The 72089-nt window shown below is 42.3% G+C and overlaps 2 protein-coding genes across 2 annotated transcripts in view; both read right to left on the reverse strand.

The window, feature by feature from the left end:
• Positions 1–698: 698 nt before the first annotated feature.
• On the reverse strand, positions 699–53465 carry VAT1L (vesicle amine transport 1 like). The gene is made up of 9 exons (XM_041426336.1): positions 53146–53465; positions 46988–47117; positions 43071–43286; positions 32692–32834; positions 30474–30577; positions 29595–29650; positions 27691–27885; positions 2631–2714; positions 699–1085 (listed from the first exon to the last, which is right to left on the reverse strand). The coding sequence occupies exons 1-9, from the start codon at positions 53373–53375 to the stop codon at positions 987–989; spliced, it is 1257 nt and encodes a 418-aa protein (XP_041282270.1). The 5' UTR covers positions 53376–53465; the 3' UTR covers positions 699–986.
• Positions 53466–69223: 15758 nt separating this feature from the next.
• LOC121347744 (hydrocephalus-inducing protein homolog) overlaps positions 69224–72089 on the reverse strand; it is a 57262-nt gene continuing 54396 nt past the window's right edge. Inside the window, exons 52-56 of the mRNA XM_041426618.1 lie at positions 71848–72008; positions 71273–71370; positions 70567–70730; positions 70193–70464; positions 69224–69416 (exon numbers count right to left, since the gene is read on the reverse strand). Of these exons, the coding sequence (XP_041282552.1) occupies positions 69224–69416; positions 70193–70464; positions 70567–70730; positions 71273–71370; positions 71848–72008 (888 nt within the window). The remainder of the gene's footprint in view (positions 69417–70192; positions 70465–70566; positions 70731–71272; positions 71371–71847; positions 72009–72089) is intronic.

Genomic DNA, 72089 nt, shown 5'->3' on the forward strand with positions numbered 1-72089 from the left:
CCTGTAAATAATTATAAATGTAACTGTACATAAGGAGCAGATCTTTTGATAGAACAATTCACCTAGATAGAAGTTGTCCCTGTACACCTAGATAGAAGCTGTCCCTGTATGATTTGTGGTGGGACTAAGGCCTAAACCTCATTTTTTACAGGGTTAACTTCTGCAGGAGTTCAGCTCCAGCCTGACAGCTGACCACACATTAGCGATTTCAGAGCAACAAACTCCATCACCAAATTTCTTTCCACATCCTGATAAGTGATCCTTACCAATGCAATTTAAAAATGAAATTTAAAATTGGTTTGGATTTGACATATGAGTCAGTATGTCCTTACCAGAAGATGTTGATCAAAGCATCTCAATTAATGATTTCTTGCACAATTTCAGATTCCATGATTCTGGATGAGGTACTTTTGAAAATGAAGATAGGATTGCTTGTGAAATGATGAAGTATGACTGAAGAAAATAAAAAGTAATCTTTGTGCAACTTTTATTTGTGGTTCATTAAAGGAAAACTATTTTAACACTGAAAATCCAGAAACAGAAAATTATCCCTCCAGTTACTAGAATCTTTCAGACAGCAAGTAGGGATTTTTTTTTTTTTTTTTTTTTTTTTTTTTTTACTGTTTCCAACGTACAAAAAAAGCCTATACCTCCCAAATAACTTTATGCAAGATGTTGGAATTTGCATGAGAAAGATGCCCATCTAAAATTACACAGTAAGTTAATAAGGCTTTCAAACAAGAACAGAAAAATCCATGGGACTCCTACAGGGAAACTGGAATTACACAGAAATGTGGTAATACTGCACTGGATGAGAATGGCACTTGAGTTCAAAACAACAATGATCAACAGCTCATAGCTCAGCTGACTGCAAACAAATACAACACACACTGTACTACAGCATTTGTTCACTGATGCACAGAAGAGATTTCCCAGCCTTGTTCCCTTCTCCTTCCCGGCTCCTGCTGCCTCCCGCGCTCTGGCTGCTACTGGATGAAGGGCATGCGCTCCTTGTTCTCGTTGTCCCCTTCGTGGTCCTCCTCCTCCTCCCCAGCCTCGCTCGTCTCCGTGCTGTCATTGGCCATCTGCACCAGGAAAGATCAAGGACATCACAGCACCTTCCTCACCCTTTGCTTGCTCCTCGTTTCAGTTTGATTCACTGGGTAAAGCGACTTTGGAAACTCAAGAGGACAGGGCTGCCACAGGAAAAGGAACGTTCTGTCTGTGCCCCAATGAAACCTTACAGATATAGATGCTGGCAGGATACACCCACGACAGAGTGCAGATCCCAGATCATACAGGAGTGGGAAGAAACTGCATTTTCATATTTTACTGAAGATGCCTGCACAGGTAGTAGGCAATTGCAGGAATCTGTAGTTCAGCATTTGAGGAGTACACTGTGGTTTTTTTGTGGAAATATTTATTACAAGCTTTGCAAAGGTGCAGAACCCTCCAACACTGTCAGTGTGACAGGTCTGTGGAGGCACAAGAGTCTGGTTCACTGGATGGGGGTAGTGTTTAACAGCACACATTGGTGTGACTGGATTCTCTTATACACCCACGTTACCTCTCTTAGGACACAAGAAGATTCTTGTATTAGCTCGCAACTACTTCAAAACCAAACAAGCAAGGGACCCATTTACTTTTTAAAGATAAATGTAATGATGTTCCTTCCCTGATTGATTATTAGCCTCTGGTGGAAATAAAAATCTCAAACACAACCTGATTTTAATGCAGAAAAAATATAGCTCTGAAGTTACCCATACTTTTGAGTTAACACCCTTTGATGAAAGTGTATTGTTCCACATGAGAGGTCCTCAAAGCCTTCCTTTTCCTTGCAGAGAGTTTGTATGAGATTGAGGGGCAGTTTTAGAGTGAGTAAGAGCTTAACTCTAGGTCCAAGTTCTTTTCGTTTCTTTTGAAACAGGAGGTTTCTCAGGTCTGAAAGCAAACTTCACACATCAGTATTGATTTAAAGTCAGGTTTGCATTACCTGCTTTACTGCTCTTTCCTACACCATCAGTGAATGCTCAGGAGTGAGCCTGGCTTTCATTTACCACTGCTCTCTGAAAGGTTTCTTTCTGGATCATCCTAAGTGCTCCAAATCTAGGGGACCAGAGCTCCATCAATACTATCTTCCTTCAAGATAGTTCTGGAAATATTTACGTGTTATACTTCATATATTACACAAACCAGTAAACTAAATTCCTACCAAAAGTATACTCTAACTTTAGTGTGGGATTCAGAAAGCACTTTTATGTTTGCCCACTGCAGCAATATTGACTTTTTTTTCCCGTTCAATTCACTTATTAATATAGGAATTTTTTAGTTTGAGAAAAGTCTGTTTGTTTTCCATCACAGGGGCAGAAAGACACTTGGCAGTTTTACCCCAGTCCAATAATTGCTGGCACATTTTTGGAGAAGCAGATAGTGATTCAGTAAAGAGAAGCGACTCCTGGCACTTCAGGAAGTGCATTTCACTTGGGTTAAATACAGAAATTATGGTTACTGGTGGTATTTGGGTGCTACAGATTTAGAAGAAATCAGTGTCAAAAAAGAACATGTGCCCAGAAGTCACTGCCAGGCTGTACCATGCCTGGCTGTACATCATGTCTGTGCTTTGCACTCACCAGGGGAGTGGGTGCTTTCTCCACATCCAGAATGAGTTTTCCTATATTTCCTCGGTCATGGATTCTCTGCATGGCCTCCTTCACCTGAAAGAAAGATCACTGTTGATAATTTTCAGTCTCACCCTAGGAGAACCCTGAGTCCTTCCCTTCCAAAGCCAGCGAACCATTTAAGGTGTGCTCTGTGCAAGGTCACTAAAAGAGCTGCTTGAGAAAAGACCAAGAGTTAAACATTTTTTAGTGAATTTGTAAGGTCTGGCTTTTGCATTGTTCTTGCCAAAACGGGATGTGAGTCCTCAGGACAGTCTCTGAATAGCAAAACACATCCATAAGGTTAATGCAAAACCGAAGTGATGGATAGCTGAGGTGCAGGGAGAAACACAGGCTCAGGGAGGTAATTCTAAAAGGTTCATTGCATTCCATCTTTGCAGAATATTTATCAAGACATCCTATTTTCACTAAAAGTATGAAACATTTTTATAATTGACCTATGATATTTTTCAATTTCTTATGGGTTACCACAAAGGAAATGCCATGCCCAAGCTATGGCTGGGAATAATGCAGTACTGTGGGTCTTGCTGCCTAGGCAAACATTTATTTCCTTTTTTTTTTGTCACTTTTCCCCTTATTTTTTAAATAAAAATGTTAAATAACTGGTGTCCTACCATATCACCAAAACCATCTGTTTAACAGCTGGCTGCAATTAGTGCATGTGAGAAAGGCACAAGAACCTCTTCTTACAAGTGCACTGGAGAGAAGCTTATTTTGATGTATGAAGCTTCCCAACTCAGGAGAGATCGTTGTTGACAAATTGAATTTGTGTGTGAGTGTGTTGCACTGAATGTTTAATGTGCAGCACACAGACCACTGTTGAGTCACTGGCACAGGGTGCCCAGAGCAGCTGTGGCTGCCCCTGGATCCCTGGCAGTGCCCAAGGCCAGGTTGGACACTGGGGCTGGGAGCAGCCTGGGACAGTGCAAGGCGTCCCTGCCATGGCATTGGGTTGGAATGAGGTGAGCTTTAAGTTCTCTTCCAATCTATGGTTCTATAAATCACTAAAAATTCAAAGATGTCAAGAGTTTCCTCACTTTCACCATGGGAAACTTCAGGAACTGAAAATGTGCCCATAAAGGCTGTCCCATATCCTCATCACACTGCTCTTTGCCAGCATAACAGGGTCAGTTGAGACAAAAATGAGTTCTGTGTTAATAAGATTTAGCACCTGTGACATAGTTCTATTGAATATTTTAAGAATAATGGCATATATGTTTGAAAGAAAATGCTGAGCTGGGACCTGATGGCTCCCGCAGTACATTTAAAAGCCTGAATTGGGGTCCAGGCCCCCAAAATGTTCCCTGAATGTCTAATACAGAAGGAGGTATGTGATTTTTAAAGATTATACAGCATTCAACTTCCAATTAAATTGAATGGATACTGGGCACAGCACAAAATGTCCTTCCCATCTGTCAGCCTTACTTGGGAAGCTGACTGCAGTGAACTCAGAATTACTCCTTGAATTTTAGAGGTGTTCCCTCAATTATTAAATACAAGACTCAAGAAAAATTCTATTAGAACAAAAGAAAAATTGCACTGCAAATGTAACGGCTTTCTAATTTAGGGCATTATTGTAAATTCACCTCAGAAAACATAATCTTATGAGTCCTACTGGATAGCAGGCTGACCTCAAGTGTAGTATACAAAATCACAATATTTTTTATGAAGCTACCTTAGAGCATAAACAACACTCAACTATCCTGTCAGACTGGCTCTGCACTGTGGATGTTATTCCTTTACCCAACCATGATGCTGGAGAAGCAGAAGCTGTATAATTTTTATGTCTGTTATTACCCAAATCAAGCTTTTAGGAGGTTACAGCACAGGATAAGTAACAGAATTGGAGAAATCAGCAAACACACTTGCCCATCCACTGAAATTTATAACCAGAACATCATGTGGAAAGCAGGGCATGCAACATTTATTTTAATTTGTAACATATCGTATTTAGCAAGGCAAATTTGAGAAAATGTGCTCTCCCTGCTTTTTTCACAATATCAAATTTAAGCCCCCGGAGAAAGGCTCAGGAGTTGTTTCCAAGACACTTGTAAGTAACTTGCAAATGCAAACAGCAGGCAGAGACAGAGGGAACAATAAAACTTGTAACAATAATAGTGGCTATGGAATCCAGATGGAGCTATTAAAATATATAAAAACATTGAAAAGAATTTGAAAAGCTGATACAACATCTGTGCCTTTTAGTGCTATTTGCAACTTACCTACCCAGCCAGTCCAACTCTGCCCTAGTGCAGTGCCATTCAGCACACGATGTCTGAGTTAAGAGACCATGAGCTATTTTAGAAATGAGTAATTTTATGTTTATGGCTGCTAACAGTCCACTTGTTCAACCAAGACTGCAACTACTTGTTTCCCAAGGTGCCTCTTAAAACCATTCCCTCTTCTCCTATAGGGGACAGAGAGGATTAAACACCTTCTTTGCTGAGCAAGTATGGTTAAGTTGTTCTGCACAGACTATATGGAAACTTTTCATTTTTTCTGTGCCTTTCACAAAGGGAGGAGCTTCTGTGAGTTTGTGCCTCAGTGTTTGCATATCCCTAATGAAGACAGGGATGAAGACATCCCTCTGTACTTGGTTAAAACCAGACCCAGGCTTAACTGGTTGTAAAAGGAGGCATGTAGAAGTTCTGGAATGTACTGGAGGTTCCCTGAAGTGGTTGAAGTTTGATTCAAAATAAACATCCAGCAGAAAAGAATGACAAGGTTTGCCCTCTTCTTACAGCATTGTGTAAGATGAATCCCTAAATCCCTTTTCACCAATTATCCCGTACTGGTTGCTATATTGTTTACATTGTCAGCTCAAAGCCAAGTAAATGGATTTTATTTTGTTTATGTGGATGAGTGAATTGAAATTACCCTTGTGCAGTATCATCATCAGAGGGCTCTTGGATTGGAAAGAGTGCAAAGAGGTGTTTACTGATATGAAGGGTTTCCACTGGAATAAAGGACAGAACTCCACTGTGCTGTGCTTGCTTTCAGTACGGCTCAGCCCTGAGAGGGTCTGTGTCTGAACGAGTCCAAACTACAGGTTTTAGCCTTGAGAGCCCCCAGATGGACACCATTTCTATCAAAGCTCTGCAGTGCAACCACAACTATTACACATAGTGAACCATGGTCCTGGCAGCAGTGATACACTGAACTGATACAGTTTCTCTCAAGAAAATCCATATTTAGTTAAATGTTTGCAAAGTTTTTATTTCATTAAAAGCAAAAGTGAATCCTCTACAGTAACAGTCATAAACTATTTTCCACTACTGAACACAGCACCTGTGTGTGCACCGGGAGCATGGCATGATTTTATTGCAGTTATTCTGTCTTTAGTGAGCTGACAGCAATTTTCCTTCAAAGTAAAATAAAAGCTTGCATAGAAAAAAGAGAAAATAATAATCTCAGTTTCTTCCTTCTACATAGTAAAGTACTAATAATAGCAGATAGTGAAGCACTACTACTGCAAGTAAGAAACCAGCTTTCAGGAATCACAACATACCCACAAATGACTTCGAGAAGTTTAGTGAAGTCTCTGTCAGTGCTCCTGACTAATTTGCAATACACTTCTCTTTGACAAATATAGGTTACAAAAGCTCCAAATTAAGCATGTTATTACTGTAACCACTCTGACCAGAAAAAAAGGATTTTTGTATTGAAATTAAAAATAGCAGGCACTACACAATTGTTACTCAAACAGTACCTGCAATGCTAAAACAATGAAAAGCAAGGTGTATTCCAAACAGAACAACTCATATAACATGCTGGCATTGTATTTGCATATTTGCAGCCAGCTTCTGATTACTCTGCTTTTCCACAGCTTTTGATGTCAGGGTGTAAAACCAGTCAATTTAAAATCAACTAAAAGACTCTTTTTCCCCTGAAATACATATTGTACACCTGTCTTAATTCTCCTTCTTTCCCTATGTTCTCCTTGGATTTTTCTTGTTTGTTTTTAGCTTGCCCCAGGTGGAATCAGTAACTGGGACACATTTCTTGTCTGGCTTTTTGTCTTAAGTCTTTCATTTCAGGTCTCCACCTCTGCTGTCCTGGCTCCTTTTCCTTTGGAAAGTTCCTGCATAGAGACACTTTCCTGGGTGCAAGTCTGATCCTCTATAAATAACACATGCCTGAAACAAACAATTATGCTCCACTTTTGTATTGCTACAGTCAAGCTCCCACTTACTTACCCATTTTACTACCAAACTAATTTGTTGTCTGCTTGCATTCAAAATCAAGAGCCAGCAGTAATCTCTACTGACATATTCATAAATTCTTGCTGACATTCACTTGGCTCTGGAACTTCATTTTGCTGTTAGAACCTAGCAAGAGCAGTCTACTGCTTTATAAATACAGGGAAATGTGAATGGAAAAAGTATTACTAATTATCTGCTGCACCATTTCGCAGTGTGAAAGAGAAATGCAGCCTACCTAAAAAATGGATGCTATTTTCAAGCCTTCAGATATTATTTTAAACACAATGATCCATTTCTGTATTTGGCTCTTACAAGGAACCAGTCTCAGGAGTAAAATGAAAGAGACTGGGAAGCTGGATCATGAAACCACTCACTCTGCCAGCATAACACACTGGGGGCTTCAGGCCCACGTCACTAATGGGGGTTTAGGAGGGAGAAACAATGAAGGCAACATGCCATGGAAAAGCTTCCTAGAGGAAATGTCACAACACAATGTTTTCATCTTCCTACGTGAAGCTGTTTAGTTCAGTAATGTGATTAATTTTATTGATTTGTTTTTTTTAGTGAAGTTCTACATTTACTTCAGAAAAAAAAGGCACTGAAAGACACTGGTGCAAGAGAAGAGTGGATTTTCTTTAGCTGCATGAGGCTGGATGCAGTCTGTTGCACAAACTCCCATCTACAGATTACAGTTCCATTTTTGCAGACAACTTCTTTACTCCCTCACTGTCAGCTAAGGCAGGTTTACTGGATGGTGACAGAGGGCTTTGCCCTTTTTTTTCTTGAGGCTCTCTGATGACAGTGTTTTTCCCTGAGGTATTTGAAAGGATTTCTACTTAAATTAAAGGAATCCTTCACTCCCCTTCTTGATAAATCAGGCCACGGTGTGAAAGGCTAAAGAATCTTATGCCAAGATTACAAATTTAATCCAAACCAGGAGTGATATTAATTCGATTATCTCAGTGTAATCTGTAAAACTCCCCAGTCATTCTAACACTGTATCATCACGAGCTGTCAAAAAGGTTATCAGCACCCAAAGGAAACATCCCTCAGTACCAGATGGGCACAGTGAAGCAGAGCATCAGTCCAGGTTATGATCTACAACTGCAATTTTCCCTCTCATTAGTTCCACACCTTTAGGTTCAAGATTGCTGTTTATTTTTATACATCATCTCAAAGAATCACCTTTCATCCTCTGCTTACACACTGAAAATGTCCAAGCCTTCCAGCATGTCATGACTGTTCCCCTCTAGCCATGAAATAATCCCCTCATAAATTTTAAGCTGTGCTGCACACATCAGCCTAAAGCCCTACTTTTCCATCTACACCCCCCCTTCTTTAATCCTTCAGCTGGCTTTTCAGACCAGAAGCAAAACCAAAGGGAGCAACATTTACTCCCTGCATCTGGTCACAACTCAAGTGCCTTCTGCCCACAACCGCTCCTGTGAGCACTTCTGCCCAGTATTATTTTTAAACATCCATTTTTGGTGTTTTTTCACATAAGAGAGTGTCCAACACAGACATCTCCAAAGCTGCTGCTCCAGTGATTCTTTACAGCAGTTCCCCAAATGCCAGTGTCCCTGTATGCCCCAAACCCAGTGGCACTGTTCTCCTCCTGCCCCACCCATTCACAGTCTGGCTCTGGGGCAGTTTCTGAGGCCTGGACTGTGTCTCCTTGAGGGCTGTATGTCATGTCTACAGAACCCCCAGCTGATCCTGCTGCAGCCTGCTCATCACAGCTGCAGCACCCAGAAATAGTAACAGCACCTTCTGACCTACTGTCGTCATCCAGCCCATTCCTAATGAAGTAAAAGAGGTGGAACAAAACATTTCACCTCAGCAAAATTACTTTATCTTGAGGCTGGCTGACTTCTGTTCTCCAAAGAATATGGGGAGGAAGGAGGGAGCACCCTTTAGCCTGCTTAACTTTCAGAAACAGAACCATATTTATTATCAAAAGGTTTGTGTGGTGGCCTTTGGTTTGGTATTGTTTAAAACAGATCCAAAATCCACTTCACAGTCCCACTGTGAGGTTCATCGGAGGTCAGAATGGAAAGCAGAGCATGACAGCTACTTTTGGAGGAGAATTTTGAATATCCTATATACACAGACAGATTTCAGTCCCTGCTCTACTGGTGTAATTTCCCTGACATCACTAGGTCGCACATGAATGAGGGAGAGCAGGTACTGGGAGGAGAAAAAAGGAATACCTGCAGTGTTCCATACCCTTCCATCACTCAAACAAATGTCCTGTAAATGAATATTATCATTCAAGCGTGTGTTTTACACAGATCAGCACTCTCTGACCATTCCTCCCAGTCTGAGCATGAACTTTCCATCAGAGAACTCAGTGTTTGCCTCAGGACAGCCCAGAGAGCTCCCTCCTGTTACCCTGCTCCTCTCTGTGCAGCTAAAACACAAAGGAAAAATTTAGCTGGTGTTTGAGTGCAGGCTCAGTCTGCCAGGGCAGAGCTGTCTGCACTCGCATTGCTCACCAACAATTAATTCCTCTCTGAGATGCCTGCAACTGCATCATGCCTGCGAAATCACATGGACAGGGTCTCCATGGTGACAGTGCCATGCGCTGTGCAAACATCAGCTGGCTAGTCAAGGTTACTTTGGCAACCCAAGTGTCACAGGTAATGATCCAAATCTCCTTCATATTTATGAAAAAAATAATCTGAATTAAAAACATGCCCATTTTTCATTCTAGGGCTGACTCTGTTCTGTTGCTGCTCATAACTGGCATTATTGCAATGAGCCCAGAGCTACCTCCATTAGAATTACAAACAATAATAGCAAGAATAATTATTTAAGCATTATTTCTAGACAGTAATGAAGAAAAAAAGATGCATACTGCAGTTGATTCTAGCTGAGATCCCACATAAGCCAAGCTTTAGTACTATAGCTTTCATTGGTGCTACAGAGCAAAATAATTTTCCTCAGGCTCATTGCTGTGTCCTATTACAAATCTATGCTGTCTTTAATATGGATTGAGAGCTGCATTCTGATTGCAGATGCACTTCTCAGACCAGGAGAAGAGTTTTCTTTCATGTTTTTCCTATATATGGCTTTTAAATCTAACACTGCAGTTGCTGCAAAGAAAAACCACATCATCTGACTTCTGGATTATGTCTGTCTGGTCTGTGTAAGGGAAGAAACTCAAGAACAAGGGTAGCAGCTCCTGAACCTGCTGGCAGCTCTGAGGGAACCTGTGTTGTTCTGCTCCCTGCAGACCCTGGCAGGCTGTCAGGGCAGGGGAAGCTCAGAGCAGAGGGAAATGTCCCTGCTGGGGTGGCTTGGGCTCAGTGAAGGGACAGCCAAGGCTCCCTGGGCAGCCAGGACACACGTGGCTGCTGTCACTGGCTCCTCTGCTCACAGCTGCCCTTCTCCTCCCAAAAGAGGCATGTCAAAATTTAGTCCTGCTGTTTTGCTGCTGTATTTTCTCTTTGATAATCTTGAAATGTCTCTCTCATGTTTATACAATATGATGTTGTGGGGTAATATTTCAGTGAAAAACATGCTGGTTTTTTTCAAAGCTTTTTTGTTTTCATTTTTTTTAGTGAGTTTGCAATACTTCCCTTTCTCAGGCTGCCTTCTGTACAAGCTTTTGTAAAAAAACTGTTTTCCTGTGTGATTAGTGACAGTTATCCTACTAGACACAGTTGTTTGGACAAAGCCATCCTTTGCTGTGGGGGATTATTTCCCTTGAGAGCAATGGAATAACCTGTATTCAGCACAGCACACTTCCCTGGGAATGATCTCCCTTCGTGATAGGAATATTTCCCTTGCACTGTGTAGCAGAATAGCTAGCAGAGAAGTGCTTCTAGTGTTAAATTTCCTTATGTGCCATGACAAAATCCTTCAATGACCTGTTTGTGTGGGAGCTGGGTATATGGGAGGCTGGCAAAGCCACATCTGCAGCGAGCCTGGATCCTCCTGTCTCCCCTACACCATTAATTCTGAAGAGACCTCCCAGACTCTCACTCTCCTGGAGGCTGAGGGTATGCAGCAGCTTGCATGGCAGATGGAAAAGCAGCATAATATTTACAGGATTTTGAATAGGCTCTATTCCTGCCTGTGGTTAATGCAGCCAGCTCTTAAGATGCAGAAATTGAGCACTGAGCATATGTAAGAAGACACATCAAACTCAGGGTATGTGGGGCCCAATTTTCATAAACGCCTACTGGGCATGGAGAAAACAAAGATACAATCAAAATGTAAAAATTCAGTACCACTAGCAATGATTTTGAGCTCGTTAGAGTATTTTTTCTACAGGAAAAACTTGGATAATGAAGTCTGTTTCCATGTCAAGTCACATCACGTAGTGTCCTGCCCTGCCTGAAAGCAGAAATTATTTTATCCAACACCACTGTTCATGCCCTGTCACACTGAACTTTTGCACCAATGGTTTTGCCTGCACACGTGCAAACAGAAAATACTTTCTGTATCCCTTTCATCCCTCCAGTGTTATTTGCAGCTGCAAACAGCAGCAATGGCCTCTATTCCCTTCTGCTGCCTGTCAGTGAGGAGAGACCTTTTCTCTGGAGTACCTTTTAGCCTCTCTGCATGTTGCCATGGCAGCAAGACTAAAACCAGAACCCAAGATGAGGAAAATGTCAAAGGAATAAAAACTGATGCTACAGGCAAACTGAGAGTCCTCCCTTGGCTGCTGAAGATACCTATTAAGTGATACATCTTCTGGATGGAGAGCTGCAGCTGCAGAACTGGGCTGTTTTCACTCCTTCCTTATTCCTACAAGCTCCTGCTGACGTCAATGAGTATTTGTTTTGTCTCAGTAAAATTCAAAGAAAAAGAAATGTAAAGCCTTGTAATTACAGAATAACTGAGCCAAATCTTGCCAGCCTTTACTTACAGAGTCAACAGGGATAAAGAAGAAAAAAAAAGGCAGAATCAACAACAAATTAAATACTTAGAAGTACTAAAGAGCAGTGCTTAGGTTATCAGTTTGGTGGGAGCTTTTCTACATGATAAAAGAGGAGAAGAGCCTGAAATTTGATCCATCAACACAGGGAATTCCAGCAGGTTAGGACAGCTCAGGGGCATCCAGCATTGACAGCTAAAGACAAACTTTTGGTTGCAGCAAAGTGCTATAGAATTTCTGTGAGGCTGTGCATTATCTCAGAACCTGCACAGAGCCAGAATGGACACTCATTTTGATTTAAATTGGCACATCTTTTCTCAGAAACACTTATTACTAAGATAAGCTTGAAGAAACTAATATTTTTCCTGCATTACTATAGAAAATTATTACCTTATTCCTGTCAGAGTAAAAAGTTGTTTCTGTGGGGTAGAAATTTGGTGATGAAATCCCTGGGACACATTTCAGCTTGAGAGAAGACACATTCAGTGAATCAGGATGCAGCTTTAGGGTCTCCACTGGTATTTCTTTTAGAGCAGCAACAAAGCCAGAACTCCTACTCTATTCTTGTGAGCCACTGGCTCCCCGGAACTGGCTGAACCTTTGGGAGTGATGGTAGAAATTATAAAAACATGGTCCCAATGCTAGGAAAATAGTTTTGAGCACATCAAAGCCACAAGTAGAGGAGTTCTGAACTGGTCCCCTTCATGGATTAATGCATCTTGTAGTAAATTGCAGACAGGTGTGCACACCCGGGATCACATCCAGCCAGGGGTGCCTCAGACACCCCTGAAGTCTGGGGCATTTGGAGAGGCTGGTCTGCAGCAGCAGCTCTTATGGTGAGCAAGATCCCTTTAGCTGCAGATGAATTTTGGCAGCCACAGGGAAAAGTGACCCTCTGTACTCTGTTAGGGTGCAGCAGTCTGCTGCCTAAATTGAATTAATACGTGATGCTCAGTTTGCTGTATTCCTGTACTCCATCACAATCTGCTATAACAAATTGTGGCAGGAAATAAACTTTATTAAAATCATCACTATGCAGTTTAAAAAAAAAAAAAAAAAAAGACATCTTATGCTGTTATTACTACCAAGCTCCATGCCATCAGGCTTTAAACTCCTCCCTCAGCAATGTTGCCCTGTGATCTCTTTAAAAATCATCTGGAGAAAAACTGCACCAACCCACAAGATGATCTTATTTGTTCTCTTGCCCTCAGCTCCACCAGTTATGAGTGCCATTAAACTGTCCTGCTCCTCCACCCCCAGAACAGGCAGACCTAATCCTAAGCCCTCTGCATTTGTGGTGCTGTTTGCTTTTGAATCACAGTGCCTGCACTGTGGAAGGGCACTGCTGCTGCTCTCCCCTTGCAGCCTTGCAGCAGCAATCCTGCCTGGCTACCTCCCTGTGGGAATCCAGCAGAGCCCTCTCCCCTTCAGGGAAAGCTCCTCCAGCCTTTCTGGAGCTCCACAGGAATATTGCTGTGTGCCAGCAGGGCTCAGGGGGCCCTCCCCACCACAGCCCTGCTTTAGTGTTCAGGCTGTTACAGCTTCCAGAATTGGGGTCAAATAACGTAAGGGATGCCACAGAACTCAGAGGGCATCTTCCATGGGCTGCTTCTTCTCTTGTCTCTCTCAAACCAGCAGTCCTTGTCCTCCCAGAAGCTGCACAGTGCTGTGGATGAAACCCTGAGCTTCTGAAGTCCTTGTGATGCAGATCTACCTATGCCCTTTGGGCTTGTGTCTGTAAGCGTGAGATAATTGTACTATCAATTCCTTGCTACTATGATGTAAAAAAAAGTATTTCTTTTTAGTTTTATGTTCAGACCAAAAGCCCTTCCAAGCCCCTTCTGAATACAACAAAACCAGAACTGTACAGATGATTACTTTCTTGCTGCTTCCCAAGCTTTCATCAGCATCTGTTTACTCAAATTTCTGTCTATTCACAACAAAAGAGTTTATTTTATATAGAGGAGGTATTTCATTGTGTGTACTTCACTAGAGAGGATTTTCTTTCTTTCAGGAAGATGCAAAACTACAGAAATCTTTCCACATGCAATGTCCTTTTATATCTTCTATTATTTTACCAGCACTCCATGCTGATGGCTTGCATTAGTTCCACCTGATTTGTCTGTCAGGCTTGTTCCAGTTCTGTTATTCACTAGAACCACTATCCAATAACTGGATCGTCACACAAAACTCATTTCTACAGTCTAGCAGAGGTTTTTCCATCTCTTACCAGCACCAACATTTTTTTTTTTGCATTTCTCACCAACACTTTTGAAGCCACACTTCAAGCACACAACCTGTGTGAGAGTAGTTTCCCTTTTTTCTCCCTTTAACTTCCCTGACTTGCCTTACTTTCTTCTACATGACCCACGAACACATGTCCTTGTGCTGCACCTTTCCCAAATGGCAGGTGAATATTTTTGGAAGTCAGGCACAAACCCTGTGACCAGCATGGCTTCAGCCCCTATAACCTTGCATCTTACTTTCAAAATTATTCAAATGAGTCAAGTATTTTTCTCCCAAAGACCTTCCATACTTATTCCTCAGACTCCTCCTTAAGCTCTCTTTTGAGCTACTTATTTCAAAATATGGGATATTAAAATCATTATTAAAAGAATGAGAAAATCCTGTATGACTTATCTACTTATTTCAAAGAACTCTAAATCCTCCTTTATTACTACTAAGGAGCAGAAATTGTGCTTTATTCCAGAATCACTTTTCCAAAACCATGGGAACTAAACTTAGTGATTACAAAATACAGTAAACATTCAGTCTTCCAGATGGTAATCAGTAAAAAGTCTTGACACTCTAATTTCTAAAGTCTGAGAAGCTTCATGTAAAAATCCACCTACTGGGATCAGATTAGCAGAACACATTAATGTTGTGACCTTGAAAACTGTCTCCGTTTTATCTTGTAACAATGGCTTATCTTCAGTAAAATCCATCCCCAATCAGTAAACTAATTATGTAAATCCTTGAAACTCATCAAGGTAAATACCAAAGGTCCCTAACAATACAAATAAGAAAATACTTCTCTTTTGATTTCCTTGTGGAATTTTTTGTTGTTTCAGAAAGTAGAGACATGAGGATTGCAAACCTAATTCTTTGTAAGTTATCACAGTATTTTTCAATCATTCAAAAAGCTTTCCAAGTCAGATTTTGCCATTGGGTGCCACTCTGTAACTTCATTAAAACTAAAAAAACCAAAACCCTCTGTTATATTAAACTGTAATACAGTTGTTATGACAGAGAGCGTGATTCATGCTTATCCTCAGTTTGAGCTACATCACTTTACAGCAAGATTGAAATAATTCATCCAGGCAAGATGAAAGGTATTTGAATTTATCTTGTTTGCTGGTTGACAGTTTCACAATATATATTGCAGTCCTATTTGCTTTATTACTTAATATTTCTCCTGGCACTGTTACAAAATGTCTCATTCTAAGCCTATATTAAAGACCTTAACTTCCTGTTAGCATTGTACCAGTGTGACTGCGATAAAATTGATTTAGTTTACAGCAAGTTTAGTGCTGGAGTGTGAGCACTGATTCAGCACAGCATTTCATTCTCCTGACCCAGCTCAGACTGCAAGAATGTGCAGCACAGAGCTCAAGCACAAGTGTCCATGTGACAGAACATCCCTGCTGCAGCCTCTCCTCTAATTCTGTGGAATTTGCAGGTGTGGATGTGCCCTGACCCCCAAAGGCTTCTGCGTGAGCCCCAGCAATGCAGGGAGATAGGCAGAGCCTCAGTAACACACATTTTGCTTATCTGCAAACAGGTTTAACTGCAGGAACTCTGAGAATTATGCTGGGTGTTTCTTTCAGATTGAAAGGAAGGATACAGGATTGTGTTATTTCTGCTAAAGAACCCAAAGGATATGCCCTTCTTGCTCAGGAAAGTTTAGCATCTTTAAGATATTTTAGCCAGGACATAATCACAGCATATAATAGAAAAAGCCCTCAGGTTCTTCTCAAGGTTGTGGATATTTGGTGGTGGTCAGGAATTCACTTTTACAGTCTCTATTCTACTCAACTGAATTAATTTAAACAAAGATTTGGAGCTGCCTGTGCTGTGTGAGGCTTCATTTCTTAGAGGTATGTTCTAACATTTTCAGATGTGTGCACTGTAACACCACCTTCAGAGCCCAAGCTTTGATACTCAAACCATCATTTCCTGTACAATCAAAACTTGTTGAGTGAGAAATGCTACAGACTCTCTGGGAGGCTGCTTTGTACAGTATCTTGTTTTACTTTGAAATTCTCTTTTTTATGCATTGTTTTGATACAGATAGACTAGATTGGTCAATTAATCAATACATTTTCCTCGACTGGTTAATTAACAAAACAGTTTTTATAAACAGTCTTTGAGAAAAACAGGAAAATAGAGAGTAGGAAAACAACACGTGCAGGTTGTTTATAATAACAAGCTATCATTGTTTACCTTCAGCTCTCTAAAGTCTCACAAGCTGATTTTGGGAAAACTCACCTAGTTTTCTCGCTCTCTGACTAGGCTGTTACATCTTCAAAAACTCTGGAAAATCAGTGCTCATTCGAAACTCTTAAACTGCATTGCTGCCTTTCAGTATTGTTTTCTCCAAGTCAGTGCTCATAGCACGGAGTTTTTCCCTACAAAATATCTTTGGGTTCAATCATTCCCAACAGGTTAATGTATATTTAGGAGTCTTTTAGTATCAACAATATATCTGCTTCTCTGCCTTGGAGTAAATTTAAATCATTATAATGATCAGCAATAATATTATTACTAAGCTGCAATACCACATAGAACTCTCAATTATCACATTAAATTTAGATTATATTATGCTAAGAGATATCTTTATGCCCAAGAGTAATTTTGCTTTTAAAATTCATCTGTGTTTAAAATGACTGAAAAGAATATATGAGCCATTATCATTAGGTGAGAACAATTATCTTGATTAACAATTGTTATGCACTAAAATGAAGTGTTATTTTGATAGTTTTGATTTTTGATGCCTTTTTTTGGATCTTAGCAAAGTTGTGTGAAACAGAACACAAAATCTATGTTTTCTTTGCAATAAAGGCAATTTAGTAACCTAATCAGAACACTAGTACAAAAAAAAAATAAATTAAAATAATCCTGCAGGGTAATTTTGTGCTACTGCTCAACAGAGTTCCAAAATTTCTAGCAGTCTGCCAAAACCAGTCATCAACACGAGCAGTTGCTGAGAGACAGAATTGGCTTTGCTGATGGAACTAATAATTTACTTTTTCTTTGGCCACTGTTACACAGATACACCCATAAGCTGATCCCAGGAAATGAGCTAGAATACTCACCTTAGAAAGGCATTTCCAAAACCAAAAAGGCCCATTTAATTTAATTTACTGTGCCAGAGTTCAGTATCTATTCACACCTGAACATCCTTCTACCGCCGCTAAAAGCTCATGTCAGTGTTCTCTCTTTACAGGCCAAGCACCCAAAATTCCTCAAAGCAGAAAAACATGAATTTACAGCAGAAATGCTCAAGGCACAGCCTCTTCTGCTGTTTCTCACCCCAGTGATGTAGCAGGGTATGAAAGCTGCCCTTTTCCTTCTCTCTGTTAACCTTTCTGCTCCCTGGCAGCCAACAGAAATGGCCTCAGAGATGATGCTGCCAGTGCAGAATCATTGAGACAAAATGGACCCATCAGATTTAAATATATATAGAGATATTTTCATTATTCTCATCTCCCACTTCCCTTTTGATTTTTTTCAGTGACTTCTTAAGTGGATTTCTGGGCATTCATTGATTAATGAAGTAAGAGACTCATAGATTACAGACAGAAAAATAAAACAAAACAAAAATTAGTCTGATTTTTTTTTTCAAATCAAGAGGCCAAAACCTCACCCAAAAGCATCAGTCTGAAAACGGAAATATTTTAAAGGCAGGAGGAATCCAAATTATTTGTATTCTCTGTTGTGCTAGACATATGACACCTCTCAACTCTCTCAACCAAGCAGACTTCATTATTATTTCTCTCTCTCTCTTTTTTTTTTTTTTTAAATCCTTAGCATCTGCGAAAATAGGTCTTTCTTTAATTCGAATGCAGACTAAAAGAAGTTTCCCAGAGAATGTAAACAATCAGGAGGAATTGTTAACAGAAACCTCAGATTTCTGGTTCTTGGTATCCCTGGGGAAAAGCTGAATTTCTCACATCTCACTCCTTGCCAGTCTAACTTGACTAACCAAGAGTTTCCTTCCCAAACCACCCAACTAATTAACAAAGAAGCATGAATGGAATTTTTTGACAGAGGGAACTCCAAGGTTCTGCTCACAGGCTCTGTGGCACACTAGCAGAGCCCAGCACAAGAGTGAAAGAGCATCTAAATGTGGCTTTGAAAACTTTGCTTCCAATATTTTCCCTCTAGTACCTGTTATTTTTCAGTGAGTCACAGCATCCAGCAATTATTTCTGAGTGACAGAAAACACTCATTGTTCCAACCCTTAGGAATTCCTTACCAATTAGTGGTACTACCAGCTCTGTGGAGCAGGAGACACAGTGAACTTTCTCTTAGAATTCATTTAAAACTATTTCAGCTGGTGGATGCAATAATGTATTGGCATATATTTCATCCACATGCAAGACTGGCAGATGATAGGCAGATATTTCCTTGCATTATCAGGCAGAAATAAAAAGGAATGGATTGGAGCACACTTGGATCAGGGGTATAAAAACAAGCAGCTTTTGTTCTCTGATACTTGAGGAAGAGTGTAGAAATTGTTTTTGAATACGGAAATGATCCCATGACACCCTGTTTTCCTGTCTCTTGAGAAGTGCTTACCTGTTATGACACAGACAGCAAAAATGAAGTGTAAAACAACTGTGTTAGAGCCAAATATACCAAATAAAGACAGAAGGAATACACTCTATCTTCTGGGGCTATGCACAAATGTTGGTGTCACTGATATCCACAGTAAAGCTTTCCCTAACCAGGTCTCTGTTCATTTCCTTGCAGGGGAGCAGCATCACCAGATCAGCTCCATACATAAGGAATGTGTGCCAATTTATTACTTAGAAGCCAGCTAATATATTTCATAAGGCAGACTACTCCTGTAAAATACTGCTTCTTCACAGTAATTAATCAGCAGCTGACTCAATATAACAGCTTTGTCCTTATTTTTCTTACAAACGGCAAAGCAGCTCTCCCCATATAGCCTCCTGTTGCTAATTTAATTAACTGGAAGCATGTGACTAGTTTAATAGCGCACACTTTTTCTTCAGAGGAATCCATCAATGCTTCCTATATGATTTTCCTGCCTATTTCCCCCTGCCCTTGCACTACCCATCAGGAACCAAACTGACTTTTTATTCCCTTTTTCCTGCAGCTCCAGAAGCTGTTGAGGCACGCAAGGGTGCAGCAGTGACAGCCTGTCCTGCCCCAGAAACACGACCACGACTCACCAGAGCACCTTCAGCCTCCAGTGTCTCACGCCTTCCACCAAGTGTTTTCTGCCTCTGAGTCTCCACAACTAATTAATTCTTAGCAGAGTGCTTACTAAGTAGATCAGGAAAGAGCCGTAGCTGCAGGCTGTATTTATGTAAATGGCGAGGTTCAGTCTCAGGCTGGTCAGCTTCTAACCTTTGCATCAGCAAACCCGAGCGCAGGAGCGGGGCTCATCAGGAGGACTGCCAAAACACATTTCCGTGTTTGCCACCTCATTCCAGTACAAGAAAATACCATTCCCCTGGAAGGAAAGAGCTCCCTGACCTCCGGTAGAACTCACCCCTCTGCGCATCAGAGCCCCCATTAGAGCACAAAAGGCTCCTGGAGATGCTGGACACAGCCCATGGCTATGGCTGGGAGAGGCCAGAACTGGCAATTAGAGATTTTCAGGCTGATCCCTGATCTTTCCACTACTGTGCTGCATGCACCATGCAGGTAATGACATCCACCACCTCTTTTGTTATTCGTCTACTCAATGGGTATTACAGCACAGATATGCTTGCTGTGCATAAAGGAACATTCTGACGACTCTAGGTTGTTGTTTGAAGACAGGTATTTAATTGGCAGGCTAGAGAAAACAAGCTAAATTTCAGAGGCTGTAAAAAAAGTGCTAGAAAGCATAGAGCAGAAATAAATTACTTGTCTAATTAAATTCCTTTCATGTAGCTTGAATTGCATACAGTGTTTATGAATAATATATAGCAATTGAAAAGAATTGACTTCTGCTTACATACTTAACAAGTCTGAGTTTCCTAAAACAGCTCATTTGCCCAATCAGATTTTGTGGTAATCACAGTTAATGTCGTGTATCTGAGGCCTTATTACAGAGCCACCATGCCAATATCAAAGTCTTGTCTTGTTTAAATCCCAGGCTTTTAATAAAATCATAACCATTGCCATCAACAGTGTGTCAATCTAAAAAGACTACTGGGTTATGCCATTGCTTCCTGATAGTGGTAGGAAGGGTAGAATGCATTATGAAGTAACACGAAGTCCTGTTAAACAGAATTAAATGCATAAGAAAAGCAAATGAAATTTTATAGGCACTTTGTAGGAACTTAATAATTCACCCAAGAGCAGCAAAGTTCCCATAGTCAGGTATACAAAATGTTTTAGAGGGAAAAAAAATTGCACTACCTAATTAATCTCCAGTACTTCCAAGATATGTTTCATTCATCTAAGCATACACCAACAAAATAATTTGGAGTTTTAATTAATATTTATTTCAGATAGACATCTTGGGAAAAAAAATCTTTGCCAAGCCTAAATTAAAGATCACCCTACTCATGGCCCAGTTTACATTCCTTTAGAACTTGTGTTCATTATATTTAGTGTTAGCAAGGTAAAATTCAGGTGGAATAGCTTTCCCCTTAGCCTGGAGAAGAGGAGGCTCCAGGGAGAGCTCAGAGCCTCTTCCAGCCCCTAAAGCAGCTCCAAGAGAGCTGGGGATTGACTTGGGAGAAGGGCTAAGGTACAGGACCCAGGGAACGGCTCCCAGTGCCAGAGGACAGGGTTGGATGGGAGATTGGGAATGAGGAATTGTTCCCTGGCAGGGTGGGCAGGCCCTGGCACAGGGTGCCCAGAGCAGCTGTGCCTGCCCCTGGATCCCTGGCAGTGCCCAAGGCCAGGTTGGACACTGGGGCTGGGAGCAGCCTGGGACAGTGCAAGGTGTCCCTGCCATGGCAGGGGGTGAAGTGACATAAGCTTTAAGGTCTTTTCAACCCAAACCTTTCCATGAGTCTGAGATCCCCCACATTTGAAAGATATGGTCTTTCTTTCAAATAGATTTGAAAGATATTTGGCCTCTGTGTATAATTTGTTTGTGAACACAGAATCAAGCTGCCCTGAATTATTCAAGTTTTGTTCCTCAGTCTGCTTTCCCCACATCTTCATTTTCAAACCTGTTACATCAGAAAGACACAGCTCCTTGCATTTTTGTGTGCTTTGATATCTTGTATTAAGCTTGTGTTAGACCTGTGTGTATACAAGGAAACAATGGTGATGAACAGATAAAGCATTTAAATTTACTTTGAACCTCAAGTATTTGTTTCATCCAGTCAGGAACAGAATCCCCAGAGAGGAACAACACAGAGAGTTCCAAGGCAGTATCAGAGGACAGGATATCTGCAGAGTTAACACCTGTCCATCAGGAAAGCTGCTCATGAACAACTGCAAAGAAGTTGTTCAGTCAAAGAAATACTCAAATCCAGCAGTCTGCTCTGTGGTGCTGGAGGAGCAATCACAGCACAGAAACAGTGACAAGCTCGTGGGAGGTTTCACAGAATGAGCTGCACTTCCCTCTTTCCACACCATTTGACTGCAAAGTAAATTGTTTTATGCTTATGAAAAAATTAATCTTTTCTGTATTTCAGAGTGGGTAATTATTTTGGTTATATATTTACTTCCACTTTTATTCTGGTTACTCTGTTATTTTGTATACCCTGAAGAATAAACACTGTAGAAGTCCTTGACTTCAAAAAAGGCATAATTTGTTCTGCTGGAGAATGTTTTCATCAAGCAGGAAAGACAAAAAAACCTGCACACATTATTATGACATTGTAACTATTAAAAAAAATATCTGAGATGGTATTTAGTATTCCTAACAAGATACCAGCCCAATCTGGTATTATTAGATTGCCCTCTTTCTACATTAAAAGTAACTAATGGGTCAATTTTCTCTAGGTTTCACTCCAGAGATACATGACAGGCTTTTTGCCCTGAAGCCAATATCACAGAAATGCATAAACAGCTTTTGATGAAATTAAAGTCTCTCCTTTAGGGGGTCCACTGTTATTATTCTGCTATCATGGCTTTGAGATTTCCCATCCCCCTGCCTCTCAAATAATGATATTGCTGGTGTTTAACAGCCTGCACTGAGATGGTAATTTATAGGAGAGGATGAGTTCACTGGAAAAACACAGGGTTACAGTACCTGAATCCTTTGAAGCCTGTGAGCAGTGCTAAAAGCAGACATATTGTGATTGCTTTGCACTCCCCAAGACATGCCATAAATTCTGTATGGAAAATGTTCCTTCATCCAGGTCTTGTCACTGGATTGGGACTCAATAAAGCTGTAATCTTCAAGTAGGGTTCCTACTCTTTTCCTTTGCCTGCTAACAACACTGATAGCTAATGCAGAGAACAAAGAGTGTGAGAACAGCAACCTATGATGAAATGTGCCTTTTACAGGAAAGTTTTGCATCAGCAGGTACTCTATAATATCACTGGAATGTGATCAGTTGCACTGCATTCCTTTAGCTTCAGGTTCTTAAACACAGCTTGGGTTTCCTAGCAAACTACCAGAGAAAAGCTCTGGCTTCAAGAGCAGGAAATCTCACTTAGATAATAATTAATTTACAGCTAGACCTACTGATATAGTAATTCCTCTAAAAGGCACATTTGCTCATATGTTGCTGTTCTGACATATATCTGTTCTCTGCATTATCTATCAGTGTTATTTGCACACAAGGGAAAAATAATACAAACCTTACAGGAAGATCTCTCATAATTATTCAGCCAAAAAAACCTCAGTGACTCAGTGCACTGCTCATTACAAACTAAATTAAGGTGCAGGGCTCTTTCCAGTTAGAAATATTCTATGTACTGACCACAAGGCACAGTCACTAGAGCTCTCAGATAGTCATATCATGATCTGTAATATTTAGTGCCTGGATTCCACTGATTTTGATCACAGCTGAGTGCCACGGTGCATTCCTGGGTCTGGGCTGTGGCTTTTGCAGGACCATTCACGAAGTGAGGTGCTGCTAAAGGCATTATTGCATTATCACTACAGCCAATGACACCGGGTGGCAAGCACACCTTGTGCCAGCCAGGACATGACCACATTACCCTCCTACTTCTTAAGAGTGAGTAACAACTCTATTGCACAGGTTTCAGTATCTCATCACTCTTACCGACCCAAAGGCAGCAGGAGCCTTTGATACCATCGCTGCTCCACAGCAGGCACTGCTTTAAATCCTCTGGGAGAGAGGAATGCAGTGAATCCCTTGGGATGTGACACAGACCTGCAGGCAGGATGTTTCTCCATAATCTCACTTGTCACCCACATGGATCAAAATGCCCAAGTCTGAAAACTTTCTGGCTGCTGAGAGTCCCTTTTGAAACAAGCAGCTCCAGGTAAAGGGAAAGGTGCCCCAGATGTTTTGATGACTTTGATCATGACTGGCAGTTCCTGTGCAAGAATTTGTGAGGCTTCTTTTACACATGCTCAGTGCTAGCTTTGACTGCTGTAAATCACCAAAGAAAGCAAATATAACTTCCGTGTCAATCTACCTTGAACATAATTTGTTTTTTGCACTATAAAGAGATGAAAACCACAGAATTTTAATAGAAAAGTGCAACGTGCATGCTTTTATTCAACACACTAGATTTTTTTGAGAACTGTCAGTTTTCATCCTGCTTACTAATAGACTACTGTGTAAAGCCAAATACTCACAGACCCTCAGGAGAATGCTAATGCATAAATGCACAGTACAAATTAATCAGAATGAAGATGAGTGGTAAATAGGCACTAACCAAGAAACAACTAAAAGGATCAAAAAATATTCGCTGAATACAAATTGTGTTTTAAACTCTGCTCTTTGTAATGAAATGCAATCCTACCAGACAATCAGCTTTTTACTACAGAGCAGCATTTTAAGCATGTGCCACTACAAATCATCTCATCTTTTAAACACTTGAATACATAAACAAATAGTTGCAAAGCAGCAAGATATCTCACCAGCAGCTAATTTATTGTATGACTTCATTCATCTCATGATGAGCAATTCCCAAGTTTATTTCCATTTTAAAGTATCTGTGGATTTTGTTACTGTCTCTTTTAGTTAAATCCTTCTTACTTTTCCACAATAAAGTGGTTCTAATTGCCTACTTGAGACAAGACTTGGCTTTACTGGGATTTATGGATGTAAGTTTGAAATTAAAATTACCCTTCCCAAACAAACAGCAGCAGCTAACACAGCAATACAAATAGTTTTGCTCCCCAGCAGCAGTCAAGAGTCTGGATCCAGAGCTCCTTTGTGTCAGCAGCAATCTGATGCACTGAAGAAAACTGAGTCACTTCTAAGTTCCTCTTTTCAGTCAGTTGGCAAATTTGTTTAAGCAGCCTGCGCTGAAGGGGCAGGACAATGCTCCTCCCAAAACAAAGGCCAGTGCAGCCAGGAGTCCTTCCACAGACTTTGTGGCCTCTGAAAGCAGCCCTAAAGCAGAGAAAGGAGGACACTTGAAGGGTTTATATCCTAATTAGAATGATCTCATGGACACTCGGGCAAACCTTCATGGTTCAACAGGAACCGCATCAAATGAAGTCCATCTAATAATTTCTGAGCAGTTCTAGCTATAAAATAATTTGACAATCAACTGGGCATCATTAACACAGACTGTATAATAGGCAAATGGGAATCTAATAACTTTCTCTAAGTTCTATGTTATTACCACTTGAAATTGCCATTACAATATTCTCTCATCAGTATATTCTTTATAATTCAAACTGTGTGCTCCTGCAGAAATTATTAAGAAATAAATGCTGTTCAAGGAACCATACCAGGCTTTTAGAAGAATGAAGTATTTTTTTTTACACTTCATGAAGACCAATGTAAACTGACACAAAGCCTGTCTCTGGCTGTTCTCACATTCACTGGAACATAAAGCCCTCAGTTTTGGGGTCATCATGCAAGGAAACCAGCCTTGAGCAGCAAAGGGGAGCACCACTGTGCAGGTAACTCACTGTCCTCTGCTCTGAAATTGATACAGGACTGAAAAGAGCAGCATTTGTACTGTAATACAGCTTTGAAACAAAACCAGGTGTCTTCGATGTTGCCTTTAGAGAGTCTGCATTAATTTGTGAATTGATATTTTCACAAAGAGATACATGAAAACAAATGCAGATGCAGAGTGAATAAAGAGAACTGAAGGGATGTGCTGGGGATATGCCTTTCATACAGACATCAAACCTGTTATGTATGCGATGATACATTCAGATATTTAAAATAAAACATTTGGAAAGGTGAAGGCTCCTTTGAGAATCTTCCTTTCAATATTTTCATTTTGAATGTCTCTGACTGGATTCAAGATAATCTCTAGGGTGGAATTTCTAGGCAGAGGGCACATGAATTCCCCCATGAGGCTCTGCAAAAGGCAATATTCCTGCACAGAAAACTAATTAGCCATTCATTTTCAAATGCCATGGAGGGAGTCCCCCTTTCTGCCACTCACTGGTTAATGCACATTCTCAGTGCTCTTATGGGTCAGGAAGTTTCCTTAGGAAACCTGGTAAAAGCTGGTCGTATTTTAGTTTAGTCTCCAATAAAGCCTGCTGGGAGAGGGCAAATGAAAGTGGACATTTGGAGCTCATCAAGCTTATCCAGCAGGAAGTGAAAAACAATCAAATGTCCACCTCTGAAAGGACATGTTCAAGCTCTGAAATTAAAAATGAAAACCTACCAAAACAGAACAGAAATGCACCAACCTTTCTTCAGTCTAGTTCCATTTAGTCCTCAGCTATGACACATTCTCTGTGTATCATATTAATTTGAGAGTCAGCCCTGCATTATTTTTATGCCCACAAAAATATATCCCAAAAATGATAATACCCTGGGTGAGTAATATTTCAGTAATACTTTGCAGTCAAATAAAGAACTCTTGCACTACCATATCCCTTAAGGTACAGCCAGACAGCTCCTCTGCCAGTTCCCAGACAGCTCATGGAAAGCCAGCAGGTGTGACAAATGAGCTGGAGTTTTCTAGACTGTGCTTTACAACAGATGTATTTACACATATCACAATCTACTGGTGGGGATGGTGCATGCTACTGCCAAATGTTAGATGAAATGTTACCAAACAGAAGTCTCCCACCAAATTCCCATCATGCTGACTATTGAGATCAGCCTGCCACGTGTAATTTTTCATGTTATGGCACGTCCTCAATCAAGTATTGTTTAAGCTATTGTTACTATTTTAATTATCCTTCTCTTACTCACCAGTACATGAAAAGTATGTATTTTACATGAACAAAGAAATTGCAGAATTCCTGTCTAGAGACCTGTGCCACTTACATTTTTAAGCTCCTTCATAAGCTTACTTAATAATTAAATTTAAAAAGATACATCAGAACCACAAATCTGATCCCACTCCTGGTTCTTACTGCTCTGCAGAGGGCTCTCCCTTTCAGGCAGCAGCAGAGGATTTGGGCTTGCCTGAGCCGCCGATCTTTGTCACAACACCTGACATTCCTGGAGCAGGTGGATGCCAAGAAGAGCCCCTCGTTGGCCCCAGCTGGGCCAGCCCCAGGTGTCCCTGGGGGCTCTTGGTGACAGTGTGGCCTCAGGCAGACCTTCCAGAGGAAGAGAAGGGGGTTCCTAGGGAAGTTGTCATCATGGAGGAGCCCGCAGGGGCCGGACCCTTCGCACCTCTGCCACACCAAGCGGCACCTCGGGATGCACTGGGGCACTTGCAGGGACAGCACAGGACACGCTGGGCTCAGGAAACAGCTCACAGGCCAGCCACAATCTTAGTAAAATGCAGCACTACTCGTGGATTGAGCCTGGTGGAGGTTACTACTCCCTCATGGCAACACCACCTACGGTGTTCCAACACAGACAGGATTTTGTTGCAGCACCCTCTGAGCAGTGAAACACAACACTACAGACACAGCCCCACTCAGCAGAGGATCACAGACACACATCTCAAGGGATGCGCCAGGCTCAGTGCACTTCACAGACACATAAACCGTGAGTATTAATCTGGTGGTGTTCTATAATTGTGTTGCTTCTTCATATGGTAATGTCTGTTCACACCTCCAAAAATACTTCTCTTCCTTCACCAGCATCTTAACTACAAATGTCTCAAACAGCGCTTTGAACGAGGGCTTTGTAACTGCCCAGGCTGTCAGCAACTTGGTTTCTTTGCATGTCTTTGAGGAGAGCTGAGCAATTAGAGGCATTAAAAAAAGAACCATAAGAAAGCCACAGTCCACAACTGCAACTTACATTTAAAGTGAGTTCTGATTTCTTGGTCTTTGACACGTTTTCAATAACTGCCAGAAAACCTGCAGACTTCCAAGGTTTGCTAGCACAACTGTGGCACTGCAACTAAAGCTTGTGTATTAAAATGCATTCTGAGGAAAAAAATCTAACTTGTTTTCAATTCCATTGTTTGCATTTCACTCTGCACTTGTTAGTCACGTGTTTCATGCACTTAGGAAAAAGAAAGTTTTCTAAGATTGAAAAAACATATTTATTATTAGCATGTTCCATAAATATTTGCTTAGTAGAGAAATATGTGGATAACTCTGGATCTTGGCTTTACAAATAGCAGGGGCTCTAGAGACAACTTAGGCACAAACTAAAAAGCAGAACACATTAATAACTAGAAAATATCTTTAAATATTATTTTACCTCTAAAAGTGCATATTTTTCAGAAATTTCAAAATGAGGACTCCTACCTCTTCCAAAGCCCATAATGAATCAACCACAGGCTTGATCTTCTTACTGTTATATAGATTTAGGAGTTTGTCCATCACACCCTTGATCAGGCCGCCTCGATTCTGTTTGAAAAGTAGATTCAGCAGGGAAAATCCAGCAATGACTTTGTTCTCCTCATACAGCTTGATAGGATTTACTTTCTCAACCTGCCACCACTGGGAAACCAATAAACAACAGCACGGTTAGAAAAACATTTTTCAAGAATTGTACAGGAAAGTTCTCAAGCAAGCTGTCTGTGCAGATGTGATCAATGACTCATCTGCCAGCTCTGAAGCAGCAGCCAAGAGAAGCAGCAAGGATTTGATTTAAGGATGAGGAAAGAAAGTGTGCAGCTGACTGAGAAGCAGGAATGAAACAAACCCGTGTTGGAGGAGGTCAGGCTGTGAGAAGGATGGTGAACACATCTGGGTTTGGAAGAGGGTCTGGCAGCAAGGAGTCTGGATTTCCTTGCCCCTTCTGCTCTCCTGCTCTCTCCAGACAGCCACTGAAGTGCCCAGATGTTCACTGGCAGCTCCTGGCCATGACTCTGCTCAAAGCCAAGGGAACCAGGCACTGCCTATCAGCTGCCAGTTCTCCACATCCATTATTATGTTTATGACACTTGAGCATACCTCAGAGTATCTGATGAAAGGATTTTATTTCATTTAGCCCAAGAGCATCACTGAGAGTGAGAGATGCCACTTCCCTGCAAATTTCATTTGACTGGGTAAATTTTTAATTAGAATTTTCATACAGTTTTTATGAGCTAATTTTGCAGCACAATTACATAAAGAAACTACTTATACTTGTATACAAAATTTGTATGTTCTTTTCTTCCTTCAATCTATTCACATTTATTCCATCAGTAAATACCAATACTATCTGAAAAATACTTCAGCTGAAATTTATTTCATTGGGCCAAGCTACCCTACACATTATAAGCATCTGGCTATTCTTACATTACCAGTAAAAAGGCTGCATAGCAATGATTACCTGGTTTTTGGTCACAAGTGTGTGACAATGACAAGGATCCTCCCACTACAGCCATTAAGACAATGCAGGAGGCAAAGAGTAGCTCCTTGCTACAGTCTCTGACTTGTTTTCAGCTACACAGAGACTTTTGAAGACAATTCCTCCTGGGAAGGGGGTGCTGCTGGAAGCTCTAAATGAGATTTTGCCAAAAAAGATCACAGGACAGATGTTCAGAAAAGACTTTTCCCTATGTTTTTCCTGTATGAAGGAATTGCTGTCACTCCTGGTTAACTTATTTCTTGCTGGCAGTTTATATGATTTTTTGTCCTACTTTTGTTCTCTAGGATTTCTGCAAAGATTTCTGTTGTTGTAGTAAGCTGAAGAAAAAAAACCAAAACATTTGAACTTTGAATTTCTTGACATCATCAATTAGGAAACAAAAGCCACGTCATCATCTCTTTGATGTCACTTGAACATGGAGAACTGAAAAATGTTTTTCTGTATACAACAAATCTCTGAAAAGCTGAAATTGACTGGACACAGGCCCCAATTAAGAGATACATCTCCTTCAATTCACTGCATGGTCCTGACAGTGTTTTCAGAGACAAGTAACCTTCATCGTGCAGTTAATCACATCCATGGAGGTGATGTTTTGCCACAAATAAATAAATAATGCAGTTTAAACTTAGCTACTTAGCTGTGTAAGAAATCTATGTCTCACAGACAATTTCAATGGCAATGTGAAATGCACACAGATCCAATTCTCATCTAGCTGTGCTGCCAGAAGAAAACATGGCACAAAACCACAACATCAGAAGTAACAACTTAGCAGAGATAAATGGAAATTATGAAGATAAAAAGCTACAGAAAAGACCAAAGTTAGAGGAAAGAGCATCATCACAGAGACACTTACTGATTTTGCAAAACTGAAGAAGCTTTTTGTCTCCCCAGTAACCATGTTAGATGAACCTGCAAAAGATGAGCACATTCACATACAACCTATTATTACAAGCTACAGCAGACCATTTAGTAATGTAAAATAATCTCTGTGATTCATATTTAAGAAAAAAAAAAACATGCCCAGGTTTAAAAGAGATTAGTAAAAACCCTTTGAGAATAAAAAATAACAAAGAAGCCAAGGCAACCAAGCCCTCCAGGCTTACAGGAATTCTGAGAGGACACTGGCAATCTATCAAATGGTCAGGGGCAGGTTAGGCTGTGTTGGGCACCAGGAATCCCTCTGGCTGTGCCCTCCAACAGGAGCTGCCCCACGCTGCAGGGCAGCCTGGCACACAGCAGGGGGATGGTCTGCTCCATGTGAGGAGCAGTCCACAAACAGGAGTGGAAATTTGTGAACACAAGCCCGGGTTGGATTCCTCAAAGTCATGTTAAATAAACCCAACAGCATTCTTCCTGAAATTCTTTCTTCAAGCTTCTCTCTCACAAAAACTACACTGAAGTTCCTTGGCCACACAATGATTCCCAGAATGAGAGATCCAGACTTTCTCCCATGCTGCTCCTGTATCACCCAACGATGTTTAACAATCTGTAATGTAGGTTCACTTTCAGTATTGGATTTGCTTTTCTAAATAGTTTTAAAACATGTTTTTATATTACCATTTATTTATCAATAATTTTATCCATGGTCAGCTTCACTAAAACTGTTGATTGGAAGTGATCAAACTGAGCAAGCACAGCATGTCAATCACCAGCTCTGGAAGAAGGGGCATGGACGCTTTTAAGCTCTGCAAAGCTTTAGTTTTGAAATGTGTACCTGCTTTTTCCCACTCACCATATAAAATGTAAGTCCCAAGTGGTTTGAGAAGACTGAGGCCTTTCCCAGTATTTTCTCCACAAAGACAGTCCAAAACAATATCTACTCCATCTGCTGAGATTCTAAAACAAGGAAAAATCTCTTACTTTGCAGTAAGATACACAGGGCTGGTCAGGCTGGTTGTTAACAAAATGCTAACATTTTCCAGGTTCTTTAGAAAGGACTCTAAGGCCGAGACTTTGACTGTGAAAATTTTACCCTCATCAAAATAAATTTCAGACCCATTCAGTGGCACAGTGCAAGTTTTTCAGGCTAGCCAACCCATCCCTCTTAGGCATTAAAGAGGGGGAAACCATCTTGTTCCCCCTTTTTCAGGGCTTTCAGGAAAATTATATTAGCAAAATACAGGCAAGAGATAAAAAGTTCTTTTTTGACTGAATCCAAGTATCAGCAAATGCTGGTTTAGTGAATAGAGAAAAAGGATATTTTTCTTATTCACATCTAATATTATTTTTCTGAATTTGTAAGGAAACAGATCTTATCCTAATTTCTTTTCAGACAAAATTACTTGTAAAGTTATTTGCAGAGTCTTCTTCTTCAGATATTTTATCAACTAGCTATCAGCTAAGACTTAAATCAAGCATAAAGAGAAGCCACCAAGAGGTAGAAACCCAGCACAAGTGTTACAATCAGGCATTTTGTACTGTTTCAATAAACAGCTTGCATATTTATAACTTTCCAACAGCTCTGTCAATGCAATGTCAATATGATGCTGAAGAGGAAAAAAAAAATACACTGAATATCCTGATTTGGCCTTGTAACGCATCTTTCAGCTTCCTCACAAAACAAAGGTGACACCCAGACATCCATTGGTTACAAACAGCAGCAAAACCAGGCAACTTCAGTCCCTGGTACTGCTGCCACATTTGGGACAATGAATTGCTTCTATTCAGGCCACTGGATCAGCCTCCACTGTAAAGGAATAAACATTTTACAAAGAAATAGCTTTTGGTGGCTTCCCTGGTTGAACTGATTCCTCATCCCCTATGAACAGTTCCACATTCATAACATCTCTTATGGATTTTTTTGGTTTTTTTTCATTTGCTTGGAGTCATTGGTGGTTGCTTTGGTTTTGTTCCGGTTTGTTTTTAGTTTTCTCCCTGCTGCATGCCCCTGTGACCTGCAATAAAGCAGGTTCCTACCTCTGTCCTTTCTCCATCACAGCTCCATCCTGCTCTGCTCACAGACTTTGAAGAAGTGAACACTTTAAGCAGAACACAGTACACAGCCAATATCCATCAAACCAAACAACTGCCCCACTCCCTTGCTGATGCTGCTGCCAAGAGACAATTTGTCAAAGCAGCACTCTCAGAATTACTGCTGGTGGTTTATTAAAGATCTTTTCAATGCAAAGGGAAAATGGAAGGATCTGAGTTACAAATCAGAGTGCTGGCACATTCTACAGGGTGCCACTTCCGTCTTGCAATCAGGACGACTCACTGAGCTGATGTTAAACACCCCTGTGCCAGGAAAGAAGCACAAACTGGCTTGTTACATCCCTGGTTTTTCATCTCTTGTACCCACCCTGATTTCTCCAGCAATACCAGCCTGCAGTGCTAACAGCCCAGAGAGAAGTTCTGCCACCTCCACCAACACCAGTATCAACAGTTAGACAAACTGAAAACCAAAGTGTTTGAAAGCATATAAACAGAAACACACATGATGACTTCAAAAGGCAACAGGATGATTTTAATCTGAATGCAAACAAACAAACTCTAAGGATCTGAAATTAAAGCAGACATCATGTGCTCTGATATCAATCCCTGGCAGAGGATAAAAACCCAGGCAGATAAAAGCACACCAGAAAACTCCAGAACCTGGATCCCTTACAAATCCACTGAAAATATCTTATTTGGTGCATTACAGTAAGCAAGTACATATGCAAATGAAGGCAAAGTACATCCTTCTGTTAAGACCTTTAGTTTATTTCACTTAATTTACTTTGCTCACAACAGATTCCAAATAAGGACAGGGATTGAAAAATTTCATGTTGCTTATCAAGACATAGGGAGATGCTTACTATCCTGTCCCTAGTGGACAGATGGAATAACTGGAATAAACTACAGCTCCCAAACTCACAAATGTAATATCCTTCCATAAATATGATCAGCCTGGTGCCTTTCATAGTATTTTGCCACGTACTATACAGACCTGACTCAGGAAAACACAAGATTACCTTTTTACTTCTTGAACATAGTCTGCGTTCCTGTCAAACAGGTGAGTTACCGAGTTTTTGATTGCTTCATGTTTGAAAGATGAAGCTGTTCCAAAAACGGTAACATTGGGAATGGTTGAACAGAGCTGAGCAACAGCTTGACCCTGCAAATACATTATTATGTTAGTTCACTGGCATGGAAATTGGTTGACAGAGTTTGCAGCTGCCCATTCGCTCCTGACGCAGCAAAACCCGAGACTGAGCATGGGCAAGCACTTCCCAAACCAGTTTATTTCCACTGAAATGCAGTTCAGCCACAGGAAAAAAGACACTAAATCACAAGGATATTCTGAAGACAAAGCAGTCCTAACACAGTAGGATCATGTCTCCTGAGGGTCTCAGTGGGAGACAGCAAATTGCTGTAACAAGTCCTGCATAATAAAGAAAATCTTCTTTACCTCTTATTGATAACAACAGTTATTACTGAGTATTCAAAATGCAGAAATAGCCCCCAGTCACTCTAAGAGAGGTCTGCTGAAGCAGGGCCCCAGGCTCAAAACTGATCAACAGCAAAAAGGATAAAACAGCCCAGAGCAAGTCCAGGAAAATTATTCTTCCTCCTGGTCTGGGCAGGAGCCCAGTGGAGTCCATCAGATGCTATGCCAGCCTTTAGGTAGCACTTGGGGCATTGAAGAATTTGTGCAATCAGATGTCTGTACTTTGAGTTTCTAGTTTTCGGCCCCAGAAAGCTTTTATAGAATTTTTACCTCTAATTTCATGAGGCTGAGAGAAGGGAAGCTTAACAGCTGAGCCATCTAGATTTCAAAAACCATCCTGAAAGGTCATCTTTCTACAAACCTAGGTTTTGTTTTACTCTTAACACACCAACAAAAGAAAACCAGACTTTAGGTAGCCACACCCTACCCTCCCTTGCAACCACGTTTTTCCACTGGAGACAGTGGATATATCCAGAAGTTTAAAAAAAGGCACTGTCATTCTAAAAAAACTATCAGATGGAATTCAGCAGACTCTTACTTACATCTACAGCCTAAAGATTGTCATTTGTAAACTGTATGCATGATAGTAAAACCACCCAGGGACAAACACATTTCTGTTCACTCCAACCAGAAACCCTGATTATTAGTTGTACATCCCAGTAATTAGCACTTGGGTTTTATTTAGAGCAGGATAATTAGCTATCCCTGCATAGCCTGGAGGTCTTGGCATCCTCATGGATTCTGCTGAATGTAACTCCAAGCTGAGCACCACCAGAGAGGGCAAGGGAATTATTTACATATGATGGCACCAGGAATTTCAGAGAGCTTTCCTGCTGGGTTACTCAGTAAATGCCTGCTCAGCAAGGCACAGCTCAGGAGATCTTTAGACAGGCAAACACACACAGAAAAGAGAGCAAGAGAAGGGATCATTCTCATTCCTGCTTCGCAGATGAGGGATGGAACACCACAGCAGGTTGAACAGCTTGTCCAGCAGCTCAGAGAAGCTCACAGGTAACAATGCTTACTTCTGGCATGGTAAATCCAACCCCCCAAAAAAAATTACCTCTTCTTTTTAAAAGTGTCCATTATTTTCCTGGGATGGAATCCCTAATCTCTCAAAAATCTTAAGAAAATCCATTCCTGAGGGGTCTCATCTTGAAAGATGTAATGTTTTCAGGGAGCAGAAAATGTTTCAATATTCTGATATTTCATGTCTCTATTACTTACCATCTCATTCTAAACCCTTCCCAGATTTTAGCCTCCACAAATAATGTAATATAAAATTAAAAGAAAAAAAATTGGGGATTTTGTAGCTGTTCTTTTCTTAGCAATTTTCCTAAGCAATTGTCTTTTCTCACTTCTGTGTCTCACAGAAACCCAACACCCACAGTGATTTAGATAAATCAGTAATTTATAATGCATGGTAGTTGAATGAAATTCTGACATTATTGATCTATTCTCTAATTAGTTTTCTGCATTTTCAATCTAACTTGGGCAGAGAAGGGCTAATGAGTATATCCTGAATCAAAACCACTGAATGTTTAAAAGGTCAAATATTCAAGAAGAAAGCATGTTGATTTTTATCCTTCAGAAGATGATTAACATTTAACAAACTGACAGTGAGATGAATAGGAGAAATGCACAAAAACACTGGGATGTGAATAACCTATTTTCCTCCTGACTCAAACTCTGTAGTACACCTCTCCCTCCCCCCGGAGATAAGCTTATCTAAAATCCCAGATCAGCTGGGAACACCTTCCAGCTTTCTGTAGATATTTGAAGTCCACAACTGACTCATGTGACCAGCTCTTTTATAATTGGATGAAGTGTTTTGAAGCAATTCCACAAAACACTCTTCTACAGTTTTCTGCAATCTTAATTTGAAGTTGACTCTTACTTATGTCTGTGCAAAGTATTTTCAGTAGCTCTATCAGAAATCTAGGAATAAAGGCTGATATTGGACTTTTCATGCTTTCCCCATCAAAACAGGGGAACTGAACTCAACCTATGAACTCAACCATTTCCCTAATTTCTGTGGAATTCAGCTAAGCTCCAAAACAGCACCGTGGCTATGCAAGTCACTCCTAAATCTCCTTTCTAATCCCTCAAATCACAGCAGCTGCCTCTGGATTAGTCACCACTGTTCAGCAGGTGACACATTTTAATTGCAAATACTGAGACCAGTGTTCAGAATACCCCGATTCACAAATGAAGCCTCCACAAAGGGTTTTGCTGCTGAAGCTTGTCCTGTCACTTGGATCCTGACAACTGCTCTGTGGCAAGCAGGGACAAGAGGCTTTTCTGTCTCCTCCCTGCCCAGGCAGAACCACCTCAGCTCTGCTACCAGCCTCTCTGGCTTTGGCAGCAAGAACCATGTTAGCAGAAATAGTGTATGATCTCCAAAACCTTCCAAGAGGGTGCTAAATTATACAAGCATGGGTTGAAAAATATTCTTCACATATCTAATTTTTTCATATACAATGCCCATTTCTAAACAGATGTACTGACCAGATTCTTGCTTTCTGTACCAGGAAAACTAGTAAGTTTTAATGGCAAAAAATAATTATCACTTGGACAATTAATGCTACCTTTAATGGAATTTAGCAGTCTTTGGGAATAGAAAAGAAATCAGGGATAGACATGGTTACACAATATTCCCTTAAAGTGGAATTAATCTCCTTTACTATACTCATATATTTTATATACTACTTATCACAGAATCACAGAGTCACTCTGGATGGAAAAGACCTCTGGGACCATCAAGTCCAGCCACCAGCTCAGCACCATCACCATGTTTTATCACTAAGTTGTCCTGAAGTGCCACATCCACATATTTTTTGAACACTTCCAGTGAGGCAGAACATCATGTGGTGAAACCTTGGAGAAATTAATGGCTTGGATTGATTAGCTTAGATTAAAGAAATTAATAGCTTGTGGAATGAAGGATGTCTGCTATTGCTGGATGTGTCTCCCCAGCTTCACAGTCTGCTTGATGGATTCCTCTTCAAGATATCCTGTGAATTCATAAAACCAGTATGTTGAACCTAATATACACATATGATTATTACAGAAATTAATATAAATTTATAGCCTTACAGTAGTTTTAGATCCAGAAAAAAAAAAAAGTCTCCATATTTCATTGCTTTAAAACCCAAGTCTAAGCCTGCAGGATTGGAAACTTCTCATACCAAGATAATCACCTAAAATAATGGAAAAGTAGTTTTCTAGGAAGTAACAATGAAATAGACTGTTTAGTGCATTTCAACAATTTCAAAGAAAAAAAGTCATCGATATTTAAAAGTCAATATAGAAAGTATGAATAGAATGAAACTCACTAATCTAATTACCTTGTTAACACAAATGCAATGCTGGATGAAATCTAAATAAGGTGTACAAGTGAGTGGCTTTCCAGAAGGGTCTGACCTAATGCCACCAGCCTGACGTGCCAGTTGCACGCTGAATTACAGCAGATATGGGACACCATCCTTTCAAGAAAGCATCTTTTTGCTGCTGTGTAAACTGAGGGCAGCCTGAGAGCAGGAGAGAATAAACCATGTAAAAGACACCGCCCTGCAAAACTGTATCAGTAAAGAATCACCATTTTTATGATGTATTTCTGCAGCCTAAAGGTGCTACAGCATTTTTAAAAAGAGTATTCAGACTTAATATTGCACAAGAAACTTGTCTGGAGCTGGATGTGAGAAGAATCCAAGTTCCAAAATGCTTTGATTCCACCTAAGCATACCTGAAGGTGTTTTACAGTACTCAAACACAGTAAGAAAACTGCAAGGGGCATCATCTACTGATCTTGTGGCATCAGGAAAACTCTTCTCTGGCGTTAGGAGAAGTCTGATACGCAACTTTTCATCTCCTGAAGGTGTCATTTCCCAATTACAGCAGAGGAAATTGGAAACCAAACACTGGGTGAACATTGCAGAGTGGACAAACTAAAATGTGATTATTGGACAAGCATAAGGCAGCGTCTGCTACACTCAGCTCACCACAAATGAGTTTTGGAGTGGAGGCAGGGGGACAGTGACCCTGAGATAATGATCTCTCTCACCCTCACATTTTCTGCAACAATTAGCAGGGTGTGTTTTTCTTACCCCTTTGCAAAACTGTACAGCTGAGCTGCATCAAAAACTCATCTGGCACAAATCCTCTGCAGCTCAGTGGAGCTACCCCAGCAAAACTCTGCCAGGGGAAACAAACTCCACCTGGGAAGGCAGAACAGCCAGGGCAGAGCTGAGCACTGCAGTGACCTGGGGACAGGGCATGTCCTCTGGGGAGCGCAGGGCTGCAAGAGGCAAGAAGAAAGGGCTTCAAAGGCTGCAGTTGCTTCAGTCAGGGAAATTGCTCTCTGTGCACGGCTCGCTGGGCTTTTGTGTTTGATGAGCAGATTATGCTCTGAGGCAGTGTCTGGAAATGCTCTCACCAGGGAGCACATCCATGGCTTCAGAAGCCTTCAGTGCCTCCACTGCCCGGCCTGGCTCCAGCAGCTGGGTACTTAGAGCAGCCCAGACTTGGTGGCACAGCGTGTGAGCTGATTTATCCCCTCCCTTGGCTGCTGGAGATGAAACAAGAAAAGCACTTCATCAAATGCAGAAGAGCTATGAACTGCTAGCATGAAAACAGCCAGTGCAGGCTGGGTAGCAGGTGAAGGTGTCAGCAGAGTGGGCTGGATTAACGTCCTGGCACAGGGGCTGGCCAGGAGCAGCACAGGAGAAGAGTCAATTCTAATTACTCACATTCAAGGAGTCCTGACTCTAACACAGGAGTGCTGTTTAATGTGCTTCTCCCTGCTAAGTGCAGACAGAGCAGCCTCTCCATGCAATATTTAAAAGGATCAGGAATGCTGTGAGATCTGCTTTAACAGGATCTGCCTTTCCTACCATCTTGCTGCTGCTGTGCTCCCAACCAGCTCAGAGCCCATGAAACACATCCACATCTGCCTGGAGCAGGACCTGCCTGGAGGATGACCCAGGAAACAGACATCTAACCTTACAAAAACAGGGTATGAGCAAACAATCCTCCTTCAGACAGAAAAATACAGGCCAAGGAGAGATTTCATGCTGAGCTTGTTGTAGCTGTGAACATATATATCCTACCAAAAAGATCTAAAAGAAGTGCTCCAAGAAGAAAGAGGACCTAATTTTAATTACTGGATAACATCATTAAGTAGAAGATACATCAACTCTCAAAGAACAAAGATGCATTTACTGGCCATGAATAAAGTCTGGAAAGTTTTCTCACTGGGTAAGACAGAGTGGAGAGAATCTGAATGGATAAACACTTAGGTGTTTTTTCAGGAAGAAATTAGATCATTCTCTTGCAAGGGTTCCTATATGCTGTCTGTGATAGCAGGTGACTAGATTCACTAAGAAATGCCAGTTCTTTGTCAGATAGAATGTCACCACTTCAGTGATTCAGCTGGGAACACATCCTCAAATATTTGCAATATATGCAGGGGAGACACAATAAAAAAGAGGGCTCCTGCCAAGCAGTAACAAATCCTGCCAGGATGGCCTAAATCTGTTGCCAAGTCAGATTTACCCTTCAAATTCAAACATGAGAACTGCATCTGTAACTTACTCTGCTTGCACTTCCTTTGCTGCTGAGCCTGAAAGGGAAGGTCAGACAACAGCTTCAGCAGAAGCAATCAATGCTCCTGCATGGAAGGTGGCTTATTTTTAGCATCTGCAAGATCAAAATGCTAAAGAATTGGCTAATAATTCTGCCTTGAGTCTGAGGAGTTAAGTGATGAGAATGGTGTTTACAAAATCTTGGTAAATAACCAAAGCTTTGTGCTCTAAATATTCACAAGAGGAAGTACATGAAGAACAAACAAACAAGCAAATGGATATAATGGCTCTCTCTCACAAATATAAAGCCCTGGAGGAATTAATTTTCCAGGTAGATATCATAGAAATAGGGACTGGATTTATTGAAGCTCAAAGAGAAAAGCATAATGCTTGTTTCGATTTTTTTTTTTTACTACAACAGTCCTGTATTTAGACTAATTCAACAGTTTACATAAATAATTGTGAACAAAACTTTATAACCTCATACAAGCCTGTGCTGTGACTTGCACTGAATGCACTGGCTTAGAGAGTTTTTATTTTAAAGAACTAATTGCCTCTTAGGGCAGATCAGCCCCAGCAGGGTGCACACAACTGCTCAGTTTTCTTGGGGTATTTTCCTCAGTTGCCATTTTGCTTCACTTTAAAGAGATGGGGAAGTGTATTGTGAAGGGAGCTACTCTTCCATTGCCTTACAGTAATTTCAAACATTAATTGCAGTGTTGTACAGTTAAGGCAGACCAATATATGTCCTGCAGTAAGTCATGTGTTCTTGCAAAGTCATTATTTTCAGCATTAATGTCTATTTATGATGTTTAGTGTTATCTGACTTTCTCCCTGATTTAGCAACCAGTTCAGAAGGGCACTTGAACATTTCTGTAGCTTAAAGCAATTAAATTCTATTTGTATGAGACAATTCTATTTTTTGTTAATTATTGAACTGCCCTGATACTCACTTTGACGGTTTAATCAGAAGTTCTAAGTGTCCTGCCAAGCAGAGGCCTGAAAGGGGAGCAAATGGCAACTTTGTTAGATTTTAGTCAGCAGCAGGACTTGAAAAGTTCATTTCTTGTCAGAGCCTGTGGGAATCACGGAATGCCACTGTGAGCCTGCTCTGTGCTTTCTGAGGAGGCTCCTGAAATATCTTCAGCCTCCTTCCCTGCCCAGGGTGGGAGCTGAGAGTCACCCTCTCTTCACTCCCCCTGTTCCAAGGATTTAAAAAGAGCCAGGAAAGCCTAAGCCGCCCCTTTCCCAAGCAATCAAAATCAACAAGCTGAAAAACTTGAAAACCAAATGAGAAGCAAACCCTACGAAAACCAAATGTCATCTCTCCCTTCAATCCCCCTTGTGAGCACTGCAGCAGCTCCTCCTCCCCTGAGGGAAGGGTGCAATATCCCAGGGGCCAGAAGCAGAGTCTGGGGGTGTCCTCCTGTCCCCTGGCTCAGGGACACCAGGTGCTTCCCCACGTGTGGCCTCTCTCCTTCCAGGACCAGGGAAGATGCAGGATGCCCTGCCTCTCCAGGGACTGGGGGCAGGGAAGGCACTCGTTTGGTACATGGAGCATGATTCAAGCCTGGAACACAGAGACAGCTGTGTGAGACCTTTTCCAAGACAGGCTATCTTGGTACGTTTCCTTTTTCTCTTCCTAATCTTCTGATGCTCCCAGGAACTTCTGGAATAAATAACCTGACTTATCTAAAGCATCCTGTCAGACATTAAAGCTACTAATCACACTCCAGGCACAGATGGGAAGACAATTGCTATAGTTACCTCACTACCAAAAGTATCTACCAACAAAAGACCACATAAATAAACTGAGATAGTACACAAGAGTAAAGGTCCTTGAGAATTTTGCCTGTCTCCTCTTATTGAAAAAGCTGCAGGATCCTCCTAAAGAGGACTGAGTGGCCAGAACAAAGAACCTCACAAACATTTTTGAAGCAACAAGTTCTTTTTCATAAACTGCCTGAAGCAGCTAAAATAATGATCTTGCATAATGAGAAATGAACAATTAGAAACTTCTAGTCCCACAGGGAGCCTATTGTCTCATTAAAGTGTTCTGGAATTTCTCTGACATTTAGAAACAAACTGGACAGATTTGCTGAAAGTGGGGAAGGGCATTCTATCTATTAAAGCAACAGAACAAAAATAACTCTTTCTATAGCAGCCTCAGTGCCAGTTTTCTGTTCATTAAGAAAGACCTTTGTGAGAATGATGTGCTTGATCTGAAACTGTCAGATTTTTCAAAGGATTAAGAGACAGATTATTAGAGTAACACAGACCCCTCTGAAATCTTTATGTCTGCTTAGCAGAAAGAAAAAAAAAATCCACGCACCTTCAGAGTGATATTTTACCTTAAAAACCTATCAAGTGATGGGACAATTTCCAATTCTTGTTCTCCATGCTCTTCCCTTACAAGAAACAAGGGGCTGTGTGAGGCACTCTCCCCTGGGACAGTGATCAGCATCCTGGCCTGCAGGCTGGCCAGCCCTGTCTCCCTCTTCCTTGCAGTCCCCCTGGATCCTACACAGCCCTCCATCCCTTACTGCCAGCCTGGCTGCCCTTCCTGCATGTCTGGCCTTTCCCTTGGAAACTCTGCTTTATTTAACTGCTTAGCAAGTGATGGATCTGATTCCTCCTTGTTCTCCTGGCAGCCAAGCAGGACCCATCTTTCCTTTAGCTTGTCTCAGAGAAGGTTTGGAGCAGCCACAGCAGAGGACCAGCCAAGAGCTGCCCATTGAACAGCTGGGATGAGAGAGGAAGCCAGCAGCTCCTTCCAGGAACAGCCCAGCACTGAGGCACTAGAGCAGAAGCTACGTGAGAACTGACATTAACAGAGCATTACCAGTCCTTCAGGAAAAGAAGGAGGAAATAATAGAGAAAAGTGAGATCAGAACGAGAAAGAAACACAGGAATCTGAAAAAGGAGGAGGGGTTCAGCCTCTCTAGATACACAGGTACGTGCAGGGATTGCTCTGGGGCTAATTGTGTATGCTCAGCCCACAAAGGGGCTGTACAGTGCCAGGGGGGCAAATGGCCTTAGAGCTACAGCTGAGACTTTGATTCCTGTAGAATATTCCCCTGAATGTGTGGCCTCATGTTGCTTTAGCAGCCCTGAATTCCACACGAAGAGATTGAACACCACAGAACAATGGTCAGCCCCAGCTCTGTGGGCCGGACTGTGCCCCAGCATAATACGATTATAAATTCCATTCATTTACTCCACTGTTCCAACAGCACCGACCCTTCACTGCCACTGGGATTATGGCTGGCTAAAAATACCTTGTACAGAGAACTCATGAATTTATTCTTTTGATTGCAGCCTTCATTTATATGAGAACCTGAAAAAGGGCTAAGGGCGCAGAATTAAGGACGGTGTGTTTGGGGCTACCCACCAGACCTCAGCAGAAAACAGAACGTTATTTTAGCATAAATAAGGCACAACAAGAACATAGAAAGGTACTTGAGTTTCAAAGGCTGCTATCTGCTAATGGTCTCAGGTCATAAAATCTGTCTTATGAAAAAGGACTGCATAATTTCAAATGTATAAAAGTCCGCAGTCAATATCACAATGTTTTGCACAAAACTTTAATACTTTCCAAAGAAAGAGACTTTTCCTAAAAGATACTTCAAGGAACTGGCATGGCAAAATGCCGACTCTTTATTTCACTGTGTGGCCTGGTATTCCCACAAATTCATCCTCTGCCTGTGCCACACAGTGCCTCCTCAGGAATGATCCAAACTACAATATGCAGCAGCCACCACTGGCTACAATTTCAAATTTGTACCTTTTCCTCAGGACTCACATGAGAACTTTTCACTGCCTTCAATCCCTCTACGAGAAGGGGAAAAGAAAATCTTTCACAGTGAAAGCACCACACACACTCACACATTATATGTGCAGGAGTATTCAGAGAGGGACATTTACTGTAAAGAGGATTATGGTTACATACAAATACCTTTTGCAGAGAGCTTATTCTTTCCACTATACCCTTCTTTAACGTAAAAGTACAACATGTGTAAGTTCAGGAATGCAATATTTGAGACAATGCTTGATCCTTGATCTGCTGACAACCAATTAGGGGTTTTTCCATGAGATGTTTATTCATAGAGTCTAGAGCCATAACATTTTTATTTCACCAAAAGCTCCTGCCAACCATTCACATCAGCATTTTGATGGGAAAAAAGATGCAGTTCCTCCCAGTGCAATCCCTCACATAGAGGAATATCACCTCAAACTGCAGGTTCTGGCTCATTTCAGGAATGAAGATGCATCAGACTTTCAGGTACTCAGTGACAGGAAAGGAAGAGAAGTTCCAACTTACCACCCCACCTCCTGCCGAGTGAACCAGCACAGACATGCCTTCTCTCAGGTTAGCAACCTCAAAGAGCATCATGTAGGCAGTTACAAAGTTCATGGGAAATGCAGCAGCCTCGGAAAAATTCATGTCATCTGGGATCTTGTAGACAAATTCTACTGGGGTACACACGACTTCAGCCCAGGCATTGTAGTTCACAAAAGCCATGACTCTGTCTCCAATCTACAAACAAGGAAGAAAACAATGCTGAGGATCTGACTGCAGTTGAGGCTGTAGAGAGCAACCTGTGAGACCTGCAAGTCTCCTGTTCAAGGTGTGGGTCACTGTCTGATTGTGAGGAAAAAAGCTGCTCCACATCTTTGGAAAAATAGCAATTAAGCTGCTCAGCTTTGGGCTTTTACTGTTTCTAATGTCAACAAAAATAACAAAAAGAAGTTAAAGCCACCTCTTCCTTTTTTTTTTTATTTTATTTGCTCCACTCTTCTCTGATAGAGCAGTCTTCTATCATCACCAGTACAGACCATCTTTTGCTAGCAGAGCTCCCAAATAACAAATGTAAAGAATGAAAACAGCATTCTTAGCAATAACCAGGAATTTTGCTAAAGAGAAGAGATGAGGGGGAAAGGTTACAATTATATGGATGAGAAGCATGGAATAAAGAAAATTATACCTAGGATAACTTTAACTTTGTTTTCTCAGTCATCACACTAATTTAGAGCTACTTTTCCTCTCTGTGGATTGAGAAGGGAAGGCCTTGTGCTCTGGTAGATGGAGCACGTGAAAGGGTTGCAAAAGCTCTCATTCAGAAGATAACACCATCTGTACCCACTCTCTATTTTTACCATCTTAATAACTGATTCTACCAAGATATATCCATGATTGTAATCTCCACAGCCATGTGTCAGAGCAGAATATAGTTCTACAACTTCAAATAAGCCACCTTAAACATCAAAAATATACCTTTGGATTTTAAGGCACTGTTAAATCTACAAAGTGAATTTGACAAGATTTAAAGGAGCAATGAAATATTATCTTCCAGTGCAACATTTCTCTGCTCAGTTTCTTCTGAAAATATATGGTAGTGAAAGCACAATTCACTATGGAGAAAAAAAGGCTTTCTGTAAATATTAGATACAGTTGGCTGCTCCCAGGAACCTTTCAGGGGTCCAGGCACATCAAGCTCAACTGTTTGTATTTGGCCTTCATTGCAGCTTTTTAAAGCAGAGATACTGACTCTTCTCGGATGGACAAGAGTAACAACAAGGCACAAGAGACTTGGACAGCAACACTAATTTAAAGCAGAAATTGGGCTGCTGGGTCTACAAGGGACAGCCACACTGAGCAAATGTTTGCCCAGTGTGTATTAAAATCTTCACAGGCACAACTCTTACAAACTCCCAATAATTCCTCACTACCAGCAACCCCATGGCATCTTTTACCTTGCCTTAGACCCTCTGCCTTTCTAGAATACACCAACCAAAACAACAACCTGAACCATGAAAGGAGCTCTGCAATGGAGCCACAGGATAAGACAGGAATAGCATCAAACTCCAGGCTTTTGTGTTTTAACTAAAACTAACAGCAGCTGTCCCTCTAAAATAACTTCGCTTATCTGCCAGATACTCTCTTACATTCTACCAATGCTCTCTAATGCTTTAGGAACTACAGGTATGGAGTAAAGCACAACACTTTTGCCTTCAGGCAAACATTTACAGCACAAGCACATTTTGGTCTCCTGAGTCATCACTTTTGCTTTGGGATATTGCAGGTTTGCTCGAAGCTAAGGGGCTGCTGACAGTTCTGAAGGGTTGTCTCTTTTAGAATGAGAATGCTGAAACGGAGCTGTCATTCCAATTTCACTGAAATGCCTCCTCCTTTTGAAATACATTCAAATTAACAATGCCTCACTGGTAATCACTCTGTGGTTCCCTTTTGCTCTTAAAGAAGCATCTAAAATAGAAAGTCTGCTAGGATTAATTAGTGCAGATGTTAATATGCCCTATATCCTTGCCATGAATCATAAATGATTACCAAAAAGAATGCAGAGAAGTCCCTCTTGGTGATTCCCAAGGCACTTCCTGGTAACACTAAATACCACATTTTACCACAGACACTATTCAGAGCCTAGTCAGATTAGATCTCATTTCTTGAGAATCATCCCCAAAACTGGAGAGAGATCAGGCCTGATACAGCTGTCATCATCAGAAAGCAGCTTTTTCTTTGAATGGCAGAAGGAATAGGCATTACACCTATTTTAATAGGGCTTGAACTGGAAGAGATTTACCCAGGGAAAGGAGGTCAGAAGATACAGGGTGCAGTCTTGGCCATTGCTGTGGACAGAGGTAACAACACATGTCGAGGAGACAGCAAGCATCTGGTGTGCCCCTGCTCTGTGCAAGGATTCCATAAAGAGACCAACAGAACGTTCTTCCATCATCCTCACGGCATGCTCTCCTGCTGGTGGATTCACACCCGTGCACAGCTGTCACTCTGAGTGTGGGCCCTTCTCTAGATCACTCCGACACAGCCATGGCTGTGAAGGCTATGTGTAAAAAATAAAATACAGTTTGTTCCAGCGACAGGAGCACACCAGTGCACAAGCGTGCTCCACAGTCAGAACAAAGCTGTCACTTCAAAAACAGACACAGTATATCCAGTCAGGTGCAGTGTTATTCAAACAAGCACCATATGCTGTAGCCTTATGATGCCCTTTAAAAATAGCAAGAACTTTAAAAATGAGTGTGCTGATCTGGAGCAGAGGTTTTCTAGAGAATATTCTCCTTTCAGAGAATATTCTTCGATATGGAGCACAGCTATGAAGTACAGATGCTAGAGCAGAACTACTGAAGCACAAAAGGTTTTCAAACAGCAAAATTGTCATTCAGCTGTTTGTAACAAAATACATTGAAAGACTGCAATTTGTTTCAAGGCAGAGATGGGGCAGGAAGGGAACTGAGACAAATCCCCTAAGAAAATTTCACCACTGAAACCATAGTTGAAACTAAACTGGCCTTATCTTCATCCAACTGACAAATTTTAGATGCTCGAGAAGAAAAAAATTTTGTCTTTAGATAAAATATTTATATCTTCTTAAGATCCAGCTATAATAAGAATTCGGAAAACGTGATTACCTTTTGACATGGCTGACTCTGCAAATAACTAAGGTAGGATTCATATGTGTTAACTCAGTATTTATTTCCAAAATTTTCAACCTGCTTAGGCAATAAAATGCAAGTTTGCAGTGAATATAGATGTTTAGTATCAATAACAGAATAGGAGGCAGGACAAAATGCTGCTTATATGCCATAAGAGATACCACAGAGTCCATAACCACTTATGACAACTTTACTATATGCATCAAATATCTGTCATTTATCACAACCTGTCAGGTGAAATAAATATTTTTCCTGAGCAATCAGACTAAATCATATATCCAGAATCAGAATCCTAATTTAACCTCCACCTCATTAATGCACACAGTTGTAAGAAGCAATGCTTACTGTAAACAGGGCTCTGTTAACTCCAGTTCAAAAGCTGGAACCAGAATCAGCAGCACCTGGGCTTTGAGTAAAAGAGCAGTGATGACAGGAAACTTGGCCAAGAAAAGAAATTTAACAAGTTAACTTAATTTCTTTCATTTTATTAAAGGACATCACTCATGCTTTCCAGTGCCTATTTAGCCATCAGGATGCGCACATGGCACAAGTGACTTTCAGGAAGGATTTGAAGGAGATGACAGTGGTGGAGTCAGAAACTAATTCAAGAGGTCATTCTCATGCTTGGGAAGCAGCAAGGAAAAATTGACCTTTCAAATCTCAGCAGGGTGGTGAAGGCTGCTGTCACTGGCAGAGCAGAAGGGATTAGAAACTGGTGATTATTTATATGGGATTATAACTATCACTTTGAAAAAAAATAAAAATTACCTCAAATCCTTTCACGCTGTCTCCAAGAGCTTCTACAATTCCAGAACATTCAAACCCAGGAACAAGCGGAGTCTTAGGAGGGTTGTCAATATTCCCCTGTCGCACCATCAAATCAATAAAGTTCAAACCACTGTAAAACACAGGAAAAAATTAAAAGACTATTACCACAGATCAAAGCAGAGGAGGAAAACTTGACCCAAATGAAGGCACAGCCAGAAAACTCCAGGGCAGCATTGAAAAGCTGGGCTCTGCAGGGTCACTGGGAGCCAGCAGACATTCCCACTCTTGAGATGCTGAGCCTTGGGCAGAGGGTGCACGTGCCAGCACAGCACAGCAGCCCCAGACTGCTCAGCAGTCACACAGGGCATTTCAGAATCCAGTGCAGTGAAACACTGCGATTGCTACAAGTGCACTACTAGCTGGCAAGGAAAGCCAGGTCAATTTAAGAAGAACACCCCAAGCCTCACACATTATAGTTATTTGGGGCTAGGAGCCCAATGACCTAACACGATCTAACTGTCCTAACCTTTGGTGTGACCCCAGGAATGCATCTTGTATTTGTCTCAGGCAGGAGTCCAAACTCTGGCATGAACTTACTAAGCACCAGATAGGCTTTTGTTTTAAAACTGTTCCTTCCTGGATCATGACTGTACATTTTTTCAAAAGTTATTAAGATCTTTGAAGTCGTCAGGTTAGATGCTCAGAAAAAAAATACAGGTCCTTCCCTGCAGTCTCAGCTTTGCAAAAATCCTAAAGCACTTTTGCATTGTCTTTTGTATGCAACTGTATTAAGGAAAAGTTTATGGTTTTCTAGGCAGACACAGGAAAAAAAAAAGAAAAGAAAAAAGGCACCACTTATCTACTATGTGCATATATTGATTGCTGGCCTTAATGCCACAGTTAAAACTTTAAAACTCTTCCAAAACACAGCCCTGTTTTTACGGTTAGCCAAGCACACAGCCAGTCCTACTCACACATGATAGCAGCAACTGCCTGGATGCACCACATTACTGATGGGCACAAGGATTTATTAGATGCAGCCTTAGTCAGATACTAATCAAGACACAGACAGACTGAACAGACCCAACAAATTAACAGACACCCAGCCCTCGCACAGGAACAGCATGGCATTCATGGGATGTAGGTCACTGGGGAGGGGGAAGGAAATCCCACCAAATGTAAGCACTCATAATTGTGGTGGAGGGTTTAGGAGCAACCTGAACCCACACCTTTCAAAATACTCATACACAAAGCTTATAATATCAACCACATGGAAGGTTAAGAGGGGTTTTCACAGAGTTAAGCTGGCAAATTTGAAATTATTTTGGAAAGATCACTTCTTATCCAGTGGGTAAGACTACCTCCTACATTGCCACTCTGATGTTGACATGAAAGAGAAATTCCAAACAGCAAAATGCCTGCAAGGCAGCCATTGTTTGGAGAAGGAACAAACAAACAGACAAAAATTCCAAAACAAACCACAAACCCAGAAACTCCACAGCACTGATGGTGGCAACCACTGTCTGTGTACATTAATTTCAGCAATGGTCTTTTAAAAGCATCTTTCCACACTGCAAGTGTTTTACAAAAAGTTAACTTTCCCCTACATTCCTGCTAGGAAAGGCACCCCGAGGCAGGACGGAGATGAGGGAATCTGGGCAGGAACACACCCCGTAGTGTCATAACAAGTAGGCAAGAAGGAGACAGGTGGATATGCAAAGGCCATTGCTCTTTGCTCATGACAATGATCACAAATAGATTCCTTCTCATGAAGTAAATTGCCAGACAGTTTTTGAAAAGGCACATGTTCAGTCCTGCATCTAATGACATAATACTGGCAGTTCAGCTCTGTCCTAGTTCCATTTCTTTTTCATCTGTTTTTTCCCCAAAGGGGCACAAAGGGCAGCAAAATTATATTGGGAGTTCATCTCTATTACAATGAACTTACAAGACCTCACACTACATAAGGTAAACAATAATCAAGTCATGTGTTCTTATTGTTTTAATTACTAGTTGAACCATGGAGTGTTGACCAGGCTTTCTAATAATTTCTAGTCACTTTATAGAGAGTTTTTTATTCATTCACTTTCATCACCTTTACTCTCACATGTTGTGGCATCCCTGCTTCTCTCATGCGTGCCATTACTCCTATTCTTTGCCATGTTGAAGGAAGGACAGAAGTTTTATTTTACCTGAGAAATTTGAAGATCAGTAGATCTGAAAGCATGATTATGGTGTATTGGTCAACACAGCTTTTTTTTTTCTTTTTTTTTTTTTTTTTTTTTTTTTTTTTTTCTTTCCTTAGAATAACCAAGGGGGGCATAAAAATGGATGGCAAATTTTGTAACTACACCCAAAACACCCAGCTCCTTCATTGGGATTCAATCAAGCACACTCAGGAAAAGTTTGACTGCACAGACCATCACAAGAAAATATGTTTCATGAAGAGTGGTAGGTTTAGAGATTAAGCACAATTTATTTCTTGTACCACTGCAAAGCAGGATAGCCTGCTCTGGTGTGCAGCCAGAGAAAGTGACTCCTGAACTTAAAGTAAGGGCATATGCAGAGGGAGAATGTAAATGCAAAGCAATCCAGTGACAAACAGTACACAGCATGTTTTTAATCCAAAAGCTGGATTAAAGTGAAAATAGGGAAGGATATGAATTATCATAATCAATACATTGACATAGAGGTTCTGCAAGAACATCCCTGTGACAGAGCAGGGATGTCTCTGTGACCTGCACAGACTGTATTAACTGTGCTTTACTGGAGGCAGACTTCATCAAATATGGAATTATCCTTGGATCTGAATCTGACTTTCTCAGTCTGCAATGCTCTACCTTAACACCAGGTCCTTTTGAGGACCTTGAATATTATTCTCCATGCTTGTGGTTTAGTTTTGCTGCATTTTATTTCCCTTTTCTTAAGTGTGGAAAGCAACAGTCAATTTGTTTCTCCTTGTTCCATCCCATACACTTGAGGATGCTCAATACCTTCCATTTCAAAATCCCAAATCATGCAGAACAGTCCATGACATGATTTGGAGAGGTGCTGCTTTTGATCTGTCTTTCTTATTTCACTGTAAAAATCCACTAAAATAAATTACTGAAATTAATGAAAAGCCACAGAGCAAAACAAAAGAACCATCAAGTTTTGCATTCTTAAAATCCTTCCTCTTAACCACAGCCAGCAAACTGCCCAATCTTAAAATTTAAAAAAACCCAAAAAAACCCAAAAAACCCAACAAAACTAACCATGTCTATACATAAAGGAAAGGTTTAAAATTATCAGGTCTCATGCTTTTTATGCAGAAACCAACACCATAAGAACAGACTGCCTTTAGGAGCAACACAAATTCTCTTCCGCTGCTCTGTTACACTTAGGATTTCTTTTATCCGCTCCAGTTTTTTTAAAGTGCCTTCATCTCACAGTCACAGAGTCAGAAGGGTCACTTCTGCTCATTCCTCACAATACACATGTACAGCAGTACAAGGTAAAAATAACAATAAGAGAAAAAAGAACAATAGAGGGAGGTGATCATAGGACACCATTGCTAATTCACACAGCCCATCTGAAACACGGCTTCCGTTCATTCCAGCTACTTGTCTCATCTTTTAAACACTCTGTATCCCAATGTTCTGCTGCCTGCAAATTACAATACAAACAAACACAGGAGTTTCAACTGCTTCATCATTATCAATCAAAAATTATTTCAGGAAATATGCAGAAGCTGTGACTCAGCTTGGACATCGATGGCTGTTCCATTTCTTAGTCACTGAATGAGCCTAACACATGACTCATCTCAGCTGACACATTTTCAATTGGATCACTGATATCCCAGACCTTCAAAAGAATTATTCATCTGGCTTAGTGCTAACAGCAGCATATCCTCCATCTCCTCCATTTCTAGTACCACACTATGAAGTGTATACATACAACTTAAGGGGTCTAAACATGTGATTCAATTAGTTTTATCCACAGGGAATTCAGAGACCACACAGAACTTGTTGTTCTACTGGTGTATACTATTTATCAAGCATGTGCATATCCTTCTTAAAATAAATCTTATTTTCCTCCATCAATTTGTTGAGTCAAAATAATAATCATCTCTAGTGGTGGTCAACTACAAGACTGATGCAACAGAATACGTGTTTTGTAAGAAGTATTGGTGACTGGAACAACCCATCTAGTGTGTGTTCAGCACTGCCCACATCAACATGTGCATGCTGCCCTGCGCAAAGCCAACCCCTTTCTCACTCGATCTCCCAAGTCCATCATCATCCTAATCAATCCTCTGCATTTACAGGCTTGGGTCAAGAGGATCAGCAAATTGATTTTGCCTTGCCTGGAAGCACACTTGGGTGACCTGGTGACATTTCAGCCCTGTGGCCATTTCCAGTCAGGAATGACAAGCAGATGCTCTCCAGCCTGCAGGCTCCTCCACAGGAAGGGAAGCTCCCAAAACACAGGGGGCATTGTGCAACCTGGCAGTCACCTGTGGAGCAGCTGAGCAGGTCTGCTGATGTCAAACAGCACGCCTGCAACTCACACAGCCCTACAGACACTGCAGCCCTGGAGGGCAGCTGCAGCTGTGGCTGCACAATTCTATTTTACAGCCAAGCGTTCTTGTGCAGGTAGCTTGCTATTTGTGATACATACACAGCTACTGCTTTCATGAAAGTGGAATTCATACAGGTACTGGAAAATGTAAATCCGTGATGCATTTAGAGAACTATATCCATGTGCTAATAACATTTTTAGTTTTGCATGTTAAATTTTGTTAACCCAATGGCTGGGAAAAAAAACCACTTGGGAAACAAGAAACATTACTTCTATTCATTTAGCATAGAATTTCTTGAATTTTCCATTGTGGCTAGTAGAGAGAAAAGAAACCCCAACACCAAATGTGAATGCAAAAAATCCCAGCCCATTATTTACTAGTACTCATGCAGATGAATGGATATCACTATTTTTCATAGGCAACACCTTGGTAGGGGGAATACTCACAATGGTCACAAACTTTATGAGCCCCATTAAGAACAGAATGGAAAGTACAGCATCTGAACAGGTCAAGACACTCAGCTGCATTAACCTACCAGGATATTCCGAACCTGAAACAGATCCACTGATATGTGATTCAAAACAAGCTCACTCCCCCATACCAGTAACATTTTTAACACAAGTTCCTTCTAAAGTAAACAACTTAGCCTTCACCTGGAATTTATATTCCAGAAGCACCATGTTTTCATATAGCAGAAAAGGACAACAGAAGATAAATCCTAGGCAAAATTAATTCAGTCTTTGGTAAATATCAAGTTGTGTAGTAAGAGTCTAATGTGGCTTCTGCCACTCAAAAAGAATTAATCCTATTTTCATGAAGGAACGTGCACTATGAACCAGCAATCTAGGAAGAAGAGCCTGCTCTGCTTGTCTGTGAATAAAAAAAAAATAAAGAAAAAAAGGAAAGGAAAGGAAAGGAAAGGAAAGGAAAGGAAAGGAAAGGAAAGGAAACGAAAGGAAAGGAAAAAAGAAAAAAGAAAAAAAGCCATCTAAGAAAACTCATTGCAGGATGCTGCCCGACCGTGGACACTTGTCACCTGGACACAGGGACTAACACTGGGAAATTATCCCAAGCTCTGGCCACTCTGCCACAGCAGCTCCGATGAAAAAGGATGCTGACTTAAGTAAGTGATTCCCAGGAGAAAAACAACAGCCAGCGTGTCAGAAGGCAAAGAGACAGGTGCTGAGCAACACGCACAACCTGGCATCCACATTTCTCACAGAAACCCAAACCCCGAACGCACTTGGCCAGGCTTTCCCTAGCTGGCAGCGTGAAGTACCACGGTCAATCTCCTTCCCTTAGCACCCGTGCCGAGCGCACACGACCCCGCTGCCCGCCCTGGACCGGGGAGCCCGGAGCTCAGCGCTGAGCCGGGGAAGGGACGGGGCGGCGGCGGCCGGGAGCGGGGCTCCGGCGGGGAAGCCACAGGTGAGGGAAGTCGGTGCCAGAGCCGGGGCTGCGGGGCTCGTAGGGCGCGCTCGGAGCGCAGCGATGCCCGGCCGCAGGGCACCGCGGGACCCCGCACCCCGCCCGGCCCCGCGGGCTCCGCACCCGCCCGCGCCCCGGGGCAAGGAGAGGGCGAGGGCCGATACTGGACCAGGCTTTGACGCGGATCTTCAGCTCGCCCTCCTGCGGCTCCGGCATGGCTTTCTTGGACACGCGGAGCTTGTTGAGCCCCCCGAAGGCGGACAGCACCACGGCTCGCATCTCCTTGGCGTCCCCGGCGCGCAGGCTGCCGCCCGCGCCGCCCTCGGCCGCCTCCCTGCCGCCCTCCTTGTCGATCATCTGCTCCGTCTCCTCGGCTCGCTGCGCTCCCTCCTTGGCCATGGCGGGGCTGCGGCGGCTCCCGCGGTGCCGCCGTGCGAGGCCGGTGCCGCCGTGTGGAATGGCCGCGGAGCCCACTGCACCGGCTCCGCAGCGCCCTCCGCCCCGCGCCGCCCCCGCGGCGCCCCGCGACAGCAGCAGCCCCCGGCAGGAATCGCAGAACCGGGCCGGCTGAAAGGACCGCTAAGATCACACAGTTCACCCTTGTGACCCATCTCCACCTGGTCACCCAGACCATGGCGCTGAGAGCCACGTCCAGTCCTTAAACACCTCCAGGGATGGGGACTCCACTACCTCCCCGGTCAGTCCATTCCAATGTCTAATCATCCTAATGTGAAGAAATTCTTCCCAATGTCCAGCCTCAACTTCCCCTCGTGCAGCTTTAGTAAGTCCTGTCACTCGTTACCTGGGAGAAAAGCTCGGTCCCCAGATCCCCACCTGGCTCCACCCTCCGTCCAGGTAGTTGAAGAGAGGCATAAGATCACTCCTGACTGAGTCTCTTCTTCTCCAGGCTGAACAGCCCTACTGTCACCTTAGGCCAGCTCAGAGCCTGAAGCCTGCTGAGCTGAGTCTGAGGCCAGGCTGTCTGGAGCAGCCACCCTCTGTGCCCCAGAGCTCATGGCATTGTGGATTAAATCTCCACTCAAGATGCCCGGGTCTTGATCCTCACTGGGGAGCCCAGTGTGCAGAGTCACACCTTCCCTGTTCTGTGTCCTGAAGTTTTTCTCGGGCCCAGCTCAGTGAGCACTCTTGGTGTCACAAGAACCATGTGGGCGGGCAGCCGCCTCACGAGTGGAACACACCTTTGCAGCACGAAACACAAGCTTGAGACTGCTGTAGAGCACTTTTAAGCCTTTTTACAACAGATCTTTACCTGGTGATCAGTGCTGGTCTTCACTGGTTCCTGTGGGAAGCTAAATCCTTTAATATGAGCACAGGGTGTCCTGCAGGGCACCCACCCAGCAGAGCTCCCTGGGACTGTCCTGGTTTGCGTCCCTAAAGAGGCTTGGACACCAGCCACTTAGCTCTGTGTTAATGAGGGTCAGTGCCTGCAGCCTCCCCTGGGGCAGCTGAGTGTGGATTTGGGGGGATCACTAGTTGTGGTGGAGTGTCTGTTGAGTTCAGTATTGGATCCCTGTACCAATTTGTGGATGGCCCCACGGTTTGAGTAAATCAGCCTAAAATGATGCATGTATTTATGGAGTTCCAAAATTCATTGCAGCATGCTGTGTGCATGGTGAGTGGTCCTGCAGACCTCCCTGTGGGTACAGTTCTTCCATCAAACCACCCCCACCTGCAGCAACTGAGTCTTTAAGAAGTTTCAGGACCCCTCTGTCATCTGATGGGGATTATGACCACCCTCTCTTTAGGCTGTGGAGTTGTAGTGGTCTGAGTTCATCAATACTCCTTAATTTCACAATGTGCATTTATTTCATCTTGGGTCATGTATTCAGTGTTCAAGTATTTGAAGGAACAAAAAATGTTGGAAATATCTTAGCTATAACAGGTAATGGGATAAAAGCATTTTCATTAACAATAAAGTGAGATAGTGCAGGAATGGAGAGAATTTTCATATTCTTTTGAAAGTTTGTTGTTTTTTTTTTTCTCTGTAGTCTGTGAAAACTTTTAGATAACATATTTTTAAAAGGCCATTTCTGAGAATTTGTCATCTTAGCCTGCCATAAATGAAGCAGTAAATAAATACATGTTAGGAGCAAAGGAGAAATAGTACTAGCCTCAGGGAAGCTTCACTAGGTCCATTACCTCAAGAAGTTTAAGCAGATTTTATCAAAAGTGAAGTCTGATGCCTCAGACACCACTTAAGTTGTCCTGAAGATATGTTTTGACAAAGACTCAGAACAAGCCCATTAACACCATCAAGAATTTTATGTGTGACATATTAAAGCGATGCCATTCACTTCCTTCCAAGTATCAGTATGTCAAAAGATCCAACTGTTTTAAAGATCAGGAACCTTTTTTCCTCCGTGGTAACAGCATTAATATCCCCTCCCTGCTCCCTGCACTTGGCTAATTCAGTGCTGTAATGGGGAATACAAGGTTCTCTCACTTTAGATTTGGCCATTTGAATGCATGACCAGGCGGGCAGCAGCTGAATAAAGAATAACATGCACTTGTCTCCCAATGATTCACTCCGCTGGCATCTTGTTACAGCTCTAACTCAAATGAATGGTAAAGCAGAGAGTGACTGGGGCAAGTAAAGCAGGTAACATATTGCAACAAAGTGACATCCAGAATGATGAAGAGAGTAGGGGACAGCTCACTCGCATCACTCCAGCAGTCCGCAAGAGCCAAAGAAGTGAATCTGCGCCTTCAAACTGCATTTGTTTTGCAATGGTTCTCCATTATAATAATAATAAGCCTCCCCATACTGATTTAAAGCTACCTCTATTACCCCTTGGTCCTGAACCAAAAGTAATTTATCCAAAATACCTTAACTGTATTGTCTGCAAGTCAAAATGTCGAAGGATGGCCATTTTGTAGAAACATGATGTGTGCTAGAACCAGTAATTGCACAGGTCAGTTGTGGCAACCGAAGTAATGAATAGCAGATATTTTTGCATAATCATGATTCCATTAGTTTGATTTAATTCCTGAGCACTTCTTTAAGAATATTTGATGGTGTAGTACAGAAGCATACACTGATGTAAAAGCAGGATTTATTCTGACAGTTGACTGTAAATTCAACCACCCTAGAAAGAGTCTGCAGGATGGCCATTCATATCACTTAAGCCTTCAGTAAAAGCATTCCAATGGTGGCTTTCCACTGACTTCAGCAGCTGGTAGATTGGACTTGCAAAAGTAAAAACACAGAACTTGATTTGATAAATATAGACAAGCAGTGACAATATTAATGAACATGCTGTGAGAACCTGAGCAGAAGGGAATTAAGAGTTTTTTCGTCACCTTCTGTACCTGCTGGTCAAGTTGGGGATGTCTCTTTGAGAAAGCGATGCTTAAAATGCAGTGCAGAAAGGGAGGGAAATGGAGCAGTGTACTTGTGGATAAATGCTGGCAGGCAGTCAACATTTCCTCCCGATTCAGATCTTTTACATACAGAACATAAAGTTCCTTTGTTCAGCAAATGAACCTATAGATGACTACATCAGATTGTTTTGAGGGTTCAGGCCTGAATTTCATGGTGTGGAGCAGTCATTCAGGATAAATATGACTGTAGTATTGCCATACTTCTGGAAGAAGTTAGAAGAAGAATTTGAAGTTGCTACTGGAAACACAGACCCAGTGGAAAGTCAATCAAAAACTGAAGTAGATGAGTTAAATGCAAGGTTTGATGCTGTGTGGAGATGAAACCAAATGAAAGCAAACTAAAGCAAACCAAACAACTCTTGGACCATTGTGCAAAAGAAATGTCCTCCACTAGATACTCCTGACATACTTGAGACCACTTAATTTTGGAAGAACAATGAGGTTTGTGTTCAAGAAGGACTTGATGTCTTTGTATCAGTTTCCATCCTTAACAAGAACAAGAAGACCTGAATAAGGGCTAACCACTTTGCTCAAAGGAAGTAACACATAAATGGCAAAAACAGATCCTCAGTTAGAATGCAATTTTTATCTCTGTAATTTTCTCTGGAGCATAAATCATATTTTGTCTTTAGAATAAAGTATTATAAACATTTTTGTTAGGTTAAATTATTTATTTTTCTAGTAGTTATAAATTAAATTAGAAAATCATAGTGATGTATGTTCTCGCTGCTTTAATGCATTATCAAGGCAGTTTTTAATACATTGAGTTCCAAAACATTGCATTTTTTACAATCTGTTGTCACTGAATTCTGCCTAGTGCCGAAAAGAAATCTGAAAGAAATGATGTTTTGTAAACATCTTCAGAGCACCTATTTAAACTGTTGTGATGCCCTATAGTCCACAACATCTCTTATCAATAGGAAAATTGGTTTAGTGTCTTTTCCCACCTGTAACCCTGTGTAGACTATATTAACAAAGATATTTCCAAAGGAATCTTGAAGAGTACAAGATGCTAGATTTATTTGTTTGGGCTTTTTTAAAATGAGAGACCTCCATTTCCTAAGGTTGATTTACATTAAGATAATTGTATTATTTTATTTTATCTTAGCCAGGGGCTTTCTCTTGCTGGTGAAGCTCTGTATGAATCATAGCAGCAATGAAGCAATTCTCTGATCATAGGCACTAAAAAGAACTGTACAGTTCCCTTCTGCAGATGCAGTTTAGAGCTCCTTGGCATCATCAGAAGTAATGAAAATATGTTGCATTTTAAACCAAAGAGGAAAAGAAATGAAAGCACTCACAGAGGATTTGGCAAAGCCAATACATGATTTATCCTGTTGGCTGCTCAGTTATTGCAGCCCTTTGCTACTTTACCATTTGTCTTGTTCAGAGATTGTGCTCAGATAATTCAGCAATGAGTACAACAGAAATTAAATAAACCATAGCTGATCACAAAATAATACAACTTGGGAAAATTTAAATAGATTGTGAAGTATTTACATCATGGTGATGACAGTTATCACACAGAGACCAAAAAAAGCCCTTTTAACAAAACTTCATTTATATTCTTGTTCCTCATGCCCTACTATCCATTTATTTGGCTGATGTAGTATAATGTAAAAATACTGTTCAATATCTTGTAGTTTATACATTCCAACAATTCTGTTGTGTTTTCTAAAAGCTCTGCATATTTTTGATTTTGAAAGAATATACATTATTTTGGTAGTAACATTGAAGTTCTGTGTTTTCTTTTGGTACTCAGCTGAGGAAATATAGAAAAAAAAAGTCAGAAAAAATTGCGGAGGTGGATAGTAGATTGCAAGGAGCAAAGTTACAGGAGATGAGTACATTACTACTGCCACTGCTTAAGAGCATCTGTCATAAAAAGCAGACTGCCTACACTTCCTAGGTCCATAATTTCTACTCTCCATGGCTTGTTTCCTGCATTGTAAAGCTGACTTTAGCCACTTTTACCTAATATGAATAACAACTAGTAATACACACTTACAGTTCTCTTGTATTACTGCACCAGCAGTAGGTACCTTTAGAATTTTTTAGGGTATTGCAATGCCACCCTGAATTTAAACAGGTTCAAGATATTATTTGTAGCTTATTCTTTTAGGTAATTTGTAGCAAAAGCAAAAAATGATTGCACGTGTTGAATCTCCCTTTATAAGTACTATGGTCAGTAACTGGGCTGACGTGTATGGGATGCACACCATGATTTATGTACTTCATTCTGCTTCATTCTGTGTCACTCCAGGCTTTGAGAAAGAGTAATCCCACTTGGCATTTTGACTCAATTTGGTCTCAGTAATTATGGATCCAGAGTAACTTGTTAGAAGCTTGTGAAAAAATGTCTCTGAAGTTTACAGCAGAGATGAAGTGTATAGAAGAATGAGAATTCAATGAATAATTCAATGAATACTAAGAATAAGTTTGAAAAGCATATGCAGTTATCCTACTGGCTATGTCCCATTGTTATCCACTGTTGCAGTACAGTGCACAAGATCACCAGGAACACTGTGAATGTCGGCTTCAGATTATTAATACATTTTATTTTTGATCAAAATCACTTTCTACAAACTACCAAGCTGTTTTGCCTTTTTGAGGCTCCTGTTTTTTTTGTGTTCAGTATCAACATGTATAATACAGGTGGCTCCTGAATCTGCTCAAGGAAACCAAAGAGAGCTTTCAGGTTTTGTAAGCTGAGGTCTGTTTTGTCTGTTCCTGAAGATGCAGTCCAAGAGCAGTGACAGAAAGTGGCTGCTCTTGGAGCAAGAATGCTTCTGTCTTGAATTTAGACCTGAAGGCATTGTACCATTTTAAAGCTCTTGCAAGAGCTCTGACACTGCACAGAATTTCCATAGGCATTACAACACAAAGAACTCTCTTTCCCCCCCACAAGCTCTTGATGCAGCTTTTTGTACCATCCTGGTTACGCCTTCTGTGATGGGCCTTTTGCAGAAAGGACAAGGATACTCTTTAGCATAACTGTGTTTTCTATGGAGTGTTTTATCATGGTCTATTAATATTTTCTTTTCCTCAGTTCCATAGCTACTTACTACTTTCCAACTCATTGATTTTAATAAACCAACTGAGCATGCTGCTGTATTCTCTTCTACTCTCCCTGTATTTTTTCTACTCTCCCTATGGAGGAAAAAAAAAATACCCATAAAACCAAATATAAACACCAGCTTATTAGGAGATTGGTTTCCTCTGAGCACTCTTAAGATGCTAATGGAACTGTTCATTACATAGCTTCTAGATTGCATCTCACTTGGGCTGGTAAAAACAGGGATTTTCACTGAATAAATGCATTTGAGTTTGCAGGCGAGGTTCAGAACCTGTATTCTGTTTTACTGCAATGGAGTTATTTTTCTTCACAGAGGCTGATGTGATGCCATGTTTTGGATTTACAACCTTAACGGTGCTGATAACACACCAGTGTTTTTGTTATTGCTGAGCAGTGTTTACGCAGTGCCAAGGCCTTTTCTGCTTCTCCCACCACCCCAGCAGCAAGGAGGTGCACAGGGAGCTGGGAGAGAACAGAGCTGGATCCCACCAGATGGAAGGTGAATCCTATTCCACATGGCATCTTGCTGAGCAAGCACTGCTGGGGGAAAGAAGGAAGAAAGGGGGACATTTGGAGTTATGGCTGAGGCCCTACTTTCCTGGAAATGGCCCAACATCTGCTTGCCTAGGAAGCAGAGAATAAATGAATTATTTTGCTTTGCTTGCACATAAAGCTTTGCCTCACTTACTAATCTGTCTTTCTCTGAACCCACGAGTTTTGTCAGTGTTGTCCTTCCGACTCTCTGCCCCACCCCACTGCAGAGGAGCGATGAGAAAGTTTATCTGCCTGTTAGAGTTAACCCACAGCAAAACCAAAACCACATCTCTCTTTTTATACTGATTTTAATAAGTAAACTCATAAATTAGGAAATGGGCCTGAAAAATCTTCATGCCATGTTCACCTAGAGAAGTAGTTCCTTATTTTATAGTTAAGCATACTAGTGAAGTTCTTTGGGTGAGCTTATACTATTGATAATGGCACAGTATGAAATATTTATAATAACACTAGGATAAGTGTTGCAGTTTTATGACTTTGGGAAGGCTGGGAGAATTAGGATTATTCAGTCTGGAGAAGAGAAGCTTCAGGGCTACCCAAGTGGATCTTTCCAGTACCTGAAGGAGCTCCAACAAAGATGGAGAGAGGCTGTTTGCGAGAGCCTGGAGTGACAAGACAAGGGGGAATGGCTTCAAACTGACAGAGAGTAGATTTATAATTCATATTAGGAATAAATCCTTTACTGTGCGAGGCCCTGGCACAGGTTGCCCAGAGAAGCGGTGGCTGCCCCACCCTGGAAGGTTCCAAGGTCAGGTTGGACGGGGCTTGGAGTGCCCTGGGATAGTGGAAGATGTCTCTGCCCATGGCAGGGGGTTGGAATGAGGTAACCTTCAAAGCCCCTTCCAACCCAAACCATTCTACGATTCTGTGATTCTATGTTTCTGTGTACTTATTCCATCTGTAGCTGTAGTTGACCGTACTGGAAGATAATGGAAAAAAAGGCGTTGTAGTCTGGAATGGGACCATTTGCTGACAGCAGTGTAACTACACAAGAGGACTGACTGTGCCATTCTGTTTCTTCTCTCACCCCAGTGTGGGCTCGCTGCCCACTGCACGCTGCCAATTCACACACCAAGGCACAAAGCGAAGTATTTCTATTTTCTGCTCTAGTTTGTGCAAAGCAGGGAGCTGGGGGGTAAGCCACAAGAGGATGGCTCTCTGACCATCAAAACTTCACACCATTTTAGTAAACAAAGGAATCAGCATTCACTGGCTAAAAGATACCTGGTTCTCTTATTTACTGGTATTCTGCCTTTGATTGGTTAAATGATTCTTTGGCTTCCCATGCTAATTATTCCCATGCTCAGTCTTTCTCTTTTCAGACAGTGGGATTCTAGGGTTTGTTGTATTGTGTTTGTTATGTTATATGCTGATTTGGTTTGTTCCTTACACCCCTTACAGTTGTAATGGTTCTGCCCTGGTTCTCTCTCTCCTTTATCGCCCCGTCCATCACCTCTCTCCTCCCTGTTACCCCTAGCAACCATTGTATCCATTCCCTCAGTCCCTCCCTGGTTCCCTGTCTGTCACTCGGTGCTCCAGCCCTTCTGTCTAGAATCTTCCATCCTGGGCATCGAGTGATTGGATCAGGGGCCAGGGCTCCTCCCCTGCTCTTCCCCCATTGGTTTTCCCTACATGCCTGTTATCCTCCCACCACTCCCACCTTTGCCGTGATTCGCTGGAGACCACCTGTCCTCTCTGTATCCGCCCCACTTTAAAAACCCAGGTCGGAGCCCAGTTGGCTTGTCTCCAGCTGGTAGCTCCCCGGGATGTTAAAGCCAGACTGCACTACCTCTGGAGTCCGTCTCTTCATTTGCCTCGTGTGGGTTAGCAGCCCTCTTTCTCTCTCTCAGCCGCGGATCCTCGTCCCTCAAGGCGAAAGCCTTAGGCGCTCCCCTGACCGAGCCCCGGATCGGGAGAGTGCCCCTGTGCTGCTGGCGGTGCTGGCCGCAGCTAGCCGGGACGCACCTTAAGGTCAGCCGCCGCCGCTGCAAGGGTTGGTGGCTGTGAGGTAGTGGTTGCGATATTCCCCTGGCTGAATTGCCTTGTACCCAGTTGGAGATGATTTTAGCGTGGTTGCTGAGTTGACTTTGTTAGTTTTCTCCTTATCTTGGGAGTTCTGCAAAGTGTCCTTGTGGCCTGTAAATTCTGCATTCTCTGTGCCTGCTATCAGAATCACATCCTTCTTCCCAAGCTTTGCTAACCTCCCCCAGCTCTGAGATCATTGAAGCCTGTCAAGCCCTAGACTTAACAAAGCAATTCTACCAAAAAGTAATTTATGTTTCTAACACCTGGACATAATTTAGGTACTTTGAAGAAGAATTAGAATAATTTTGGATGTGCTTTTCAACATTAATCAGATAAATGTTAGATAAAGGTGATTTCTGGAGACAAAATTAATGTAAAAGCTGCATAGCAAACCTTCCAGGCTGCAACCAAGAAAAATGATTCTTCAGTGCTCCAGTCATTTGAGAAATCAGATCTGGTCAAATAAACTCCAGGGTTTGTCAGTGTGTTTGGAAATTCTGAGGGGAAAAGGTCAGGAGATGAGAGCCCGTAGAGCATTCTCTGACTTCTTTCATTGTGGCAAACACATCTGGTTGTATAGGGGCAGCATTCTTATTCTTCTCCCTCTAGAAATTGCGCAGATGGATTAGAATATTGCTAAGTTGTGAACTATCATGAACAAGTGATCAGTGAAGGTGTTTAAAGATGAGTGGCAGAACTTGGCCACATAAGACTTTGAAGTCCCAGTTAAGGGGTGAAATGAGGACCGCTTACTGCCACAACGTCCTGGCACTGCCTGGTGTGTTTCAAGAGTTTCTGTCTTTTTGAGACACTAGTAGAGGGCTTTAAAGTCCTCATGAAATGATCTTTCTCTGTGGGAGTTTAGATGACACCTGCTATCTCCCTGTATGACATAACACACTTGGGTACCAATGTAAACTATCATTTGCTTGATCTTTTTTATCCGGTGTAAGAAAACCTGCAAGAAAACTTAGGCACTCTGGATAAATCTTTTTTCTTTCAGGGCAAAATGGAAGGGCCACAACTACTTCCTGAGCATGTATTTTGATTTCCCGTTACTTTGAGGTAATTATAAAGTCTAGCTATATCTAAAGTCTAGCTGGTCAGTTTATCAGATGATTTAAATTAAAAGTTGGAAACCATTTTAGGCAAGAGTTTAGAATTCAGCAGGAGTGTCTTTGTAAAATCACAGTACAGCTGCTAGCATTTGCCTTAGTCTTTGAAGAAATAATTCAAAATGCAGTTTACAGCCAAAAATAAAAGTTAGGAAGAAGTAACATGAGATGTGGAGTCAGGACAAAGGAAACTGAGGTTTCTAGGGGCATTGGTATTTTGCACTACAAAAAGAGATTTTTTTTTTTCCCCACATAAGAAAAAGATATAGAAACCTTCTGGCTTCATATTTTAATAATGAGCTAAGCAATGTCCTTTCATGGCAGGTAATGAGCCAGCATCTCTCTTTAAACATGGAGATGCTGACTAGTATCTGGAATCTCAGCTGGAGAAGGGGGATTGTGTTACTAAATCAGATCCAAATACCAACACTATCTTGGTTGAGCTGCAGCATCAGAATTATTTCTGCTGAATGTCACTCAAGTTTCCCCAGAGACCTTGAAATCAGTGGGATTGTCAAGCATGTGTAGACCAAAAAGGAATTTCTGCACTAAGAGGTTGGGTCTCTAATCACCTTGAAGTCATCCCCATAAGAGGAGGATGGAAGAGGCTTATACTACTTTCAAATCTTTAATTCAAGCATTTAATTTCTTCAGTTTAGAAAAGTTAAATTTACTGTTGGGTTAATCAAGTTAAAAGAGAAGCTTAATTATAAGCTAGAAAAAGCTGAACAGTGCTCTAGAAAGTCAACATTGCGGGTTATTTCTTTTATTTTAACAAGGTGGTGGTGGCAGGGGTGTTGAACCTTCTCTATTTTGAGAGAGAAGCGTGGGTAGGAACATGAAGAAAGGAATACAAAAGGCAGTGCCCTACAAACATACCTAAAGAAAAGAATCTGCTATCAGTTCATGGGAAGCAAGCACATCAAAAAAGAAATCCATGTGAAGCTGTTCAAAAAGGTTTGTGAGCTACTTTTGAAAGTGTGTGCCCTATCCAAATAAAACATTCCTTTAGGACAGGCAAGAAGTCTTTTAAGTGTTCAGTGGTCTGAGGTACTGTGGGCGAAAAGCATCAGGGCCACAGAACACACTTCCTGCAGTCATGCTCCAGCTTCAGGGCTTTGGAGACTGAGGCCTGCAGGAGACTTCAAAAGCTCTACAGAAACCACTGAACAGCACAACCATCAGACAGCTCCCTGGATGAGCAGGCAGATGTGAACCAGGGCACCTCAGCCCTCCTCAGATAAATACAGAGCCAAGTCTTGTTGTGTTTTAGAGGGAGCTGCCAAGAATTCTATCAAAGATTCTCATGGGCAGGTACAGTGATCACATCCCCTGCTGCTGGCAAGCAACATCAGAAAGGGAACAACTGAAGTTAAAAGGGAGGAGGTAACCTTAAATCATTAAAACAAGAGAAAATTGAGGCCTTTAATTGGGAAACTGTGGCACAGACACATTAGTGTCCAAACCAGTGACAGCATATGACCCTGGGTGAGGAGCCAATTTACTTGTGGTTTGTCTCAACCCTAGTTGTCAGAGGCACATGGGGAAGGGGTTATACGTGTGCCACGTCCACGAGCACTGAGGAGAAGATGGAGGAAAGCCTTGTCTCTGGGGACACTTGGCCTGGCAGCCAGTTCATGTGCCACATGGGACAGGCTGTCAGCAGGGGAACCCCAAAGGCACTGTACCCCAGGGACACTCTGCAATCCATGGCAGAAGGTCTCTGCTGATGGACTGCACTGGGACATTGGACTGGGCCAGTGGTCTCCTGTCAGCAGGCAGGCTTTGGGAGGAGAGAGGGGCATAAAAATAACTGCAACACAACCCGTGGTGTTTTTTCAAACCTGGCTTTTTGAGTGGGGTGCAACTTTGGAGACTGTGCTTTTTGCTTTTGGGGGGGCTTTGAGACTTGCATTTTGAGTCGGGGGTCTTTTTTATATCTTGTTTCTTCTTTGACTCCAGCCTGCTGAGGCCCTCACTGGATCTTGCTCACCCTCACATATGTCCCATCTCCCTGCATCCCTGACTGATGCCCTGCCTGCTTCATCTCTGTGTCCCTGAGCCACCTGTGTCCCTGAGCCACCTGTGTCCAGCCCTCCCCGCCTCCAAACCAGGCCTCTGTCTCTCCCCCCCACCACCCAGTTCCTTTCCCATTTTTCTTCCTCTTGCTCTGTCTCTTCTAGCCATCTTTAGCAGAGTAACTATTTTTTTATTTTGGGTTTTTTTTGTTACCTATAAATGTTTGTCTCAGTTGACTTAATTTCTTAATTTCGTTCCTGACCATCTAATTCTAGAAGAGCTGCTCGCAGTTTCCCTCAGTGTAAGGCAACACCTCCCTCATGCAATACTGTAGTGCAAGAGCAGGTTCCTGCCAGGCTCTGATTGTTCTGCTAAAACACCTCAGCCAGGAGCTGGGAACAGAGAGATTCCTCCATGAAGAAAAAGCAATTTTGAGAGGGTTAGTCCAGTCTAGTGGCAGTGTAACCCTATCCTGGACACGAGTGCAAGGAGCTCACACTGCGCTCTGCCCCCAGGGAAGGCTCCTGCAGAGTTTTCTGAGCTGGAAGTCTCTGCCTCTCTCTGCAGCAGACAATGCCATCGTGCGGCAGTTCCTGCTTCCTGGGCTGACCCATCCAGGCTAAAAACTGCTGCTTCTATCCCAGAGATAATAAGCAAACTCCTGTCCTGCTGAAGTGTTTCCATAGCATGAGGACACCCCTTAGCAGGATGCAGGCAGGCCCTATACAGATCTTTCTCCAATTTCCAACTGCAGGATTTAAAGGAAAAGCCATTTTTGGGAAAGGGTTAAACCAAGCCCCTGGGAAGCTCATGACCTGCGGTCTCTTTGGGACTTTTGAGACCCTTTGGGACTCAGCAGAGGCTGAGGGGTTCCAGTGGCAGCAGCTTGAGGTGGGATGTGTGACCAAGACTATGTGTCACAGCAGCAGATGTCCTGGCTCCTCAATCCCGTAGCAGTTTTTAGTTCTCCAGAGTATGCATGACCACATCTCATGTAAAATTAAGATTAAATACACTGCGGACAAGCAGCTGGAGCTGCCAAGGGGTGCGAAGAGGATTTGTCTTTTTCTGTAGAGAAACCCAAGTGCTTACTTCTCTGGCCCATGTAGTAAAGAGTCACCTTTTCCCATTCCCTCAGTGGCTATTTCTTCTTAATATAATAAATAAGCACGTGCAGACTGGGAAGGTCATGGTGTTCCAGCACCAACACTGAACCAACCAGAACAAAACTCAAATAATCTAAACACCACAGAGAACCAATACCTTTCATTCTTTAACCTAACAACCTTTTGGCTTCAGCAAAATGTCACAATTGTCTTTCACAATCCATCCTTTCCATTATCCTTTCATTGCTGAAGCCCTTGATTTAATGACCCTGTCTGGTCAGCACAAACTGGCTCCTTTTGTGAAGTAGTTATAAATAAGATTAATCAGTCTTTTATTAGGTCGGTGTTAAATTCAGTCATTTAAAAGTTCCTGATTTGTCAATTCACGTTGCTGTCCACAGTTCTCCTCCAAGTCAAGTAAAGGAGGATGCAGATACACTTGTGTGCAGTGCCTCCATCAGCAGTTCCATCCGTGCTTGCTCGGATGATGCAAACCTCAGACTGTCACTGCAGCATCAAAGATTACCTTCCTCGGTATCCACGCCTGCTTCCTGAGCTCTGTGCACTAGAACAGCACACTGCAGGGATGTAGAGGTGAAGCACAGGATCCATGACACTCCGTCCAGCAATTTCCAGAGTCTTAAAAAACAATTTCCTATTCCTCTTTTGTCAAGGTCTGGCTTGCCTTATATTCCCACTGCTCAACACCCGAGGGATTGCAGCCCACAGGGGAGCAAAAGGCTCTCTGGTGGCAAATACAAATTACAGAGGCAAATACAGTCCATTTCTGCCCTTGACTGTTCACTATTAAATCATCTTTTGAAGATTAACTTTTAAGGGTCACTTCCTTGTACCACTGTCCAAGTTTGGGGAGCAGCTTCCACTGGCCCTTTGACTTGAGAGGCGTGAGGCCACTCTTTTTCTGCAGTCCTGGTAACTGTTTCAGTTGTTAAAAGTACCTGAAAGGGACCTTCCCATGCTGCTGTTAAGGTATAATTGTTCCAAGATTTTATGAGAACCCAATCTCCTGGTTTTACCTGGTGTATGTGAAAGTCTAGAGGTGTTGTTTGGGGTAACAACTCTTTTCTTCTAAGATCCATGAGAGAGAGTGCAATTGCCTGAAATAATTTCTGAGATATAAGCCATTAGTTTCAGCCACTGGCAACCCCTCCTCCCTTCCCAGATAAGGTAACCCAAATAACATTTCATAGGGAGAAACTCCTCTGCCCTTTCTTGGAGCAGTTCTGATCCCTAATAATGCTGATCTGGTTTCAATCATTAATTTGGTAATATGGTTCTTAAGGATAGCATTCATTCTCTCCACACATCCAGAGCTTTGAGGGTGCCACAGGGTATGAAATTTGCAATGTTTAATACAACACATCTAGAATATAAAATTTTTGAAGTAAAGTGTGTTCCTTTATCTGAGTCTATTCTTTCAATTATCCCATATGGGAGTGGTTTGTTCTAATAGCATCTTAGCCACTTTGGAGCCAGTTGCAGTTGAGGTAGGAAAGGCTTCTACCCAGTGGGGTGATTGTTATAAGTAAAAATAAAAATTGACCCAATCATAATAAAAATAAAACCAAAAAAATTTATTCACGACCGTATTACAGTCCCGACAGCCACCAATAAAAAAATGACAGTGCAGAGCCTGGGATACAGGCTGGGTGGACACAGATCCGGCCTCTATCGCACCGAACCCCCTTCTTCCACCCTTGCTGCTCTGCAGGGACAGTTCTTACTCTCTTTTTCTTGCCCGTGGCAGAGTCCCTTTGTCTTCTTTCAAAGTTCATCATATTCATGTTGGTTTCTTTCTTCACTCAAAGCTGCACAAAACCTCGTCCGGGAAGAGACAAATGTTCCTCCTCCGGTTCCCGGAATCCTGTATTCAGGTGGAAGGTGTTGATGGCCCTGGTTATCTCAGATGGGTGTCCTCATGGGCCATCATCACTGGGCATCCTCGGGTACATGCCCCCCTGAACTACCATCTCCTGTGCAGCCGAGTTTCCTTCGTATGTTAATGCCGAGTTCCACCCTTGCCAGCCAGCCAAGCTGTCATGCTAGGATTAAACCCTGGTCCCCCCTTTAATAGCATGCTTGATACATATATCTATGATCCATTGGCACGAATTTCTATCATATCCCTAACAGTGATCAACTGTTACAAGAAGGTATTTCCATCTCTGTATTCTGGGGAACTCAGTGTAATCTATTTGCATATTTTGAAAGGGTCTAAGGGCTAGGGCTCTTCCCTCACTAGGGTGTTTTCTCATCACTTTCTTATTTTTATCTTTTGACAAATTGAGCATTGTTCAGTCTCTATTTGGTTCCTGTATAGACTCCCTCACAGCAATAAGTGCTTCAGAACTGATCACACAGTGCTTGAGCTCTCCAGTGTATTCCTTGGTGTAGCTTAATTAAAATTTCTCTAGCAATTACTTTATTCATTATCTGCCTCCCTTCCCTGCCCAGCTGCAACCAGAACTACAGCAAAGGGGAAGTGCCTGCAGCCGAGGGAGGGCTGTGGTTGGGTACCTGGTTCTGTTTGTTGTTGCTGCCACTGTTGTTTCTGTTTGCCTTGTTATACATACTAGTAAAGGACGGCTACTCCTCTCCCATATCTTTGCCCGAAAGCCCCATTAATTTCAGTTATAGTGATTTGGAGGGAAGCGGGCCCCATTCTCCATTCCAGAGAGGTCCCGCAGACACCTGTCTTTCCAACCAAGACAAGCTGACAATTAACGATTTATTGCCAATTGTTTAATTAACAATTAACTAACAGATAGTTAGTTAACTTAGGTAACTAAAAGATAAGCTAGAGGTGTTCACTGGAGCTTGGAAGGGTAGCTGCAGAGGTCTCTGGTGAAGGGTGGGAGACCATCAGCAGCAGAAGGCACGATGTTGCTGGCTCCTGCCAGATGCTCCAGCTGACACCAATGCTGTCACTCAGGTAGATGTTGGTTTCCAGTGCACCTGCTTCTTGGGTCTCGGGACCCAAGACGCAGGTGCACTCTCCTTTCTCCGCCGTAACACAGAGCGTTTCGGTTTACCAAAACTCCTCTTCTTCTTCTTCTTCTCCCGGGCTCTGCCTTTCAAAATCACCCGCACTTTCTTCTGAGTTGGCCTCAGGTTAGGAATCCTAGGAAGAAGGGGACTGGTATTAGCCAGAGGAACATTTCCAGCCAGCTGCTTTTCTGTCTCCTTGCAGAGCACACAGTGTTGCATCCTCTCTCTGTGCAAGCAGCGAGCAGCAGATTAAACAACTGCACTTGCTGCATGGAGGCTGCAGAGGTGCAAGGGCAGGAATGTGACAAGTTAAATGCCTGGGAACCAACTACAGCACACAGGGCTCCATGTAGAGAAGCAGGCCTTGCTTGTCCCAAAAGGAAGCAGAGCTAGGGACTGGCTGGTTCCCAGATCTCTCGTTCCAGATTTGCAACCCTCCAGGAGCTTGATGTTTCACACAGTGTCTTCTCCCAGTGTCTCCCTACCAAGGCCAGATGATGATCTTTCTGTGCTCCTGTGGGTGTTTCTGTTGCCTCTCTGGGGCTGCCTGACTCCAGGCCCACCTCCCCATCCCAGTCAGAGGGACTGAAGGGAGGGTGTTAGGGGCTGAACCAGGCTGTGCTTGGTGATGCCCAGCAATAGGACAAGAGGCAATGGGCAGAACCTGAACAGGGAATTCCACCTGAACTGTGGAAGAACATCTTTCCTGTGTAGATGACAGCTTGCCCAGAGAAGGTGTGGAATGTCCCTCACTGGAATTATTCCAGAGCTCTCTGGACACAACCCTGTGCTCTGGGATGACCCCACCTGAGCAGGGCAGTGGGACCTACTGTGGTCCCTTCCACCCTGCCCCACCCTGTGATTCAGTGATACCCATCGGTAGCATGAATTGGCAGAGACGCTTCCCACCTGCACAGCATGGTGGTCTCAAACTTCCCCGCGCACTTCGGGGAGAACCGCACGTGAAAGGTCTGCTTCTGGCCAGGAGCAAGGGTGCCACGGTAGGGGTCGATGGAGAACAGTGCCAGGTCATCGGTGAAATCTGGCAAGACTTCCATGGAGGAAGTGACGTGCTTCAGCGAGAGGTGCTTTTTCTCTGAGCGGCGTCGCTTCTTGGAACGGACTGGCTTCTTGGGCTGCTCGGGCTGCTCGTGCTGCTGCTCGGAAGCCTGCTGCTGCTGCTGCTCGGAAGCCTGCTGCTGCTGCTGCTCGGAATCCTGCTGCTGCTGCTGCTTGGAATCCTTTTTCCGCTTCTTAGAACCCATCAGCTGTTTGGGATCTACCCCTATCAGCCGGCACCACCACCGCATAAACAGCTCATTCTTATCAGGCCGTCGCTCCCGCGGCCGTACTTTAGGACGCCTCCTAGCAAGACGGGCCAGGTACCGCCAGTAACGATGCAGCAGCTTTCTGCGATTCTTTACAGTTGCATAGGAGAGGAACCGACCTGCAGGGAGCAAGAGGACACCTTTCAAAGACCTATGTTCCCAGCAACTCTGCCTCCTGCTGCACCTGTAGGTGGAAGGGTGGAGGTGGGATGCACTTGGATCATCTCTGGCCAAGTACTTTTTTCTAGCAGGAAATAGAGTGCCTGGGAGCAGGGTCTCTGCCTGCAGCACACATTTCTGTGCCAAAGCAGTAGAGTTGCTTTTAGACAGTGACTTTGCATTTGCCCTGGAGTGGGGAACTGCACACAGACAGTGGCTGCAGGGCAGCTCACTTATTACACGACTGTTTTTCCCAGTCTCAGACTTCTCAAAGAGATGACCTGATGTCCCCCTTCCCAGTCCTGACCCAGCATGTGGCTGTCCCCAGAGCCTGGCTCAGTCCTCTGCAGAGCAGAAGTGGCAGAGCAAGAACAGAAAAGGCTGAAAGGCAGAGAGGGACAAGGAGAAAACTCTCCAGCTGCCACTGGGAAGATGCTGAGGAAAGTGGACGTGTGGACAAGGATGAAAAAGCAATTCGTGTTTTGGGGTGAAACGCCCTTACGCATCAGAGTGATTGAGTACGGCTTCTTCGCTGGTTTATCTGCAGGTTCCTCCCAGTAGTATTCCAAGGCTACCTTCCCTGTGTTGTGCATGCTGAAACTGAAAAGCAAAAAGGAGGAATTAAAAAAATGTCCAATAAATATAAAGCAAATAGTATAGTAACATTGTCTGATGGACTCCTGGTACCACTTTCTGCTGAGGAGCATCTTCTTCCCCAGGCAACCCTGCCATGCTCAGACTGCTGTGCTAGGTGGCCCAAAACAGTATTTCCAAGTCTGAATGTTTAAGAGGAAAGGGCCAACATGGTGCCCAGGACATTGAAGCTAAGGGGCTTACTCTGGACTTTAGGTCTTGGTTTCACTGCAAACTTATTCTTGAGCAGATGAGGAAAGGTGACATGCAGTGAGCAAACTCATGGCTGCTCTCAGCAGAAAGGTATGACAGCATTGAACCTCTCCTGACCACCACACCTGCTTGGCTTTGTGTGCACGTAAATGGGCCTGTGCTGGTTTGGGCAGAGTTCTGGGAAGCAGGTACCGGGCCGGCCCTGGGCAAAGGCAGGCCTCCAGCACTCACGTGGCTGTCCTTGTGTGGAAGGGCAAGGTATCCTTGAACTGAACCACCACTGTGTTCAACTTCAACTCGGGGTAGCCAACAACAGCACTGAGGTACACCTCGACCTCCTGGCTGCTGTCCTCCACCACAGTGTGAACCGGTTCCGGGGCTATCTTGACCACCTGCAAACAGAGGAGGGAGGAATCACTGAGCAGAACCCAGAAGGTCAGGCTGAGAAGGGGATCTTCTGGCCTCCAAGATCA

The sequence above is a fragment of the Onychostruthus taczanowskii genome, unplaced genomic scaffold, assembly GCF_017590055.1.
Source record: "Onychostruthus taczanowskii isolate IOZ18803 unplaced genomic scaffold, ASM1759005v1 scaffold113, whole genome shotgun sequence".
Lineage (NCBI taxonomy): Eukaryota > Metazoa > Chordata > Aves > Passeriformes > Passeridae > Onychostruthus > Onychostruthus taczanowskii.

What these genes read in the sequence shown, in the direction of transcription:
- VAT1L (XM_041426336.1), bottom strand. Translation starts at nt 53,375, where the DNA reads ATGGCCAAGGAGGGAGCGCAGCGAGCCGAGGAGACGGAGCAGATGATC. An exon ending in ACTCGGCAGGAGGTGGGGTG is followed by an intron (nt 32,835 to 43,070) that starts GTAAGTTGGAAC and finishes ATGTATTTGCAG; the next exon opens with GGTCAAGCTGTTGCTCAGCT. An exon ending in TATGTTCAAGAAGTAAAAAG is followed by an intron (nt 30,578 to 32,691) that starts GTAATCTTGTGT and finishes TCCTTGTTTTAG; the next exon opens with AATCTCAGCAGATGGAGTAG.